Source organism: Cajanus cajan, chromosome 1 (assembly GCF_000230855.2).
Source record: "Cajanus cajan strain Asha chromosome 1, NIPB_CcT2T_4, whole genome shotgun sequence".
NCBI classification, from domain to species: domain Eukaryota; kingdom Viridiplantae; phylum Streptophyta; class Magnoliopsida; order Fabales; family Fabaceae; genus Cajanus; species Cajanus cajan.
In genome coordinates, this window is record NC_138517.1 from 75,724,708 (window position 1) to 75,778,550 (window position 53,843).

The following is a 53,843-nucleotide window of genomic DNA, read 5'->3' on the forward strand; positions in this document are numbered from 1 at the left end:
AAGAAAAAGATGAACGGCTAGGGTTCAAGAGATAGGATTGAAACTGTCTGTGATACCATGAAGGAAATTGATTCCGTGTGCATTGCATTACAAATCAGAGTAATATATACAAGATACAAGCGCCAAGATAGGCTATAAAATAGCTAACTAATGGCTGAAATTATGGTAACAAATATTGACTAGCTAAATAAAGATATATACAAGTAATAAGAGAATATATGCTAAATATATTCTAACAATTAAAAACACCAAACGACAATAAAATACAAAACAACCTGTGCTAGGCACAACATACCTTGGCCTGATGCCATTTAGGCAGGAAGCTTTACCTTGTCCATGCTCGACACCACTTAACCCGCACCTGGCTTGGTTGAGATAGGGAATCATTGGGACCTCACGCTTGGCGCGACAAATCCCACACCCAGTCTCGCACCAACTCGAGACGATTATCTCTTCTCCCAATCTTAGACCAACCTAAGACGATTCTCTCTCCTTATATTTGGTGTCACCGATCCTATGCTTAGCGTGAGTTAGACAAAGTGTCCATGATTGAACTTCGCTTGACATCACGAAGACGCACCCAACACGATGTGAGTTTTGCACTTGTATAGATCACAAATTTGCCCCAAAGTACCTAAAAAAATAGAGAATCCTAAGCATGCAATACTATAAACCACTTGTTAGAATATATGATAATATATTCTGATTTATTATAATATCTGTTAAGCGTATATTTAGTTCCTTATTTATAGTTAATTTGTTTCCTAATTCTAGTTGAATTATACTTTGTATAATGTGTATATAATTAGATGATTCTAATGGAATGGATCAAGGAATTATTCTCTTCCATGGTATCAGATTTCCTAGGGAAAGATCCTTCACCTTTTCTCTGACTTCCGCTCACAGCCCTAGCGTCGTTCCGCCCCTGCCTCTTTGTCTTCTTCATCATCCTATCAACCTCTATGTCTGACTCAAAATCTTCCTTTCACCCTGCTCTTGCTGTATCCAACATCAGGAACCACGTTCCCATCACTCTTGAGATGGAAAACATGCAATACACAACATGGGCGAAACTCTTCAAAATTCACGCACGATCCCATAAAGTAATTGATCATATTATTCCTCCAACGAAAGGCAAGGAGAAAATTCCTCAGATAGAGGAGGAGAAAGAACTATGGTCGACCCTTGAAGCTACTGTTCTTCAGTGGATTTACGCCACTATTTCTCATGATCTTTTACATACCATTCTTGAACCTGACACCACGGCAATGGAGGCTTGGAATAGATTGTGTGACATATTCCAAGATAACAAACACTCTCGTGCCGTCACCCTTGAGTATGACTTCACTCACACAGACATGATAGATTTTTCAAATGTCTTTGCATATTGTCAACATCTCAAATCTCTGTCGGATCAACTCAAGAATTTCGGCTTTCCCGTCGACAACAACAGACTTGTTCTTCAACTAGTCTCTGGTCTAACCGAGCCCTACAACGGTGTGGCCACCCTTATTCGCCAAAGTGACCCCTTGCCCCAATTTTATCAAGCCCGTTCGATGCTCACTCTTGAAGAGGCCGGCCTTGCCAAAAAGGCAGCACAGAACTCGTCATCCGCCATGATTGCTTGTGACTCGGATGACTCTCCTGATGTTTCTGATTATCCCTCTTCGAACTGCAATAATGGTGGGAAGAGGAGCCAAAATCGCAATAATAATGAGGGAAAAATCGTCGCAACAATGGTGGTCGTGGCGGCGGAAAGGGCAGCACTAGTCGTGGGGGTACGACTGGAGGCCACGATAGCCGCGGTGGTGGACAGTAGCAAGCCAATCAGCAAGCTCTAGCCAATGTCCCATGGCCTGGCAGAAAAATGTGGCCTTGGTAGTAGATGGCTTCGTGGGCTACACCTCCTTGTCCGTACCCTACTAATTCATGGGTCAGGCCCAAATTTGGACAGCAACAGCGTCAACAGCCTAGTGTACTTGGGCCTAGACCTCCGCAAGCCTACACCGCAGCACCAACTCCAACAGACATAGAGGTCGCAATGCATACTCTTGGCATCAGTCCTCCGGATGCAAATTGGTACATGGACACTGGTGCTACTTCTCACATGACATCCGCACAAGGTAACCTCACGTCTTATTTTAATATGAGCAACAAACATGGTATAATTGTTGGTAACGGTTATTCAATTCCAATTCATGGCTATGGTCACACCAAATTGTCTTCCCTGTGTCCTCCCTTAACATTAAACAATGTCCTTCATGCTCCTCAACTTGTTAAAAACTTGGTGTCAGTTAGAAAGTTTACAACTGATAACTTTGTTTCTGTTGAATTTGATCCCTTTGGATTTTCTGTAAAGGATTTTCAGACGGGGAGGCCGGTAATGAGGTGTGAGAGTCAAGGCGAGCTTTATCCCATCACCAAGCCTACAAATCCATATACATTTACTACCGTAGCACCTTCTCTTTGGCATGATCGTTTGGGTGACCCGGGAGTACCTGTTTTGAACTCCCTTAGGAAGAATAAATTGATTAAATGTAATCAAATTAAGGATTCTCTTATTTGCCATTCATGTCCTCTTGGAAAACATGTTAAGTTGTCATTTTATGCTTCAAATTCTTGCACTATTATGCCATTTGATATTATTCATAGTGATCTTTGGACGTCACCTATTTTGAGTTCATCGGGTCATAGATATTATGTCTTGTTTGTGGATGATTATTCTAAATTTTTGTGGACATTTTCTTTATCGCAAAAATCACAAACTTATTCCACATTTTTGAATTTCAAATACCTCATCCGAACTCAATTTGAACGAGACATATAAAAAATATACAGTGTGATAATGGCATAGAATTTGATAATGGCATAGAATTTGATAATGGGCCTTTTTGGGAATTTTGTAAAGCTAATGGTATTTCTTTTCGTTTTTCATGTCCTCATACATCCCCTCAAAATGGGAAAACTGAAAGATAAATTCATACAATCAACAAAATTGTTCGTATCTTATTGGCCCATGCTTCTCTTCCCCTTTCTTTTTGGCATCACGCTTTGCAAATGGCAACATACCTTCTCAATATTCTTCCTCACAAGTTATTAAACTATCAATCTCCTCTCCGAATCCTTTATCAAAAGGACCCATCTTATTCTCATCTTCGGGTGTTTGAGTGTTTATGTTATCCTCTCATTCCTTCTACAACCATAAACAAACTTCAACCTCGGTCTACTTCTTGTGTTTTTTTTTGGGTATCCTCTGAATCATTGTGGGTACAAATGCTTTGATTTATCATCTAAAAAAATCATCACTAGCCGTCACGTAATTTTTGATGAGACGCAATTTCCCTTTGCACAGTTACATACTCCTCAAAATCACACTTATGAATTTTTAGATGATGGACCATCTCCCTATATGGTCTATCATTTCTCTACTCAAACAAGACCACAAGCTACTCCCTTACCCAACTCGCTAGAGCCCATTTCACCGGATCTAGCAACTGACTTGCCCAACTAGTAACAAAGCCTTCCCATGCCGACTAGGCCAAGCCCCTCCACCCCACCTCCCCTCCTACCCATCTCTCTTCCTCGCCCAACTCCAAGCTCACATCTAAGCCCACCAAAAAGGCTTGTTACCAGAAGCCAACATGGGATTTATAAGCCTAAGAAGTCCTTCACTCTTCTTATTACCTCTGTGTCTAAGTCCTCACTACCTCGTAACCCTGTATCTGCTCTTCGTGACTTGAATTGAAAAAAGGCTATGGATGATGCATATGATGCTCTTATTAATAATAAGATGTGGGAGTTGGTGCCCCGTCCACCTAATGTTAATGTAATTCAGTCTATGTGGATTTTTTCTCATAAAGACAAATCTGATGGTTCTTTTGAGAGGCATAAAGCCCGTCTTGTAGGTGATGGTAAAATTCAACAGATTAGCGTGGATTGTGGTGAAACATTTAGTCTAGTGGTCAAACTAGCAACTATTCGCATAGTTCTCAGTTTGGCTCTTTCTAAAGCTTGGTCTATTCATCAACTTGACGTAAAAAAATGCATTCTTACATGGAGAACTCAAGGAAAATGTTTACATGCATCAACCCTTGGGGTTTCGGGATCCTGATCGACCTAATCATGTGTGTTAGCTAAAGAAATATCTTTATGGTCTTAAACAAGCCCCACGGCTTGATATAAGAGATTTGCTAACTATGTCCGTACTCTTGGGTTTTCTCACAATACTTTGGATCATTCTTTGTTCATTTATCGTCAAGGTAATTCTATGGCTCATTTATTGTTATATGTGGATGATATAATTTTGACTGCTTCTTTTGATGAGCTTCGTAAGTCTATCATATCCCTTCTTAGCTCGAAATTTGCTATGAAAGACTTGGGACATTTGAGCTATTTTCTAGGCATCAATGTCACTCGTCATGCAGGTGGTTTACTTTTATCTATAAAAAAATATGCTGTAGAGATCATTGACCGAGCTGGCATGTCATCGTGTAAGCCATCTCCTACTCCTGTTGATACCAAACCAAAGATCAGTGTTGCTACAAGCACACCTTTTGAGGATCCATCTCTTTATAGGAGTCTTGTAGGGGCTCTTCAGTACCTTACATTCACAAGACCCGACATTACTTATGTCGTGCAACAAGTATGCTTATTCATGCATGACCTAAGGGAGGCGCACATGTACGCTCTCAAACGCATTTTGCGTTACATTCAAGGTACTATGGATCTTGGTCTTCATCTATATCCATCTTCTACATCCACCCTTCTTTCTTATACTGATGTTGATTGGGGTGGGTGCCCAGATACAAGATGTTCTACGTCTGGTTATTGTGTTTTTCTAGGAGATAACTTAATCTCTTGGTCTGCCAAACGATAGCCTACCTTATCACGATCTAGTGCAGAGGCGAAATACTGAGGGGTTGCCAATGTGGTTTCTGAGTCATGTTGGTTAAGAAACTTACTTTTGGAGCTTCATTGTCCAATTCAAAAGGCTACATTGGTATATTGTGATAATGTTAGTGCCATATACCTTGTTGGAAATCCTGTTCAGCATCAACGCACTAAGCATATTGAAATGGATATACATTTTGTTCAAGAAAAGGTTGCTCGCGGCCAGGTTCGCGTGTTACATGTCCCCTCGCGTTATCAAATTGTAGATATTTTCACCAAGGGTTTTTCGCTGGTGTTATTTGAGGATTTTCGGGACAATCTTAGCATTCGGCGACCTCCCGCTTCGACTGCGGGGGTGTGTTAGAATATATGATAATATATTCTGATTTATTATAATATTTGTTAAGCGTACTGTGTATAATGTGTATATAAACAGATGATTCTAATGGAATGGATCAAGGAATTATTCTCTTTCACCACTCATATACATCATTTACAACCCATTTCACACTAAAATAGCCACATACAACCATAATTCAAGTAATTCACTAAAGTTCACATTCATGAACCCGACCACCTAAGTTCAACATTTTCATCAAATCATCCTAAAATCTATCAACATAAACACATTTTAATAGTAATCAGACAACATAAAAAACCAACAATAAACCATCCATAGCTTCTCTTACCTCCAAAACCACCTAGAGGAGAGAAGAGAAAAGAAGAATGGTGAAGAAATTCAAGCTCCCCCAAAGAACTTCGCATAAATCAATGACTTGATTCATGATTCACCGACCTAAATCAACAAAACACGATTAGATTAATGATTCTGGGAAAGGAATCATTCTTTCTAAAGAAGGTTTAGAAAAGAAGGAAACTCACAACTCATAAGGCTTCTCTTTAGTTTATCTCTCTAAGGCTTAATATGAACTTATGAAACTCAATTCTTAATTGAAACTTCATATGCTCTTTCCTTGCAAGGTCAACTAGATCTCTGGCTAAAGAACCTTCAAAAGTAATTACACTCTTGAGAATTCTTTAACTCTCATAATCATTCAACCACACCTTAAGACAACTAAACCCTCAATTATTGCTAAAAACACAATAATTAAAAAAATTTACCAGAATACTTCAAATGAGATATGAAAAATATTTAGAAAGATTTTTCTAATAAGATTATTTTCTTTCATTATAATCTATGAGATACATGAGTATGCATGAGCAGTGACGGATCCAAAAAATTTGTTAATTGGGGGCAATAAAATATTTTATGTCCTCTTTACTAAAAAAATTTAATATTTTTTTGAAAAATATATATGATAAAAATTTAAAATACCTTATTTTAATAAATTAAAATTATCTTATAAATAGAGTGATAATTTTTTCTTTTTCTCTTTATGTTTGATATTATATTTAAATGTCATTCTATAATATTTTGTGACTTATTTAATATTAGAGGAATAAAATGATAAAATTTAATAGGATAAAAATAATAAAATTATTAATTTGTTTTCTTTTAGTTTTATAAATTTCTACACTCATTTAAAACAAAAATATTTTATGAGTGCAATGTCTATTTTTTTTATAAGAATAAATGTCTTTATTTAAATATGTTTAAGTTAAAAAAAATTTGTGTGACAATTACTCTCATTCCTTTTAATGTGGATTGTCTCCTTCCAACATATAATATGCATATATATGATTAAATGGTTAAAAAATAAAATAAAATTGAAAAATAACATACATCAGTAAACTAAATTATGACACATTTAATGAGTAAAGAAGCAATAACACTTTTAGTCAAAAAAATATAGTATATTATAATAATAGTAATAAATAAAAAGGAATTTACTTATTTTAAAAGTAAATTTTGATAGACTTATTTCATTCAATAATTCATGTTTTACATTAAGTATTCAACCGTTCAATTAAAAGTCTTTAATGTATAGATCGAATTTATAAAATTTTAAAAAAATTAAAAATTATTTAATACCTTGTTTCATTAATTTAAATTGATGAATAATCATTAAAAAAAATATTTTATAAAACAATTAATATTAGATATAATAAGGTAATTAAAATATAATTAATAATATATATTTTATAAAATAATTAATATTTAATATAAAAAAGAAGATAAACAAAATTTTAGTGGGGGCAGTTGCCCCCACTACCGTATGCTTGCATCCATCATTGTGCATGAGTATGTTTTTAAAAATATGATTCTCTATTTAAAATTAAATTTATTGATTTATTTAACGTTGTTAATATAAAATAAGTTAACAAACTAGACTTTTAAAATGACAGACTAAACCTATAAAAAAAGTCTATAATATATATCAAATTTAAGTTTTAATTTCATTAAATAAATATAACCTATATATTTAAAGTCAAATCTTACCAATTCTCATCCTTATTTAAGATATAAGAGTAAACATAGAAAGAGTGAATAATACATAATCACAAATATAGAAAATATATTAATTTAGGATTTAAAAAAAAAATTATTATAAAAATGTCTCAAAGTATTCATTTTTTATTTTGAAAAGTCTCAAAATATTTTAACCTTTATATATAAGCTTTAACCCCAATTTGGTAGACGAGAATTAGGGGAAGGAACATAAAAAGCCATAGAATTGTGTAAAATTATACTGTACAATACTTTATTAGTAGAGATGATTTGATGGAATTTATGTAGAAATTTAGTGGACTCCTTGAAGAAAAAAAATCCTATCAAAGATGAGGGTGTTTTTGTGAATTTACTGTTTAAAACGTTATATTTATTCATCAATATATTATATATATTAGTCATATTCAATTATCTTCATGTATAATCCAATATAACTATATACATATAACACACTATATATATATATATATATATATATATATATATATTCATATTTTGATATATAATTTAAAACAAAATTAATTAATTTTAAATAATATAATTTAAAATTTAATAATAAATTACAAAATAAATACTTTACACATTTATTTAATACAAAATTGTTTAAATAAATTATTTTATAAAAATTAATTATATAAAATATAATTTTACAACTATAAATTCTACTTAATTCTTACTTATAAGGGTGTATTAGTTTAGGATTTCATAAGATTTTAAAAAAACTTTTTTTGATTAAAAAAGACCTTTGGTATTCAATCAGGATTTTATGTCACTTAAAAATAATTTAGTGGTAGTCAATCTGGATTTTCAAGATTTTTTTAAGAGTCTATTAAAATTCATTGGTATTCATTTGAGACTTTTTACAACTTAAAAACAATTCATTAGTATTAAAAAAATATAGGGATTTTAAAGGATTTTTGTATTAGAGAGATTTTGAAGGACTTTTTAGTGGTATCTATAAATATCAAATTTATAAAACAATCACATCCAAACCCATAAGATTTTGGAGGATTGTTTGAAGTGACTTTTCATCTCTCTTTTTTTCTATGTTCATGTCTTCTCCATTTTTTTTCTCTTGCTAATAACATTGCACTATTGCTCATATATAATAATGTACTACTGTTCCCATTCTATCTCTATTTTTTTTCTCTTGTTTTATTTTTTTCTCCGTTCTCTTTAATTGACTTGCTTTATTTAGTTGAGATTGTTCCTCATTTATATAACACAGAAAACACTTGAAATTTCAACTTTTAAGTAGTAAGTTTTTTTAACATGCGTCAAGAAAAAGGAAAGGTAAAAGTTAAAATTGATATCATGATCTTTATAATCAACTGTAGATCTTCAAGACCTTATAATCAATTTGGATTTATTATATATATATATATATATATATATATATATATATATATATATAAAAGATGAATTTGAGTTAGGGTTTTTGTGAGTAAAATGAGATAAGAATGAATATTACTTAGGGGAAGAACCATCTCAGCACAAAAACTGCGATTTCTCTTCCTCTCTTGAAATTGTTACTGCTATCATTTCTCTTTTATGACTCAATGATTATTTTATTCTTTGTTTTACTATGATTTTTTATTTATTTTTTATATTGTGAAATTAGGATTTTTAATATTTTAGAAAAGAAAATTAAAATAAGACATTGCTGTATCTTAGAATTCAATACTAAAAATATTTCTTCACGAGTGAATAATTGAAAGCTATTAAAAAATTAAAAAAAAATTATTTTGTACCTGTAACAAATTTCATATTTTTTTTCTTCCTAGTTGATGTTTGTAAATTTATAAGATATTTTAAATGAATAAAAGTGTATGAAAGACAAACTTTCATTCAAATACCAATATAAAATGAAGGGACATATTTAGTTATAGAGAGTAGGGTAACTGTCCTACTATTTTTTTAATCATTTATAAATTTATAAACAAAATATTTTAAATCATAAATTATAAAAAAATTGAAATGTTGTTTAGAATAATTTTTAGCATGTGCAACACTGCATAACTTTCTTCATAAAGAATGTCATTCCGATGAATTTTCAATTGGAGTGGTGAATGAACCTTCATCTTTAACATCATCGGTTAATGAAAATCATAACTTTAAACCTATTATTAAAACCTAGGAACAAGAACGAAAAGATGCTAATGCTTGGAAGACTAGTATAAATATGGATATGTGAGTGAATATTATTTAGAAAGACATAATATTACGAAGAATTATTATTATTATTATTTATCCAGATATTGTTATTTTTATTATTATTTTTATCTTTGACTCTTTTTAAATTTGAATGTATAAAGAAAAAAATCTTGAACTATTATCGTATGTCAAAAATCTATGAAATTTGCAAAGTTCACAAAGTTCCGTAGAATCCATTAAAATCCTAACTTAAAAGTCTCGTAAAATCCATTAAAATCCTGATTAAAAGTCTTGTAAAGTCCTACAAAATCATAAAAATCTTACAAAATTTTTTAAAATCCACAAGACTTTCTTTTAAAAAAAAGTCATTTAAAATCCTAATCCACTACGCCCTTCAATAAATTATAAATTCTATTTTATTCTATTATATTTGTTACCAACCTACTTTTTTATATAATCAATTCTCACGATTCTTTTTCTATTACATTCGTTGTTCTCTATCTGCCATAGGTTAATCGTGTATAGTTCTGGTGTAAAAGAAAAACACATACAGTTGTGAACCAAAACCAAAACCAAAAGGGTTCCAGAGAGTGGCGCCGGAAACTTATTTGGCCGCATAAAATCGTTGACTATTTCTCACTCACTCTCGTGTTTCGTTTTCTCCGATTCCGCAGCGACGCATAGATGCCAGAAGCACGAGGTGAATCAATTTCTTCCAATCTCATTTATCTTTATCCCAATGCATAATTAATAATCCATAGTAATGTACTAACGCTGTTTTTGCTTCAGAGCTTCCAGGGTTTTATTATGACCCTGAGAAGAACAGGTATTTCCCCATCAAAGGCCCTATTCCTGGTTCTTCTTCTAAGCCCAAGACACCCCAAGCCCCTTCCAAACAGGTATATATAAAGGGAGTATTTAATGTAGTGGCATGCTGAGGTTAAATGTAACGCAGGTTCTTGAAAATTGAACTTAAAAATTTGACTGATTTTAGGTGCAGGAAAGTGGTGGGAGTTGTTGTAGGAAGCTTAGAAACAGAACTTCTAAGCTGCTTCAGGCTAGGGAGTTGGATGGTCACCGTGTCATTGCCTCTCACAATTGCAAGCGTAATATTGCTGAGGAATTCCGGAAAATACACGCAGCTAAACCTGTTGTACGTGCTGCTTTTGTTTCTTTTGCTATGCTGTTTTGTGTGTTGAGTCTAATTTATGGTTGAATTTGCAGGTCTGGAAATTTCGGGGAGCTGATAAGATAGGTATCAGCGCTATGGAACACTTGCGTGTTGATGTGCAGACGCGGCATGGGCAATCTGAAACTGATGTTTTGTTGACGGGCAACATAAATGGATCACTGAGGTAACTTATTGTGTGCTTGCTTGTATTCTGTAATGTTGTCGAGAGCATTTGGGAGAATCTCTAACCTTTGTTATTGTGATTGAATTGTGTCTTGTGTGAATTGTGAAATGAATGTAAACATGTCTTATAAGTTGTTTCTAACTATTTATGTAAGTTAAATTAAGCGAGTTCAAATTTGCCTTAGTTTATGATGTTATCAGAATGTATAAAGTGAAATAATATTGTTTTGCTAACCATTGCCCTTATAACAAAGTGTAAAGTTTTCAATGTAAAGTATAGCCTTTTAATCTTACTCAGCACAATGCTAGCAACACATTTTCTAACATACTATTATTGGTTAAAATTTATTGCAAAGCATGATCTTTTGTGGATCCTACTTCTTTTATAATGAGTTTCACTCGTGATTTAGTAATTTTCAATAAAATTTACCTATAATAGAATGTGTTGCCAGCGTTGCTCAGTGATCCTGCAAACCGACTGAATTACACTGGTTGCACTTGAACCTAACAGATGTTGATCTTGGTTTTATGCTTGTTAACATTGATGTATAATGTTGATTACTATTTACTAGTTGCTGTTTGTGAAGTTTGGTATTTGCAGTTTTTCTGAAGTTGGAAAGGTTGGACAATATTTTGATGGTGGGGCACAATGGATGGCAGATTGTGTGAAGAATTATGATAAGGGGAAAACAGTCGAGCAGGATGAGTTGCTTGGGCCAGTTTTCAGACCTAATCGAGCTGCATTACTTATGCCCTCCAGGATATCTTGTATAAGATTGGGTCCGAATTGCTCTTCTCATGCTGTGAATGGCAGTCCTATTGTTGGACATGCATTGTATCCTTTTGAAATTTTTGGTTCTTTTTGTTATTTCTCTGTAAGCACTGTATGTATATATGTATATTGTCAAATTTATAACATTTAGTCATATCATGTAACTTTTAATCTTGATCTTCCACAGCTATATGTTAAATCCTCTCTATCATCCGTAATGGAACAATATATTCCATCTTTTTAGGATAAAATTGATCTTGAAGTGAAAGATCTTAACATGATAATAGATTTACTACTTTGGGATCAGAGACATCAGGTGGATCAGTTTATACAATTGGTTTTGTTGAACCATTAGACCTTGGAGCAGGTATACTGAACACATGGAGCAGACTAGAGGAAATTGCTTCTTTCAGGTGTACCCTTTGGACAGCAGAATACGATTATAATAGACATCAGGCTGTAATCGGCAAGTTACATATTGCTCTCCTCTGTCTCTCTGTCTCTCTCACACACATGTCAAGATGCATGTGCTTATGTCAAATAATGTCAAACTTAGATACAGCCACATGACATTTTGTGGGGAATTTGTACTTAACTGTTAGCATTGATTCATGGCCTCTCTGATTTGTTATGCTTCACATTCCCTCATTAGCACTTCCCTATATAGATTCCAACCAAGTTGGGTTTTGATTATTACCAATAGCTATAGGTTGCAAGGGATAAATAATTTTGGGCATAACATGCACCCAAACTTTTGTCAACAGTTCAATAAGAATTATGGATTGTTGAGATACTATGCTTGCTTCTGTTCACTGTGGATTTATTATATTTTGGTATTTTATCCCATTCTTGTAGAAAATACTATTCCTAATCCATTAAATCTCTTTACTGTTGGATTTTTAGCTTATAAAATTTAGTTTCATGGAATAATCTAGTGTAGCCTGTGCCTGTATCAGTATGACTGTGAATGATCTGTTTTGTTTTGCTTCTGTCTGGTGTGCATTTTGCTTCCATTTTTTTTTATTTGATTAAGATACTGAAACATGTGCCATGGTAAATGGTTTTTTAAGTCTTGGTAGTTCATGAGCATGACGGTTGTGATTTATTCCCTCTTAAATAAGAAATATCTGAACAAAGTTTTATACATTACAATTTCCCTCCTTGTAATTTCATATCTAATCTTTTGCATGATATTTATCTGTCTACTTTGATATTAGGTACAAATATGGGAGGTGCTTCAGTGAATCTGGAAACTGGGATTACATCATGGTTTTTACATTGTAAAAGTGATGTTTTTGCACAACAAATTGTTAATTCGGTAAGTTATCCCCTTTTATTTTAAAATATTGTAACTAATTCACAATTAAATACTGCCCTAGACATTTTCTTAAAATCAAATAAATCATTAAATTGCAAAAAAGTGAAGATCTAGTATTCAGCCTTGTATTCTTGTTTAGTTCTGACTATGTGAATCAGATTTGCACCATTATTTCTGCAAATAATATTCAATCTCCCTTTATCTTTGGTGCCAACATAACAACTAGTATCAAATGAAGGGGTTTACCATCCTTTGAGAATTCATGGGAGACCATAGAGTCCATCCAGAGATATTTTTTCTCTTTTCCCCTTGAGGATAAGGTGGCTTTGTTATTTATTTATTTTTTTTTTGTGGGAAGGGGGGGTAGGGAGGGAGGTGTATTGATAGTTTCCCATTAGTTAGAAGGGTATATATTAGCAAACTAGAAAGGAAAGCATTAGTCAAGAGAATCAGTTTGATTCTGTTGTGGGAATAATGATTGTAACATCTGTCAGTAATAGCACTGATGGGAGTTAGTTGGAACAATGTGAGTTGCTTGGAAACATGCCCGACACTGCGACATTTCAAACAACAGAAGTGTCTGTGCTTCACAGGTTGAGAGTTTTATGACACTGATGTTCTTGTTTATTTGTTTGTTTGCTTGTGTTCTTTTCTAATTTCTTTGTTCTGGAAAAAATCTTATCATCTGATTTAATCTCATTACTTCTTTCCTGTCTTCAATAAAGCTTCTTCTTTTATGTAAAATGAAGTGTGATATTTGTTGATTTCTGTCATTGTTTAGTTTTCATTTTTTTCCCTACAAAACCACCATGACATAATTGATATTGCAGGGAAATGTGATTTTATGTGGGCTCAGAAATGGGGCAATTGTCACTGTAGATTTTCGTGAGAAAAGAGAAAGGCTTTCTGGTAGACTTATTACCCATCGGATACCTTATACATCTTCAGATAAGAAAGTTGGAGGTTCTAATAAAGAATGGTTCAAGGTATTTTCCTCGTTTTGGAAATTAGAATTTAGGAGAGTTTAGAGAGAGAAGATTTCAACAAACAAGCAAAATATAGCATAATAAAATATTGTAGAGATTCAGAATATATACACCACTGTAAACCTTGATTTTAAAATGACAGGGAAAAACTGTAAGAAAATCTGTTCAAGCCCCTGTATAAATTTCTGATTTGATGAAACTCATTTTTTTCTTGTGCTATGGTCGCAGTCTGTTCTTCACTGGCTGATGATTCACTTTATGATTGTCATTACACTAGTAACTTTATCTATTGTTGACATGCATATGCTTCACCCTTATGCAGCTCAAAGGAGACATAAATCCTTCTCATACGATTAGGATGCCTTCATCAATATCCTCGTTAGTCATCCTTTTCCCTGCCAGTTGTCTACTTGACTTATCTTCATTTGAATATCATTGTTTTTGAGTTACTATTTTCTGTAATTTATTTTGTGGTTCCACTCTAGTTTGGTGTCACTTCAGGATGAGCAATACTTCTTGGCAAGCTCAATGGATGGATCGGTTAGTTTACTCTTCAGGAAAATTGTTACCTATAACCTACATCATTTATGCCTGCTCTTACATGGCATAGAATTCCGAAATTCGCAGCCGCATCTCATGATTAGGCTCTTGCATAAATTTATTCCTTATATTTTAATTGAAAAGAAATTAGTTGTATTTATGTACACATGCTAAATGTAGCTGATCCTGTTTAATTGAATTATTTTTTCATGGAAGATTATCTTTACTTTATCCTCTAGGCTTTGCATCACCTAGATAAATATAGTGATTGATATAATGATCAATGAAGGCATTATATGTTAGCAGAACTCACAAGATAATGAAGGAAACTATTACCTAAATTCTCTTGGTAACCACCGTTTCTTGCAAACTGCATATCACGAGAGAATTTACTTAATAATCTGTTCTTTTGGTTTTTAGATGAGGCTTTATGATCATCGTCTACTCCAGAGGGGTGCTGTTCAATATTACGAAGGGCATGTGAATTCTCATACTCGTATACAGATGGGTGTTGATCCAACTGAGAGATTTGTTATGTCAGGTGGGTGTTTTCAATGAAGTTATTTTATTCAGCATCTTATAGTCTGAAAATTGTCTTTGTCATCTCAGGTGGAGAGGATTGCAAACTACGGTTATGGAGTATCAAGTCTGGTGAACTTCTTTTTGAGGACAAGTTCTCTGATTCAGTTCTCTCCGCTGTGTGCTATAAAACATGTAGAAATAGTGAGCACGATATGCTTTCAGCTTTGCTGCTATCAATTTTATAAATTCTATATTTTGGTTGTCCCCTGGTTGCTAATTTTAAGTGTATTATTTGGCCGTATAGGTTTCATAGCAGAAGAGGAAACCCAATACAAGCATGACTCTTCTATCGGTGCTTGGCTTGGATCACACGAAGGACTGTTTTATATGAACTGGTTATGACTGTGAAGGATCCTGCTGTATCTATAGAACGTGAACCTGCTGCTGATCTATCTTATGCTCACGTGACCAAGTCTGAATATCCTCAAAAGCACGTTTCTGATGAAATAGATGGACACAATACCTGATATAAACTTTGTGGGGTTATTAGTTTCCTTTGCTAACGCCCTATGGAAATGGAAATGGTAAAAGGGTCTTTCTGGGCTATCAGGTAATAAGATAGCTTGTAGATACTAGATAGATGCTCACATAGTAAATTTCCGTGTTAAAGGCTTTTTTCATTACTTTGTAGAATTAGCGCTGTTTAGTGTTTACACACACAAGCAAAGGTAAGAGCAAACAAGAAAAAGAAAAGCATGGTTCTGACTATGGCTTTTTTGTTCCAAAGTTTTCTATGTTGACGTTGTGTCTCTGCTTTGAGGATCATCATATGCTGGTCAGCCATGGTTGTACTTTTGCAGGGGTTATTAAGAAAGAAGTTTTCAATTCTTTTTAAAACTTTAAATAAATGGGTTGCATAACAAAGTTAGATAATAATTTCTGCGAATTTTATTTAAATAAAATACTATATTGTATTTTCAGTCCTCTTATAATATTCTATCTTCAATTTGGTAAATAAGTAATATCTATCTATAGATAAACTATTTTATTCCATTTAGAAGGATATTATGAATATATTTCATAATTATCTACAACTATCTGTCTTTAGCATAACTTACCACTTGATTAAATGTGGAGGAAAGTAGAATAAGTGGCTAATAGCAATTCTACGGGAAGAATTCCTCTTTGAATAATGTGATGTAACTGATGCTTTGTGATCGGTTTAATTGATATTTTCTTTTATGGTTCATATTCTGAATTGAGCCTCATCCTTGTATTAATCGTATTTTCTTTTAGTGTAATATTTTAGATGAATTGTAGTTTTAATTTTTATTAAGAAAAGAATTGAAAATGTAATTTATTTTAAATATTATTAAATGTCAATCGTCACAATATTTATTTAATGTCATATCGTTTAATCTTGTAAATTTAACATTTAATGGTTGAACATTAGATTAAAATTGTAAATTTCACTATATTGAGGTGCTAAAATTATGAAATTAAGAATTGGAAAAAAAAATGTATTAAATTAGATATTATAAAAGTATAAATTTAGTTTAAATAAATTCTAGTAATAATATTATTTGTTATATATATATATATTAATAGGTTAAATTATATTTTTAGTTCTTTTATTTATTTTTAAGATTCATTTTAGTATTGTTAATGATATTTAATTTATGGAACATTCAATTTGGTTCCACTAATTTTTAAATGATATTTAATTTTATCTTTTTGTTTGATTTTATTAACTTGTCAATTTAAACGAAAGGATAACAATAAACATCCTTAACAAATTAGAAAACCAAATTAAACCATTTAAAGCCAGTGAGATGAAATTGAATCTTGAAAATAAAGAGATAAAAATATAATATAGCCTATATTAATATTAATAATGAGCTAGAATTAATTATTTTAAAAAATTTCCTAAAATTTGGCAACAGACCGTGTAGGAGGTATGTTGTTGTTGTGGCTACACCTATCATCCTTTTCAGGATTGAGATACGGATTTTATTTTACCTTAATTTTTAATTGGTAAATAGTTTACGATGGTATTTGTATAGTTATGTTAGGTTGCATTTATTTTTATTATTGTTCTTTGATGGTTTTTCTGAATCATCATCGCGAGATAAATTTCTATTTTAGAAAATAAAAGTTTTTCTTTTCTTCTTCTTTGCAATTACTTTTATATTTACATTTGTTGGTCTAAGTGATAAGAAAGTGTAGGGTCTGTTGGAAATGGTTTTGTATTTAATTTTTAAAACTTCTTTACAAATTTTTCTACTACCTGTTTTCAGATGAGATATTGAAAATCATAAAAAGAAAAACATGTTTGAAAAAAAAAACGAAAACAATATTTACAAAAAGAAAAATTTGCTGCCCCTCATTGCTAGGATGTCGCGACAGCCTTTGTCATGGCCATTGGTCGACCTTCCATATTAATATATATATATATATATATATATATATATATATATATATATATATATATATATATATATATTCAAATGATCGTTAAAAATGTCTAATGACACTTGTTTTTATCCGATGTCTAATGACACTCACAAAAGAAAATGATGCTAAACGAAAAGTATTACAACATAAACAACAATAAATTAGGTATCCACTCTCAAAACTAAATAGCTAAACATATTAAAGTTATGGTTTGTTCTACATTTTATTTTCTGTTTCTTTTGTTTTTCTTTTGGATCGATAATTGCCTAGTAGCAACATAAATCGAGATGACACAAAACAACTAAAATGAATCTAAGTAAAGCAATGTTAATACGAAATACATTTTGCTTGAGGGTAACAAGTCTCGGTAGAACTATAAATAAATATAAGATTAAATAAGTTTTTCATCTTATAACTATTTTAGATTTTAGGTTTTAGTCTCTAATATATATTTTTTCCATTTAGTCCCTCGTTTATTTAGCCAACAATTTTAGTCCCTATTATTAAATTAGAACACTTAAGAGCATCTCCAATAGGGGTTGCTTATAAGCAACTCCTTGTGCCACATCACTACCACACAGCTCTGGTCCACTTTGTGGGTTGCTTAAATTTTAGCACATCTCTGGCCCACTTTGTGAGTTGCTTAAATTTTAGCAGAGTTGCTTGTAGAAGCAACTCTGCTAAAATTTAAGCAACCCACAAAATGAGTCAGAATTGATATGGCAGTGATGTGGCATAAGGGTTGCTTATAAACAATCCTCATTGGAGATACTCTAAGTGTCAACATATTTAATGAAAAATATATATTAGTATAAGAGTTAATCACCTATACACTACTAGTGTAAAGTTTTTTTACACTAGCAACCAATCATATCTTTTAATAGTGTCATGTCAGTTGCTTATTTAATGAAAAAAATAAAATAAAATAATTTAAAAGATATGATTGGTTTCTAGTGTAAAAAACTTTACACTGCCAGTGTATGAATGATTAACTCTTAGTATAATACATATCAATTATTACTAATGAGATCAAGATATTTTATGTTAGTTATTTTAGAATTTTTTTACGTCAATTTAGAACGTGATATAGATCCCAACAATATAGAATGTTCGCACATTCTATGTGAGTCAACACATAACATAGAAAGTTTACTTTTTATGTTTAGTGATCAACACCCATCATAGTAAGGGTACGAAATATATGATGTTTTAATATATTGACACCCATATTTTATGATGGGTATGACTTTACACATTGTAGAATGTACATCTTCTATGACAGGTATGACATTACTATTATACAATGTGCACATTCTATGATGGATATGGTCACACCGACCATAGAAGCTGCACATTCAATGATGGATATGATCATACTCGTTATAAATTGTGCACTTTTTTTTAATATCTTATTCATTTTTTTGAATTTTTCGAAACTTGCACAACATAAATACATTCTAGGAAGTTTAAAACAACATATTGTTGTTCAGCTCAATACAAACTTATATAAAATACAATGTCTATAATTTAAATTGAAACAATATATGAATTAAACTACATAGAAAACTAAGAGAGTTAAAAATAAAACTATAGTTAACAATAATAATTGTCATTAATTAATAACAATGGACAATAATTATAACAATGTACCAATATTGTTATCAAATAACAAAGAATCTAAAGTAAACTAGCCAATGTACAAAAAGAAAACCAAAACAATGTACAAAAACATAAATCAACCCTTAAATTAATTTAAGAAAAGAAAATGCCCATCTTTTGTGGATATTTTTCATGTCTTCATGGGAAAATGGAGTTGTACGCATTTTTGAATACCTACAATTAATGAAAAATAAAAATTAGTTAGTCAATCATTAAACAGTTGCATAATCATTTAAAGTGATTAATTTGATTTAAAAATGTATTACCTCTCCCCTAACCCCGTTGTCGATAATGATGGTGAATATGTGTTTCATCACATAATAATCGCACTCATGATTACTAGATTGATGTGGACACTATAATTTAGTGAATATAAAAACATATAAAGTAATCATAGTTAGAATATATTTTAATTGAACTCTAACTACTATTTGGTTGAAAGTTGACTTACTTTAGGAGTAATATATTGAAGCTTCTTCCAAGCTACCGGAGGAAGCTCCTGCAAGATCAATCTTGGTTGCAAAGACCTACGAAAATAAATGAGAGTCTGAAAATAGTTAAAGAATAAAATTGTTATTTGTTTCATGAAATAATAAAAAACTAACAAAGATTATATTTACAAGTTAATGAGGTGTCTAACAGGCAACTCTATAGTTTTCTTGTGTAATGAACACAAAAGAACTACAAGAAACTATTTCAAAATTATAACAAGGAGCTTTCAATGTGCACTTATTTTTTTAATATTGTTAGAAATCATTAAGCTACTATAAACTTAAAATAAACAATACAAGTACTTATATATGCAAATAAGGTGCTAAGTACACCTCTTTTCCTCCTAGCCTGAACCGATCTATCAAATATTGCCTCACCTTAGTGTCTTTGTTCCTAACACATTAGATGGTAACTGAGTTGATGAAACCATAATAAAAAGCATTTTGCATATCCATAGAGACATGACAAACATTCCTATAATTGTGAAAACAAATATAATGTTAAGAATTAGTAATTGAATATATTAAAAAAAGAACCATTGCAAATAATACTTACATAATCCATAATTGTGTCACTGATATGGAAAGGAGGTCATCATCAAAAATAGTGTCCATGACATCACGTTGGCATATAAAGAAAGGGATAGCTATAGGCATGTCCTTGCCAACGACCTTAGGAGGCATGACTATCTTTACGTCATGCTTCTCAAGATCAATTGGCGCCAAAATTAATTGATGGATAGGAGAAAGCTTATAAGGTGTTGCACCTGTAACAACAACAACTTTCCTCTTTCCAAAAGTAACCTAAACATTATATAATACAAACAATTAAATTAGTAAAACACAATTAATTAATGTCATCATCATAATGTAGTAAATTGAAACATTGATTACCTTAGCCATATGGGCCTCAATTAATTAGCATGCTCAACCATAGAATAAAGGTATCCAAGGCTTTTCCCATTGTTTGAACCTCTACAGTGGGCTTAGGGACTCGAGTGTCATGCTCCCTAATGTCGACAACCTCCACTCGTACCATGTCATTTGTAATTTTTTGGTGGTGGATGGTTGACCCCAACATGTGCACCTTACCCATGCTAACCAACTACTCCAAGGTACCATCAATGTATAATTACACCTTCGATAATGTTGCATCAGTTGCATCCTCTTTCGATGCGTTAGTGGAAATATGACTCCTCTTCTTGTTGATAGGAGGAGGAGGAGGAGAAGGAGGAGAACAAGAAAGTTGTTGTGTCATGGGACCCATGGATGCAAGCTTTGTCTTGAGGTTCGCCAAAAGCTCCACCTTCATGGTTAGATACATGTCTTGTCAAACTTCAACTTTAAGGCATGCCCAATCATAATCACTAATTTGTGATCTACTGACATGCCTAGATGAAGGAGCTCCAAAGACATGGTGGATTAGAGGCGGAACTTTGAAGGGACAGGGGGGAGCCACGGCTCCCCCGAAACTTTTATATATTTATTTATTTTTATATATTCATATATATTTTAATATTATATTTATATATTATTATATTATTAATTATAATAAAAATAAAAAACATTCCAGCTTCTCAAATAAGCTTCACGTCGCGAATCAAATAGATTTCAGCGAATCAAAAAAAATAAGCTTCACGTCACCGACTCACCTGCACACTGCACCATTTCATTCGTCTTTCTCGAACAGAACCTGCTTCTGCTGGCTGCCTGACTGCTTCTCCTTCTCCGGTTCTAGTACCCAATCAACAAGACAAGCTCAACCAGTGAGCTAGGCGCAGCGCCAGCTTCCTCCATGCCAAATACAACTCAACCAGCTCAACCAGCTCCAGCTTCCTCCGTGTGGAGCTTCCCCTGATTCTCTCCTTTGCAGTTTTGGTAAATATGAATGATGAACAAATGCTTGATTCATAGTTTTAAAAGTTTCGCCTCTGGATGTGAATAAATTTATAAAGAAACAAACTATAAAATGTTTTTTTGGGCTTACATTTTATACAATTTGTTTTCATTTTTAATCAAATATTTTACACGTTTTTTTCCCTTTATTGATTATTACATTTCTATTAATTATTCAATTTGGTCTAATCTGAGAGATTTAATTTAAATAATTATAGAGTTATGAATATTAATTATGATTGATTAAAATTAAAGAAACTAAAATTGTGCTTAAGTAAAAGTATGAGAACCAAAAGTATAATTAATTTGTGTGTGAAATATTTTAAATAAAAAAAATGTGAGAGTAAAAAAGTATAATCATTAAAAAAGTTTTAGAATATTAATTTCATTCCTCTGTTAAGTAAACTAGTAATTTTGCCTACTTATATGAATAATGAATTACTTGTTGAAAATGTTGAAACCTTTGGTTGAAGTAAACTAGTAGTTTGTTCATGTGCTTATTAAGAATTTTAGAAAATTGAATTTGCTCAAAGTTTTGCATAGCTAGCTTGAGGAATATATAGTGTTGTATTTAATTATAGTAGTATATTGGTATGAGCTTTTGTATGTTTTGCATTGTGATAATTGTGAAGATAATTTTTTCCTTTTTTATATAGGTGAAAGGTGATAAATATATATTAGAAAAATTATGATAAAGAGTAAAAGAATTGATTCTTTTTTCAAGAGGAAGACTTGTGATAAAGATGAAAAAAAATGCAACTTCTACGTCAAGTGAACTTGAGAAGTTTCCCAAGAATCCAAGAATTGAAGAAAATGATAAACAACTCTCAAAGGTTCCTAGAGTGACATATAATGAATTTGAAAATTTTTTGGAACGTGATCCGGGGAAACGCCCTCAAATTTGGCAATACCCATCAAATCAAACGGATGAGGAACGAAGGGCTTATCTAAAATGGGGTCCATATCAAATGCATTTAGAAAATTATCCTTTGTCTGGTAAAGAAGATCATCCAAGGAGATTTCAATATACTTATTTTAGCATATTTCCTTCATGGTTAGAGTATTCGCCTTCAAAAGATGTTGCATATTGCTTGCCTTGCTATCTTTTTAGTAAACCAAGCGGACGCCTTGGTTCAGATGTTTTCATTGCTACAGGTGATTGAATTTGAATTCTAATTGGTAATGAGTTGATTATCATCAACAAGATTTAACTTTGTTGATTATTTTTTCTACAGGTTTTATAAGTTGGAGGAAAGTTAATAATGGAAAGAATTGTGCATTTCTTAAACACATTGGGAAGGATCCTTGCTCACCACACAATAATGCAGTGAGAGTTTGTCAAGACTTGTTGAATCAAAATTTTCATATTAGGAATGTTTTTCATGTGCAAAGCTTAGATCAGATTATGAAGAATCATTTGCGTCTCAAGACTTCAATTGATACGGTTCGTTATTTATCACTTCAAGCTTGTGCTTTTAGAGGTCATGATGAAACTAGTGAATCAAGGAACCAAGGTAATTTTCTTGAGATGATAAAACTAATTGCATCATACAATGATGAGGTTGCAAAAGTTGTGTTGGAAAATGCTCCATATAATTCCAAATATACTTCCCATAAAATTCAAAAAGAGATATTGAATATTCTTTCTAGTAAAGTGAAAAATCATATTCGTGAGGAAGTTGGAGATTCTGAGTTTTGTATAATTGTTGATGAAGCTCGCGATGAATCAAAAAAGGAACAAATGCCTCTTATTTTGAGATTTGTTGATAAAAATGGTTTTATACAAGAGCGGTTTTTTGATATTGTGCATGTTAAAGACACTACGTCATTAACTCTGAAGAATGAATTATGTGTTCTACTTTCTCGACATAATCTTAATGTTTCTAATATTCATGGTCAAGGGTATGATGGTGCTAGTAATATGAGAGGAGAATGGAATGAATTACAGGTATTATTCTTAAATGATTGTCCTTATGCATATTATGTTCATTGTTTTGCCTTGGTTGCTGCATCAAGAGAAGTTATTCCAATTCATCAATTCTTTTCAAAATTGTCTTTTATTGTGAATATTGTTTGCTCTTCTAGTAAGCGGCATGATGAGTTACAAGCTGCCAAGTTAGATGAAATTGCATATTTGTTAGAGATTGATGAGCTTGAAAATGGTAAAGGGGCAAATCAAATTTGTACTTTGAAACGAGCTGGGGATACTCGTTGGAGCTCCCATTTCTCTTCTATTTGTAGCTTGATAAATATGTATGATGCAACTTGTTCTGTTTTAGAAAAAATTATTGTTGATGGATCTACTTATTCTCAACGTGGGGATGCCGATAATGCTTACAAAAGTTTGACCTCATTTGAGTTTATATTGATCTTGCATTTGATGAGAGAAATTATGGGGATAACAGATGTTCTTTGTCAAGCTTTACAACAACAATCTCAGGATGTAGTTAATGCTATGCATTTAGTTCGTTCTACAAAAACACTTATCCAAAACTTGAGAGAAGAAGGTTGGGATAAGTTATTAAAAAATGTGACATCTTTTTGTGAAAAACATGATATTGAGGTTCCTCAATTTAGTGCTTCTTATGTAGCAAGGAAAAGGCGCTCTCGTCACCAAAAAGATCATATTACAGTGGAGCATTATTTGAGAGTTGAAATATTCTTTGTTACAATTGATAAGCAATTACAGGAGTTGAATTGTAGATTTAATGACCAGGCAATGGAGTTATTAACTCTAAGCATGACATTGGTTCCTAAGGATGCGTATAAAGCTTTCAATATTGAAGACATTTGCACTCTTGTAGACAAATATTATCCCATGGATTTCAATGAGCAGGAGAAAATTAATTTGCATTTTCAACTTCAACATTTCATTGTTGATGCTCGTCAAGATTCAAATTTGAAGAATTTATCAACAATGCAAGAGTTGTGTACATGTTTGGCAACAACAAAAAAGTCAGAAGTTTACTACTTGATTGATAGATTACTTCGTCTTATCATGACTCTTCCAGTTTCTACAGCTACAACTGAAAGATCTTTTTCTACAATGAAATTAATCAAGACTAGGTTGAGAAATAAGATGGAAGTTGACTTTTTAGCAGATAGTATGATCGTTTATATTGAAAGGGATATTGTAACAAGTTTTAGTTCTAACTCAATTATTGAACATTTTAAGTCATTGAAAGAGCGAAGAGCAGCACTTTAACTAAAGGTAACTTCTGCTTATGTTTATATTATTTTAAACTTTATGTTAGGCTTGCATTTAAAATTTTATATGTATATAATAATGTCAATATTTAATTTATGCAGCTGCTCTTGAATTTTGGCCCACCTTAAAGTAATTATTGGCTTTTGGATGATTCTTTTTGCTTGACTTGCATTGCACAATTTTGGGTATGCCGTGTGCAAGTGATACTATACAATACAAGTAGTTTGGGCTATGTTAAATATATTATTTTGGATCTCATAAGAGACAAGTGTACAACTTATCTTGGAATTTACTTCAACTACTTTGGTTTGCTTTATTCCAGGTAACCTTTGGCATTTAATGATAGTCTTTTATGATTTAGATTTCATTATTCTACATGTTTATTTTGAGTAAAAAAATGAGGAATTCTGTTATTTTTTTAATTAGTAAAAAATTTAATTTATACATAAAAAAATTAATTTGGCACCTCCAAATTTTTTATCCAAGTTCCGCCACTGTGGTGGATGCCTCTACCCCATCCAGTTGTATGCATATGACCTAGATGTTCTTGAGTGCCAAGTGTAAGTATCATCAATATGTCCTCACGCCCTTCCTCAACAAATGTCCCATGTGTGACTAACTCTTCTAACTTTCTCTATAACAAAATAGTTTAAATAAATTCTTTAGTAATTGATGATCACTAATCCATCCAATATATGAAAAAAAAAGATACTTACAATCTTCCCTACTACTTCTCGAGTGGCGTCATTTGTGTACTCCCTTGATTTCCTCTATCAAACTACTTTCCATTTGGCATGACGACTGGATCAGCTCTACTAGTTAACCCCTTATCCATGACCCAAAGAAGTAACAACATGCTTAATCATGTCATCTTCAAGCTTGTCATACCCTCCATGAGATAACAAGTGGATGTAGACATTAAGAGTCTGTAGTTATTATGCTTGCTTCGTTTTTTTCCTATTATATACATAATAGAAAAATAAAATTGATTAGTAATAACAAAATATATAAGTAAATAAATATTTAAATTGTTGAGTTGACTTAATTACCAAAAGATTTGGAAAGAGTCGATACTCGTGGAACCTGTTCCAAGTCTTCTGATCAAGAAATTGCTAATCATCATTAGGGTTTTTTTGTTATCTTTTTTGTTACAAAAAATGTTCTCATTGTTGAGTTGACTTTAAAAACCTCTCTAACAGTGCCCCACATAACTAATATATTCATTCATCAACCAGTCAACGTTGGGAATGTCATAAGTGAGTCACATATATAAAAAATTTGTTAGTAAATGTGCAATATATGATTAGCAAACATTTTATGTACAAAGTTAATGTTTCATACCATGATAGTCTGTCATATTTGGTTATTTACTCTCTTTGGTACATGGTCTCAACTCTCATAAGTAATCAAGCCTTGCTTCTCCTAGTCAAGGCTACAAAATTGTGAAATCGTGTTTATGCAACCTAAAAGCAAGCCCTATCTCCCATGTCAATGTCAACGTGTTTCAACTTGCCTTTGTTTTGGCTAACAAGCATCTCTTTCAATGTAGTAGGTTGCCTAACCTTCTTCTTGGTAGGCTGAATTTATTCTGTGTCTCCTGAATGAGATAAGGAAAAAGGAGAAGAAAGAGGAGTATCACGTATGCTACCCATAAGTCTGTAAAAAGAAAAATGAGTCATGTTAATAATTAAAATAACAACAAATATTATACACATAACAAGTAATAATATAATAAACATGAACATTATTTATTAAACACATTATTAGTTTTAAGTTTGAATATTCTCCCACAATCTTTCATTATGGTCATCACGTGTAGCATGTACATCATCACTATCATTGTCCACATTCAACCTATGCATACGTGTGGATAAGGAAAGAGTCTCACAAATGTCAAGTGTTGATTAATCTTCATGGTCATGAGTATCATGCATGCTTTTTTCCTAATAAAACAATTGACCAATTTTTGTTCGCAAGATTAATAATATAAAACACTTGTTTTGCTTGGTCTACCATGATAAATGACTCATCTTTAGAACCTACCTTCTCTAGGTTACCCTAGGTAAAACCAAGATCATCGACCTTAACTCCAATATTACTATCAACCCACTTAGACTTGAAAATCGACACTTTAAAACTTGTATAATCAACCAACCATATGTTTTCAATGACTCTATAGTAACATAAAGATGTTGTAACCGGGTTAGGGTCTTTAGAAGTTGAGAAATTATGTGATTCAACCACCATCATAACTCCATTATTTTGCATGGTACTTTTTTTGATCTTCCCTTTTGGTAAATTGACTAATATCACTAAACTAATATATTTTTAATTTAAATTCTTATTGCCTAACATTGTGTAATTAAAAATTTGTATTTGATTATACTAACATAAATTTACTAGTTATTATAAAGGTCTAGAATTATGGATATCTAAAAGATATTTAAGTTAATGTCCAATATTGTTTATATTGGTGCCTAACATGTTTTTTAATTTTTGTTTATATCTAAAATAATTTAAAAGTGTATTATATAAATTGTCTAATGTAGTACTTTCTAAATTTTTATGTTTCAACTAACTTAAGATTGTCTATAATTTTACCAACTACCTAAATTGACTAATAATGTTATCATCTATATCATTATGCATGCACCAAAGGAATCACACATACCATATATCTAACTAATGTTCAAATTAGTTCTCTATGTGCATATAAAATTCATACATAGATTTCATAAAAAATAAGTAATGAGCATATCCAAAATGAGCAAATTAACAGTTAATAAGCAAACCCACATTAATTTAGAATAATAAGCATATTATCTACCACAAACCCTAAAATCTATGAAAAAAGGAGAATAAAAGCTTTGAACTTGGGACCACGCATGAAGGAGAATTGAAGAAGAAGGTTGTCAGAATGAAGAGGAGTTGAAGGAAAAGTGGTCGTCGAAACGAGTTGGTCATGCATGAAGGAGTATCGCCTCCAGTTCGCATGTGGAGAAAAAGATGAAATAGTGGAGCACGAATTGGTACACACTCTCATTGTGAGTAATAACAAGACCTTCTGTGACAAGTTACTATTTATCATGTCATAAAATATTTTTTTTATAATGGGTAAGTTAACACCCATCATAAAATATTTTGACATATTTACAAGTATGTCACTACGCCACTTTAGGTCGTATGGATAACATATGACATAGAAAGTGCGTTAAGAAACCCTTTTTTTGGCATTAGTGTATGTGATATATATAAATACACATGACACATCTATATAAGAGTGACATGTGTGACCTTCATGTGATGCCTTCATATAGTGCCACTTGACACCTTCATATAGTACCATGCGATATTTATGTCATGTAATTACTATGTGGAAGACATGTGTCATTCTAACATGTAATTACACACACATATATTCACACACAAAAAAAAACTAAGTAGAAAATTATCATTTTACTCTTTTTTTTTTTAAATAATAATTTTTAAAAACTAAAAAAAAATTAAAAAATGATTTCATGCTTAACGAAAAAGCAAGGGCATGAAAATTTTCAATAAGGTGTTATTGGTTTCATGATCTAACTATTATATTTGTTGGTGTGCAAGTGTGAATGAAAGTTTCACATTAGATAAAGTTAGGTATGTTGAGTAACATGTAAGTAAAAAAGACCCATAAACCTAAATTGATGGAAACATAAACAAAGTCTCACATTGTAGAGCATGAGGAGGAATATGAACCATTTTGTATAATGAGCAAAAACAAATCCATAAAATTTTAAGTTCAAAGTAGATAATAATATCGTATTAACATGAAGACATGTGTGTGAAGTTCCACTCATAACAATCGGTACCAAAGTTGATGATTCAAGTCATTCAACCATGTGACCAACTTAAATGAATATTGACAATAAAATTGGCGATGGATCCATGTATGGTAATCCCTTGTCATGAGGATGAGTTTATATATGATATAGGTTAAGCATTGTGTTTCGTTGTTGTGAGGCCTTGAATATAATCAAAAGAAAATCTATGAGAGTTTAATCACAAAGAAGACAATATCATATAAATGTGAAAATATCAATGTGGAGAAGACATGTATGTGTACCTCATGTTCACAACAATATTCATAACTCAAAGTGGTATTTCATATATCATAAAAGTAATATTTTTCTTTGAATCTCAAATATTCTTTCAAAAATATAATACTTATTTTTTTTCTTCATTTGAATTGATAGTGAATTTTTTCAATTATTTTTATTTGATTTAGGTATTCTTTCTAAATTAAATCCATTTTATTTTCTGCCTCCATATTTTCATCTAAACAAACAAAGTTAAGTTATCATTAGTGATTCTTCATCTCAAGATATTCCGGAAAAAAAACCCCACTTTTATGATAATTTATGTATTTTGTTCTCCATATGTATGATAACAATAATCATATGAGTAGAAAAAAAAAATATTTTGCGGGGATGATAGAAAAATATTTAAAATATTTTAATATAAAAATTTATATATTATTTTTTCCTGAGACACGTGAAACGTGAGAATTGATCTTGAGGGTTCTCTTTCACTTATACGTAAAAGTCTTAAACTATCTAATAATCTCTTCTTATATTGAGAACTCAGTATATTGAACATGAAATTTGTATGATTAAATATGTATAAATAGTTTATTAATAACTTGATAATGAATAACTCAATGTATAGATTCAACAACTATTAAGATATATAAACTTTAATACAGTATTATCATATTAGAATTTAAGTTTGAGTCTAACTTAATTCTAAAATTAACTTATGAAGTAAAAATAACACTAATTATATACACTATTTCAATAAATATGAGATCTGTATACCATATATAGAGAAAAGGTTAAAGTTGTGTCGGGAACTATCATGAATAATTGTGTTTTAATTGGCTATTAGTTTGATAATTTGTTTTATAGACAAATGTTGGTAATTAGTATGTTATGTTAGTTGGAGAATTTAAATTCACCCCCTCCTTATTACTTCAGTCTTATATTTTTTCCTTTCAAACCACCATGCCACCTTATATAACTCCTATTACATGTTTGATCATTGAGTCTATGTTGGATTGCATTTCTCTATCTCAATTGAAATCAACTCAAGTGGGGGTTTGGTAATTTGGCACAGTATCCATGGTCAAAGCTTTCGATTCTGCCTGTGAGTGTTTTTCTGTTCAGAGTATCTCGCAGCCTTTACTCGTCCTCGATCAGCTTCGTTATGGGTCTGTGGAGTTTAGCAGTCTCTAAAGATGTCATGACAAATTAATTTCAACGATTGTGCTATGCATCTCTTCTTTTGTCCTGCTATGCTGTTGCTCAGTTTTGTTCCTTTTGGATTCGACAAATTCAATTAATTATCTGTGCAGGAGCGGGTATTAATTTGCTGCTGTCATGGATGCAGCTTTGCGTTTACCAAAACATTGTGTGGGGCTTGATTTAGGCCTATCTCTTGTAATTTAGATTATGCTTTACAAAACTAGATTTTGGTCTTAAATAGTTCAAGCAAAACTTAAGTTACAAACTTTTTTTTAATAGCCTATAGTCAACTTTTAAATTAGGATAAAATATATTATATAACTCTTAGTTAAGTGGATAAAATATATTATAAAATGCATATGTTATATACACTTGAATTTATATTTAACATGGAAAAAAAATCCTAACATTGGTAACTGATTTTATTAATATAAACAAGCCTCTTCATAGTTGTTACACTTATTCCTCTCCAAATTGTTTTTTTTCCTTCTATTTACTATAGCAACTTAACATAATAAAATGAAGATTTTAATCAAATTAAGTAATAATGTTTAAATTTTCAATTTTATTTATAAATATCTCAAAACTGACAACAAGACTAATAAATAATAGTAAGAAAATATAACAATAAATTTTGTAATTTAAACATTTCTTATAGAAAAGTTACCTTTTCTAATTAACCTAAAATTATAAGTTAATGACAATAAAAATGAAAATTCACTCCAAATCTCATGCTCATATCATCCTCACACCTTTCAATTTTTTTAATCTATTATTATTTTTAAAAAAATCAAAATTTACCCTTTTAAGAAATCAGAACCCAAAAGAAAAAAAAAAAAAAAAAAAGAAACTAATAAATCTTGAATGAAATGAAGATTTTTTATTTACTTTTTTTAGTTTTTAAGAGGCCTATCTTAGTGCGAAGTGCCAACATTGGGTGCAAAACCCTGAAACAGGCATTACATCATAAAATTGTATCAGATGATCACTTTCCTTAGTATAGCAAACAGAAACTTCCCATCCTTTAACCACACCGAACCTCTTCCCAATTTAAAGCACGTAAAAAGAATCCCCGATTAAAAACAGATCCACTCAGCCCCAAGATCCACATGTTGGATATCTTGTGAGCTAATGAAATGAGGAACAATTAAAAAGAAAATCTAAGTAACCAAATAAAGAAAACAGTAGTCACAAAAAGGGAAAGCTGTCAAGCCACTTTGATTGCTTTTGTCAAAGCAAGATAATAGTTCTTTTCATATCTTTTTGTTTGACAAACATTCTCAAGCCAAGTAGCCATTCTCTTATCACTAAGCTTTTGAGTTGAGTCATGGTAACAAATTAAAGTAAATTACTAAAGGGACAAGACCTCTTGAAATCAAAAGTGAAGGCAAAATAATCATGTCCCAGAGCCTACCCACCTCTCTTTTAGCTTGGTTTTCTAACACGAACCTACATGTTCATTACTTTAAGATAAAACAAAAGTTTAAATTGGATGGGACGGGATACGGTGAAAAATGTTGAATTTCCATCAGTTGACGTGTGTGACATCAATTAAGTTTAACAATGAATTTGGTAAGTACTACTGCACACAATGTTTGCAATGTGAATGTTTTTCATACCATAAAATGCCAAAAGATAACTTATGATGATTAACCCTAAGGAATCTTGGTAGCTATATCCAAAATTTGAAATCATGATCGAAGCGGCTACTACCAATAGAGCTTCCAAAATTTCAATAAACATATGAGAAAAGGACCCAATAATTAGGCCAAATCAGTTTTGCAGTTTCAAATGATAAACAAACATAAGGGTACTATCAAGAGGAAAGAGACACTGAATTTATATAAACATTTAAAATAGAGTCAGCCTGTAAATGTAATGGTTGTTTCAGTTTTAAAGGAAAGGGACAAAGGATACTATGGGAGTGTAGAGAAAATGATGAGGATATTTTAGGTAATTGAGGATGAAGGATATTGACCCTTCAAACACTGCTTTGCATGACAAATTCGTGTAACTTTTTCACGCAAAACTATGGTGAATGAGGGATGTTTTTGCATACTTTTTCTAACCCCAGTTCTCTTTTCATTATTGTGTATGTGTAAGTGCCATAAGCAACTCCTCGTCGTTAACAAAAGGCCACCTTCATTGCAACTTGAACCATTATGTCCGCTTTTATTCTTTGGATTATTAGTGACCAATAATTAATGAAAACCCTTTGCGATCAGCAGAGGATATTTGTTGAGTGATTCTTTAGAATTACAACATCAGAGTTCAAATTTATGACCCTGTAAATACTATTTTAATTTATTATTACACTTAATGGTTCGGTAAATGGTATCTTGATTAGTATATTTTTAATGATTTTTGTTAGGAATTTTAGCTACGTGTTGAGAATTCCATCTCCATGTCTCAAGTTTTTGTATCCGTCCAATAAAGATATCCTTAGAACTAAAATAGAAAAGGTTGATACCCTTTTTCAAATAAGATCAATATCATAAATAGCCTTCCTATTAAATAAATTTTTTCTAAAATAATACTGAATTTTATTCCTCCAATATTCCCGTTTCATTCACAAAAAAATTGCAATTTAATTTTTCATTGATCAAAAGTTTCTTCAACATTTTTGAGAAAGATGGAATGCTTACATGTCACCAACGGAAACTGTATACGCCGTCACATCATTTAGTTTGCATATTTCGTGCACTTAATTTGCTAATTAACTTTGCCTTATGAAGATCTATTGATCTGATGATCTAGTGAAGATAAATTTGGTCGTAAATTGATTAAAAACTGCTAAATAATTGAAAAAATGACAGTAAAGAAGATTTTTCTAATAGCAGTAAAGAGGAAAAATATGATGACCATCCGGAAAAGAAGCAACCGTATATATACATATATGAACAAAATGATGACTAGAAGTAGAATCTCATGTACACATATTCTCATGTTTAAATGATTGGTACGTGTGGTTCAGTTTCATGACAATAATATGAACAGAACTGCACTCATATATATCAAACTGCATGTTTTGAATCCCTAGCTAGCTAGCACTCCAAATCAATTATCCGAAAATGAACAAAAATAAACAACAAAATAATACTAATATTAATAATAATAATAGTAATATATAACAGGGAAGACAACATAAAGAACCTTAAAACCACGAACTTCTGGACTAATAATCTTAATTTTTTTATCTTGGGGTTGAAATCTTCAACCCTGATATTGAATATTTACCTGTTTGAAATGGGGTTTGGACCACTAGGGACTTCATGTGCACTAGCATTGAAGATCTTGTTTTTCCATTGCCTTGGAACTCTAGAGCTTCCTCCTTTAGGACCCTTCAAGAGATCAGAAACATGAGTATCATTGGCGGTTTGTTTTGGTGTGATTTCTGTCTTGAGATTCTGCAGTGTGCTTCCTTCTCTAGCTGAAGCAGCTGCCATGGTGTTCCTCTTCTTTGCCCCATCTTCTGTAGAAGCTAAAGTGGATAAGCTGCGTTCTGGAACAGCCATAGCGAAGTGAAAGACCAAGAGCAAAGAGAAGATCAAGAGGGTCATTGTAACAAGTCCCACATCGGGAAGGTCTCCTTACCAGGGAGGCCTTATAAGGCGGGAGGTTCTCCAACCTCTTGGGCCGGCTTTTGAGGGATGGTTCCCCTCCTTAGCCTTATGCTCGTTACAATGGTGCTTTCATTGAGAGCCAGCCAAATCGAGAAGGGCTACCCACGGAGGGTTCTGACCACCGGAGGGTTCTGACCGGCAAGGGCCGAGTGAAGTACCGGTGAGTAAAGTACCGTGGAGTGCAGCCATCGAGGACGCTGGCTTTCGAAGGGGGTGGTAATGTAACAAGTCCCACATCGGGAAGGTCTCCTTACCAGGGAGGCCTTATAAGGCGGGAGGTTCTCCAACCTCTTGGGCCGGCTTTTGAGGGATGGTTCCCCTCCTTAGCCTTATGCTCGTTACAGTCATGCAAGTGGTAGAGGGAAATGCTGCATCACCAGCCATGCAAAACGAAGTGCCTTCTAAAAATCATCCAAGAAGCGCAAGAAGCTTATTTGGTTGGCAATAATCAACAAATTAAAAGGGACAAGGGTTGAGAGTATGCATGTTTGTAAAAAATTATAAAAGCTTTGTTTTCTGAAGATATCTAGGCTGTAGGGTTTTCTGTTTTATAATGATAAAGAAATTCAACTCAGAGAGAGAGAGAGAGTACTGAAATATGAAAAGAGGAAAGCAAAGATATTGGTGAACCTCTCCTTTGACGGTGTGTTAATTGATTGTTAGGTACATAACTTTATCAATATGTTGTCGTATTGACCATGCCTATGTGAAAATAGAACGAGGAGTTACTAGCAAATAAATGGATACTAACAATCAATAAGTCTTGTAGTCGTAGTTGATAAATAACTGTATATTTTTGAACATGGTTTGATTGACTTTATTAATTAAAATAGGTAAAATCTATTTTGGTGATTTTTATGTCTTGAAAGAGACCAATCATCAATCTCTAGTTGTTTATATATGTCTTGAAAAAAAAAGATAAATCTCTAGTTGTCCGCTATCTTGATTCACACACACACATACAAAATTATGGTTATATAATTAGCTGGGTTAAGTGAATTAATTGAGAGGAGTAGGAATGTTAAAAATAGAAATGTAGGTTGAGCTAAAAGTGGGATCCATACAGTATAACCTTTTTCCCTTAACAAAAAAGTGTGTGAAACACGAGACTCTAAAGAGAGAAAACTTGGTCAGGTTGGTCACGAATCATGATCTATAAGACAGGGAGCGCGCGGACAGAAGCAACCTATAGCTACTTTGAAGAGGACCAAAGGGAGCCCCCCACACGGGTTCACACACTTAAATTAAAGAAACGTTTTGAATTATGGGGAAAACGTAGAAATACCTCACAGTAAAACAAAGGAACAGAGATAAGAGTAATTTCAATCAAGAATAAGTTGTTGGTTCGAGTAATACTAAATTAATTTGATTCTCGTAAGATTTTAAGTTCGAATCTCATAAATGAAAGACAAATGTGATTAAGAGAAAAAATTTCATTAAAAAATGAACAATCAAATTCTTAAACCAAAATTAACCATCAATAAAACTGAAAAATTCTATAAAAATAACATAGTTATGGTAAAAAATAAAAATAAAAATAAAATAAAAAAATCTCTATCGCCATGGTGACTAAGGGAGAAAATTTAATTGTTACCCGCACATTAAGCTTGATCTCATAATCCATTTCTCCTAACATGATTTTGGTGGAATATTTAATGGCGTTTTAGTGTATAGAGAGACCGATTATTCTTGAAATAAATGCACCATCATTAAGGCGTATTTGCAAAAAAAAATGTCTGCTTTAGGAGATATACTATTGCATTGAACCTTTTTTTTGGTCCTAGCACATAGAACTGTTATAACAAGCCAACTTTAGAGACCTGTGGCGGTTCCTTCAATTGAGAGTTATACATTGTCAGCTTGGACGGGTTGGAAAAAGAAAAACATCTCATTTCAACCTTCTGTTGTTTCGCATTTGGCTAATAAACTTGGAAAGGATAGTAAAAGGGGTGGGAAAGTAATACGTGCATAAAAAAAAACGCCAAAAGTGAAGCTCATTTAGAAAAGTAAAATGTATGCTTTTGAGAGGTATTCCTTTGTTATAATTTGCAAAACATTCTGATTAAGGAAATCAGCATGATACAAACGAGCACGGAAATAATATTTTTGAGAATGCTGATGAGCAAAAAACATACGAAGGAAAATACTTTATCAAAGTAATTAATAACAAAGGATGAGAGTTCAAATATCGAACCAAAACATTGAAGGAGATTAGTAGTCTCAAGAAACTCGTATGCTGTCAAGGAAATTTATATTGTTTGAGGTTGAATTAATGCAAACTAATAAGCAATTGCAAAGCCTAAACTCTAATAAATGAAATAGTGCACTGATGGGAAAAAAAACTTCCTTTATGCATAAAGATGAAAAAACACAAATAAGTCAATGCCATATAAAAATAGAAAAATATTACACAAAATTTATTTAACGTGATTCATTCTCACATGTTTATGTTTATAAGGATATTCATTATTTAAAAATGTGTTAAATTTATGTTTGAAAATTCTCTCTTCAAATTTTGTGGACAAAATTTGAAAATTCTTTCCTCACAAATTTTATGGGTGAAACTTGAAAACCCCTCCCTCAAAGGTTTTATGGATGAAACTTAGAAACCCTTCCCTCACAAGTTTTATATGAGTGAAATTTGGAAACCCATCCCTCATAGGTTTTATGGATGAAACTTAGAAACCCTTCCTTTACAAGTTTTATGTAGGTGAAATTTGGAAACCCCTCCTTCATAAGTTTTATGGGTGAAATTTGAAAACTCTTTCTCATAATTAAGTTTTCTAGACGTGACTTGGAAGCTCTCAACACAATTTTATAATGAAACTTGGTAAACCCTCCTCCATATGATTCTCTCTCTCATTTAATGTGTGATCCTCTCTATAAGTTGAGGTGATTCTTCTCATCTCAAGACTCTTTATTTATTAAGCTAACAACCTAATTTTAAAAGAGGAAACAAATCTCTAAAATAAATACAATATTTTTAATTCTAAATAATATGCTAAAAACCAATAATATATTTTAAAATTTGAACAATATCTTAGAAATTTGAAATTGAAAATTTGCACTGCTTTTGAAGTGAATGTTAGAATATAAGGAAGGAGGTTTACTTGTTTCCTTTTTAAAATTTTGCTTCTTCTGAATAATTTCTTAGAAATTAAGCTAGTTGTCTGAGTTAAAATAATTTTGATACAAAATGTATTTTTCTAAAATAATTTTGAGTTAAATTGTTTGTGATTTAGAATATGCACTAATATAACAATTAAGGCGCAATAAACTAGTTAAGCAAGTACAAAGATAGAGAAAGAGGGAATAGGTACAAATATTTATCCTACTTTACCCTAACTAAGCTACATCCCATTCCTATATAACCTTGTGGGATTTTTACTAAAAATACAACCAACTACTACAACATTTTCAACTAACTATTGATACAAACCACAGCCTCATAGCCACTTGCTATTAGTAGTAGCACTCAACCACTTACTGAGAAATTTCACACAACCTCTTGTTGAGAAAAACAATTACACGGTCACTTGCTATGAGACTAGCCATATATAACACTTGTTGTGATATTTTTTTTCTTTCCTACACCATTGCACTCTTAGTATTGGCTAGGAAAATGTTTATAAGAAAATGATTCTTGTGTTCTTGTAGAAAGAAAATCAAAAGTTAATCTCCTAAAAGGGAGGTTCCACTCAAAAAGATATCTCACTCCTTTTCTTATAACAAAATTGTATTACAAGTATGGAGTGGATTTCTCTAGGAAAAAAAATCATAGGAAGAAGCAACAAAGAGTATAGCTTGTTGAACTTGAGTGATTTTTCTTTTTTTTTTGTTCTTGCTTACTTGTGATTAGAACCAATATTTTTCCTTCATAGGCACTTATCAAATAGATTCATTGGAGTTTAATTTGTTCTTCATGTTTGATGCTGACATCACTGTCTATTTCTTATATTAGTTAGTTTTTACAAATGAAGTTTCTTCTAAGCAAGTCTTTAGATCAAGTCTTTTGAACAGGTCTTTAGATCAAATCTTCTAGGAAGGATTATTCTAGTTGAAGTCTTATATTCAGTAACTTGGGATAGACATTGTCACTAGAGTTTTTTTTATCATTCCTTGACATATATCTTAATTTCCTCTTTGGATGTCATAAGGATGATCTTGTTAATCTTTCCTTTTGTTCATGAATAGTCTCGCTGCATATAGCAAGCCTCATTTTCTACTGCATCGTGGCTTGGTTAGAAGAAGAACACTCAAGAAGATATTTGGATGCTTTTGTGCTTCATAGTTGTTTGGTCACTATGAAATCTTTCGTCATAAATTTAATTTTAACTATTTTGATTTCTGCCAGATCGTAATTTAACTGAAATTATATTGGTCTTTGTTTCAGCTAGATTTGATGGGATTATAGATATATTTATTCTTTACAATTACATTGTTCAGTACCATCCCACGAGAGGAAATCTTCAGTACGATCCTCCCATGGTCCTAAGTCAAAGGAAAATTAATTTCAGTACAGGGTACTTATAAGGGCTCTAAGAATTAGGTTAGTGTAAGTAAAAGTTTATACGTTCTTTGTTTCGGCTACCTTTATTTTTGCTTTCTAAATATCTCTTCTACGTCAGTTGTTTTGAATCTTTTGCATTAGTTATTGAGTCAGACATAAAAAATATATATATATATATAAAAAAAAACCATTCATTTCGGTTAAATTATCATCAAGATCTGTCAGCTGTCTGAGCTACTCTTCATAGATCTGAACAAACAAAAACCAACAACAGAAGCCGATTTAGAAAACGTGGTGGAACAAGTGGCGGAGCAAGTGTGGACAACGATGGCATTACAATGTCAAAAGCATTCACGAAGAGGATGTGGAGCGTCACAACAGGTGGCTAAGAGGTAACAGTTTAAAGGGAAGAGACGGGGAAAGTGTTGAAAAGTCCAAATTGGCAGCTGAAAGCAGAAATCAATTTTGGCAGAAATCAAACTTTGAAAAGTCAAAATTGGAGGCTTGGCAGAATGCAAAATCAAATTTGGCAGGCAGACCACCGAATTCCAAATTGGAGGCACCGAATTTGGAGCGTTCACACTGCAATCGTTCCTTATAAATAGCAAGCCCCTCCATTCATTTTTTGAATCCAACGAAAGCAAATACTTAGCAAAGCGTTTGTATAGAAAAATTGAGAGAGAAGTTCTTAATTTTTCTGGGTATAGTTGGGTCATGGCTTGTGAGTGGTTGTGAGTATTTTGAGAGATTGTGAGTGTTTTGTAAACACTGTTTATATTTCCCTTTTCAGTAAAATATCTGCAGCAGCCCGGAGACGTAGGCAGAGTTGGCCGAACTCCGTTATCAATTTTGTGTGTGCTATTAGTCCACAATTATTTTTGCTCCATTCTCAAATCTGAAGTTACGGGAAAGATCAGCGTAATTTTTCCTAACAACTGGTATCAGAGCTGGTTGTTTCTGTTAAACTTTGGCAAGAGTACTATTCATGTGAATAGTATTTTTCGTGAATAGTACTATTCACGTGAATAGTGAATAGCTCATCGAAATTGCTGGAGAGAATACTGTTCATGTGAATAGTATTTTGTGGATAGTACTATTCACGTTAATAGTGAATAGTGTAAATTGGTCAGCGTTACCAATTTGTCGGCAGAAGCGATCCGAGAAGTCAGATTTGAGTGGGAGCAATGGCGGTAGATGAAGGAAAGGTGAAAATTGAAAAGTTCGATGGTTCGGACTTTAGCTTTTGGAAGATGCAGATCGAAGATTATCTGTACCAGAAAAAGCTACATCAACCTCTCGAAGGAAAGAAACCAGAGGGCATGAAGGATGATGAATGGTTCCTTCTTGATAGACAAGCCCTTGGAGTTATCCGCTTGACATTATCTCGTAATGTTGCTTTCAACATTGCAAAGGAAAAGACCACAGTGGGTCTTATGACGGCTCTTTCCAGTATGTATGAAAAGCCGTCAGCCTCAAACAAAGTTCACTTGATGAGGCGGTTGTTTAACTTGCGGATGGCGGAAGGCGCATCAGTAGCGCAACACTTAAATGAACTCAGTACAGTCACAACCCAGTTGAGTTCAGTTGGAATTGAATTTGACGATGAAGTACGAGCATTGATACTTTTGTCTTCTCTACCAGAAAGTTGGAATGCTACTGTCACAGCTGTGAGTAGCTCATCGGGAAGCAATAAGTTGAAATCAGATGATGTTCGTGATCTGGTTCTCAGTGAAGAGATCCGACGGAGAGAGTCGGGTGAATCCTCAACCTCTTCAGTATTACATACAGAGTCAAGAGGGAGGGCTCCAACCAGAGGAAATGGACGTGGAAAATCAAGGGATAACAGGTCCAAATCCAGAAATCATCGTAGTTCTAACAACTCAAAAACTATCAAGTGTTGGAACTGTGGGCAGACCGGGCACTACAAAAATCAGTGCAAAAATGCACCGAAGAATCAGGAGGCGAAAGCAGAGGCAAATATTGCTTCTACCTCAGGAAGAGATGATGCATTAATATGCTCTTTGGAGAGCAAGGAAGAGTCTTGGGTGTTAGACTCTGGAGCATCTTTCCACGCTACTTCGCAGAGAGAATTCTTCGAGAATTATGTTCCCGGAAACCTTGGTAAAGTCTACCTTGGTAATGAACAATCTTGTGAGATTGTTGGTAAAGGTGTAGTGAAGATTAAGCTAAAAGGGTCTGTATGGGAATTGAAGAATGTCAGACATATTCCCGACCTGACGAAGAACTTAATCTCAGTAGGCCAGTTGGCCAGTGAAGGCTACACAACGACCTTCCATGGTGATGATTGGAAGATTTCCAAGGGTGCAATGACGATTGCTCGTGGTAAAAAGAGTGGTACTCTTTACAAAACAGTAGGAGCGTGTCATTTAATTGCAGTTGCAGCAAATGACAATCCCAATTTATGGCACCAAAGACTTGGCCATATGAGTGAGAAAGGGATGAAGATCATGCACTCTAAAGGAAAATTATCAGGTCTTCAGTCAGTGGAAATTGACATGTGTGAAGACTGTATACTTGGAAAGCAGAAAAGAGTCAGCTTTCAGACAAGTGGAAGAACCCCAAAGAAGGAGAAACTCGAGCTTGTTCACTCCGATGTGTGGGGTCCAACGACTGTCTCATCTATTAGTGGGAAGCAATACTTCGTGACTTTTATTGATGATCACTCTCGGAAAGTATGGGTATACTTTCTAAAACATAAGTCAGATGTATTTGAGGCTTTCAAGATATGGAAAGCCATGGTTGAAAATGAGACAGGATTGAAGATTAAAAAGCTCAGAACCGACAATGGTGGTGAATATGAAGACACCAGATTCAAGAAGTTCTGCTATGAGCACGGAATCAGAATGGAAAGAACCGTGCCTGGTACACCGCAACACAATGGTGTAGCTGAGCGGATGAACCGAACGTTGACTGAGAGAGCCAGAAGCTTGCGTATGCAGTCAGGCTTACCAAAACAGTTTTGGGCAGAAGCAGTCAACACAGCAGCATACTTGATCAACCGAGGTCCATCGGTACCATTGGAGTATAGAATACCAGAAGAGGTATGGAGCGGAAAGGAGGTAAAACTCACACATCTTAGAGTTTTCGGTTGCGTAGCATATGTGCATATCAGTGATCAAGGCAGAAATAAGCTTGATCCAAAATCGAAGAAGTGCACTCTCATCGGTTATGGTGAAGATGAGTTTGGCTATCGCCTATGGGATGATGAAAACAAAAAGATGATCCGCAGCAGAGATGTAATCTTCAATGAGAGAGTGATGTACAAGGACAGACATAGTACTGATGCCAGTAACTCAGAAAAGAGTAGGCCAGTGTATGCAGAGGTGGATGATGTCCCAGAAAGTCCTATAGTTGAAACTCCTCAGCCAGAGGAATCAACAGAGCAAAGTTGTGAACAACAGTCAGACACACCAGAGCCTTCAACTTCAGCTCCTGTGAGGAGATCATCCCGGCCTCATGTACCTAACAGGAGATACATGAACTATATGTTGCTGACTGATGGAGGTGAGCCTGAAGATTATGATGAAGCATGTCAGGCCACAGATGCCAGCAAGTGGGAGCATGCCATGAAGGACGAAATGAAGTCTTTGATCTCAAATCAGACGTGGGAACTAGTTGAGTTACCCAGAGATAAGAAAGCACTTCACAACAAATGGGTGTATCGAGTAAAAGAGGAGCATGATGGCTCCAAAAGATACAAAGCTCGATTAGTAGTCAAAGGATTCCAGCAAAAGGAAGGAGTTGACTATACAGAGATTTATTCTCCAGTTGTGAAGCTCAATACAATCAGAACAGTGTTGAGCATTGTTGCTAGTGAAGAGCTCTACCTAGAGCAGTTAGATGTGAAGACTGCATTTCTTCATGGAGATCTAGATGAGGAGATATACATGCACCAACCAGAAGGCTTCTCAGAGAAAGGAAAAGAGAATATGGTGTGCAGGTTGAAGAAGAGCTTGTATGGTCTGAAACAAGCTCCAAGACAGTGGTACAAGAAGTTTGATGGCTTCATGCACAAAGAAGGCTTCCATAAGTGCAATGCTGACCACTGTTGCTACTTCAAGAGATATAAGTCCAGTTATATCATTCTGCTACTTTATGTTGATGATATGTTAGTAGCTGGTTTAGATATGGATGAGATAAGAAGCTTGAAGCAGCGATTGTCAAGAGAATTTGACATGAAGGACTTAGGTCCTGCAAAGAAGATTCTTGGAATGCAAATCACGAGAGATAAGCAAAGAGGGATTTTGCAGTTATCTCAAACAGAGTACATCAACCGTGTTTTGCAAAGATTTAACATGGGCGACGCCAAGCCAGTTAGTACACCTTTGGCTAGTCATTTTCGCCTATCCAAGGATCAGTCTCCTCAGACGGAGGAAGAAAGATATTTTATGGCTAAAGTTCCATATGCTTCAGCCATTGGAAGTTTGATGTACGCAATGGTCTGTACAAGGCCAGATATTGGCCATGCAGTGGGAGTTGTTAGCAGGTTTATGTCGAATCCAGGAAGAGCTCATTGGGAAGCAGTTAAATGGATTTTGAGGTATCTACGAGGCACCACAGAAAGGTGTTTGCACTTTGGTAAAGGTAAAATAAAGGTGCAAGGATATGTAGATGCAGACTATGGAGGTGAAGTCGATCACCGAAGAAGTACCACCGGTTACATTTTTACTGTTGGTACTACAGCTGTCAGTTGGATGTCGCAGGTACAGAAAATTGTCGCTTTATCCACTACAGAAGCTGAGTACGTAGCAGTGACAGAAGCCAGTAAAGAATTGATATGGCTTCAGGGTTTGTTAACAGAGCTGGGATTCATCCAAGAGAAGAGTGTTTTGCATAGTGATAGTCAGAGTGCAATACATCTGGCAAAGAATTCAGCATTTCATTCTAGGACAAAACACATCGATATCCGTTGTCACTTTATCAGATCTCTGCTAGAGGATGAGGTGTTAACATTGAAGAAGATCTTAGGAAGCAGGAACCCAGCAGACATGTTGACAAAGGTGGTGACCATTGACAAACTGAAGTTGTGCTCAACTTCAGTTGGCCTGCTAGAGTAACAGACCAAGGAAGGCTGCTGCATTGATTAAAGTGTGAAGACAGATTGAAATCAGTCTTCAAGTGGGAGATTGTTGAAAAGTCCAAATTGGCAGCTGAAAGCAGAAATCAATTTTGGCAGAAATCAAACTTTGAAAAGTCAAAATTGGAGGCTTGGCAGAATGCAAAATCAAATTTGGCAGGCAGACCACCGAATTCCAAATTGGAGGCACCGAATTTGGAGCGTTCACACTGCAATCGTTCCTTATAAATAGCAAGCCCCTCCATTCATTTTTTGAATCCAACGAAAGCAAATACTTAGCAAAGCGTTTGTATAGAAAAATTGAGAGAGAAGTTCTTAATTTTTCTGGGTATAGTTGGGTCATGGCTTGTGAGTGGTTGTGAGTATTTTGAGAGATTGTGAGTGTTTTGTAAACACTGTTTATATTTCCCTTTTCAGTAAAATATCTGCAGCAGCCCGGAGACGTAGGCAGAGTTGGCCGAACTCCGTTATCAATTTTGTGTGTGCTATTAGTCCACAATTATTTTTGCTCCATTCTCAAATCTGAAGTTACGGGAAAGATCAGCGTAATTTTTCCTAACAGAAAGAGGTTGTGAATGAAAGTGAAAAAGAATATGACACTGGATATGATAAAAAGAGCTTATACGTCGGTTAATTGTATAAATAACCAACGTTGAAAAACATTTCTACGTTGCTTGTCTCCTCACCCAACGTAAAATTAAAGCCTAAAACTATGTCGGTTAACAACCCATGTAGTGATTTTTGAGATATTACTACGTTGTAAATTAAATTGTTTTAATTCTCTTTATAAAAAATGAAGATAATTAAACACAACAGTCCTTTTTTTTTTGTTTTGCTAATAATAATAATAATATGGAATCGAAATTACAGAAAAAAGCAAAGTGGGTAGAAGGAAAGCTGTGAATTTGAAAGCAATTTGATTCCTTTTGTGAAAGCAGGGAAGCAGTGTTCTTTTGTTATCTTTTTGGATTGAGAAACATTCTCTAGCGATACTTACAAAGCATTTGGCTTGAGTCTGGGCAACAAATTAAAGGGCAATTAATAAAGTGATGAAGAGACCCTTTAAAACCAAAAGTGAAGGCAAAATCATGTCTCCGCACCTTGCCGCCCTCTCTTTTATCTCTCTTTTATAGCTCTTTTGTCTAATTCGAAGATATATGCTCAAAGATATATATATATATATATATATATATATATATATATATATATATATATATATATGTTCCTTTTTAATTATGAGTTTTTCATTAGAGATTCTTTTATTTATAAATCATTTTTAAGATTTAAGATAACATTATTTTTTGTTTGTTGATTTTATTCTTATTCATTTACTTAATTTTTAATTAGTTTACACATTTATAACTGATGTATATTTCTTATATGAAGTAAAATAAAAAAGAAATAATAAGAAATTTTAACAAAGTATTTTTCAGGATTGTTGTTAACATCATATACCTTTCAATCTATTTTATTATTTTTTTTCTAAATTAAATTTTAATATATTATAAAATAAATGATGAATAAGAAAAATAATTATATATCATACATTAAAATATAATTTATATTTGAAATTTATTTATTATAAATTCATTATAATATGTTCTCGTAGGGAATAATAACTTAATAATGCCCAAGCGATTGAGGTGATAATAGTTAAAATCACTTGCAAATACTCGAACGTTCAAATCAACAAGAAAATAAATAGAGAAACAATGTGAGCATTGAGAAGACATGATAACCTATGGCATGAGTCCATATTTATATGACCAGAATAAGAGGTAAGAGAGAGAAAATTGTTACTAAGCATTGATAGTTTATTACGAAGTGTATTGTGTGAGACTTTCGCTTCTTAGTCCCAACATGATTAGGTTAACCTAATTGTGGCCAAGTCAAGTTAGGTGTGACTTGATCAACCTTGACAAGATGACCAAGTTGGCCTATATATGACTATGGGTACTGTGTTTCAAAAATTGTGAAAATTAACTTATTTCAATAATTGATTATATGAATAATTAATTATTCTATAATCGATTAAATTAAAATGAAATCTTGTTTGAATAAGTTTGCTGAAAATTAATCTAAAGATGTTTAATTTTTGTTTAGATACAACAAGACAATTGGTTTTCATATAGTAAATTAGTTTAAGAGAAAAAAAAGTTGTTTAGAAATATCATAAGTTTTAAATTTTCAACTTCTTAAAAACAATTGATCTCTCAAGAAAAAAAAAATTGTTTCAAATTTAATTTGTTAGCATCATATGCCTTTCAATCTTTTATTATTATTTTTTCTAAATTAAATTTTAATATTTATAAAATAAATGATGAATAAGAAAAATAATTATATATGTATATACATTAAAATATATTTTTATATTTAAAACTTATCTATTATAAATTCATTATAATATATTTTGATAGGGAATACAAAAGTTACTTCATGTATCGACTATGTACAACTTAATAATGTCCAAGCCATTGAGGTGATAACAGTGAAAATTACTTGCATATACTTGAATGTTCAAATCAACAAGAAAATAAATAGAGAAACAATGTGAACATTGAGAAGGCATGATAACCTATGTCACAAGTCCATATTTATATGATCGGAATAAGAGGTAAGTGAGAGAAAATTGTTATCAATATTACGGAGTGTGTTGTGTGATGCTTTCACTCTTCCACTCTTCCTAACCCCAACATGACTAGATTAACCTAATTGTAGCAAGTTAAGTTAGGTATGGCTTGATCAACCATGACAAGATGACCAAGTTGGCCTGACTATGGGTGTTTCAAAAAATTGTGAAAATTAACTTATTTAAATAATTGATTGTGTGAATAATTAATTATTCTATAATCGATTATAATTAGAATGAAATCTTGTTTAGATAAATTTGCTGAAAAATAATATTAAAGATGTTTAATTTTGGTTTAGAATAAGACAATTGTTTTTCATATAGTAAATTAGTTCAAAAGAAGAAAGAAAAAAAAGGTTATTTAGAAATTATCATTTGTTTTAAATTTTCAACTTCTTAAAAGGTTGTTTAGAAAAAAAATTGTTTCAAATTTAAGTTGTTACCTTAAACATATAATTTATGTTGTCAACAACTTTCTTTTGTGAAAAAACAATTGAAAGTGAGAAAATTAACGTTTTTCCAAACATGCACTAGGTTAATTTTGAGTAATTATGTTATGTGGGAGTAAAATAGATGAAATTGATTATTGAGAATTTCTTCAAAATAGTAGCTTCAAGTCATATAAAACTATATTTTTATGTCGATTAATTTGAAATTGTTCTTGGAATATTTATCAGATATATAATATAATTTATATATTTAAAAATAATTTGTTTATTATATTTTTTTTTGCATAAAATAAACATTTGCCCGAACACTGTGCAAGTCAAAATACAAGTTATAAAATAGTGAAATAATAGAAAATAGAAGAAAGGAAATACAATTAATTAGTTGTTATTATTGAGAGAAGATAATTAATAAACTAATTAATTTAATTAGTGTAATAATAAAACTTAACATTTGTGGGATTGCACGTGATGGAAAACTCTATTTTGCCTATACATTATTTTAAAATTCAAAAGAAACTAATTTTATTTTAAAATTCAAAAGAAACTAATTCGAGCAGGTGCATTAGGTAAATAAAATGTATCAAATTGATAATAATAATTATTTAAATTTAATGTAAAACATGAATTATTAAGTAGAATAAGTCTACCTACTCTTGAAATGAGTGAATCTTTCCTTTATATATATTTATATGAGTAGAGTTGTCAAAGTAGACTATGACCGGTAAGTCAATCTGGCCCACCATGGGTTCAAGTCGGGTTGGGTTGAAAAATATTGAATATTTCAGTATGAGCCAATTTTGAACACGACTCACTAACAACCCGGCTCACCTGGGTTGAACCTGTGATGAGTCGAGTTGGTGCCCAGCTCACCAACCTGTGATTAAAAAAATGCAACAATTATTGGGCCACAGTGCAACCCAACATGAGATAGGATCTGTTTTTCATCCTTTGCAATTTGCAATTTTCACTTTCAGGTTTCAGCCCAATGTTTAGATAGGTTACGATAGGGTTTCAACTTTCAACATTTGAATTTCATAGTCCCTCACGCCTCACCGCAACGTAGTCAACCCCTCACCCACCTCAACACAACGAGCCCCTCACCAACCAGCCAGGTTCAATTTTTTTGAGCTCACTAATAAATGAGCCGGGTTGGGTTGACCCACCAAATGATGGTTAACCCGTGGTGGGTCGGGTGGCTGGTTTTGACAATTCTATATATATAGTGATTCATTTACTTAAAAAATAAGTTTACTTAAACTTACTTTATTTAATAATTCATATTCTACATTTAATTTTAACGATTCAATCATTGAATTAAAATTATTCAATATATAGATCAAGTTTGCAATTTTTTGAACAATTTAAAAATTATTTGATATTCTATTTTATTAATAAAAATCAATATATATAATATTTTTATGATTATCCATCAATTTAAATTCATGAAATAGACTATCAAATAGTTTTCAAAAATTTTTAAAATTTGCAAACTTATTTTATACATTATGAACTTTTAATTTAATAGTGTTGAAATGTTAAAATTTGATACTTAATCTTGGAAAACTAGATCCCTCCTTTTATTTATATATACCAATTTCAATCAAACAAAATTTAAAGACAAAATTAATTTTACTCAACAATGATAAAACATTTATATCTTCATTAAGATAATAAGAAGTAAACCCAACTATAATACTTACCACAATTTGGAGTTCTATATAAATTACTTAATTAATTAAAGAGGTTATTACATGTATTTTTTATTTGTTAAAATTGTGACTGGTTTATATGACATCTAGCAGTAACTTCACTCATTTATAATTAACCAATCAGTCTAATCTTTATCCAATATTCCTAACCAACTAACCTCGTCAAATCTCAATTCAAAATTAGAACAATAGCATATACTTACAACAATTTTTTTTTCAATATGTTTTTATATGAAAAAGATCCACTTATTTTATGAGTAAATCTATTTAAATTTATTTTATTCAATAATTCATGTTCTACATTAAATTGTTAAAAGTTTTAAATACATGGATCAAGTTTACAAATTTTAAAAAAAGAATTGATGAAAACTATTTAATATTTTGTTTCATTAATTCAAATCAATGTATAAAATATTTTTATGATTATCTATTAATTTGAATTAATAAAACAAAGTATCAAATAATTTTTAAATTTTTAAAAATTGATAGATTTAATTCATGCATTAAGAATTTTTAATTTAATAGTTGAATCATTAAAATTTGATGTAAAACATGAATTATTAAACAAAATAAATTTAAGTAAACTTACTCTTAGAGTAAGTAAACCCTCCTCTTTTTATATATTATAAACCATTTTTTACATTTCTATCACATTATCTATTTTATTCAAACATTTCCTCTTTTCTCTTTCTTAATTAAATTAAAAAAAAATATCTAAAAAATAATGTATGAGCAACATCATTTATTTAAAAACATGCTAGGATTAAAGAAGAAGAAAAAGTCAATGAGAAGAAAAAGAAAAGATAACATAAGCAAAAGTGCAGATTAATTGATGCAACAATTGCAAAGCATTAGCATCAAGAAGAAAGTGGGGAGTAACAAATGCAATTGTGCAAAGTACAGATTAAAAATCATTGGATGAAGCAAACATAGAGTTTAATCAATAAGCATTGACAAAATTGCAGTTGGTCCTGATTTCTCCTTCATCTTGGTCCGTGAGAACATCAACAATGCCAAGCTTTCCCATCGCCACCGCAAATTGGTGCTCAAAGATAGTGCGCGACGAGGCCAATGCAGAAACAAGAGGAGAAGTTCTTTGATCAGAATATAACAATTGATCAGTTGATAACAACCCCATTTTCTTCTTTAGATTAATATAGTACACATTGTCAAAGGTCTTTGGTGTTGTAGCATCAAGATCCACATACTCTGAGGCCCATCTGCACTTTCTTTGCAAAAAGTTAACATATTTGGGATCTAGGGTTGGGTCTGGTTTTCCAGTTCCTTGGTAGTTGTATAGCCTATATTGAATGGAGCCACATGAAGTCCTTCCAATTGTATGAGCCCCTGAACATAATCATCACACAGATATAAAGAAAAGCATTAGAGGAACATTTTGGAGCAAGTTGAGTAATATTGCATCCAATCTTAAATTCATTGGAATGACTCTAGTGGTGAAATGTTTAGGTAGTTTATAAGAGATTATAAGTTCAAATTTCATTGTACATAAAAACAAACTATACCAATTTAACTTATAAAAAATAATGTTAATCTAAAGATTTTTTATCAAGAATTATTGGTACAAATATTTAAATATTTCTACTACTTAATCAATGATCAGAATTTAATTTCTGCCTTGAACATGTGATTGTAATTAAAAATATTATTTTACTCAGTCGACCAATGAGAAGAAGTTATATCTTTTAATTATAAAAAATAAAAATAAAAATTTGTCCCATGAAACAAATAGAAATTCTTTTAGATATGAATTTAAAAATAATTACTAGAAAAATTAAGAATCTATAATTCATAAGAGAATACAATGTTAGTACATTCTAATTAAATTCAACTTAGAAATGCTTGATTTAATTTATTTACCTGAGAGAACAACCAAGTCAAGCACAGTCAAACCCCTGGATTGGTAAAACTCAATCAAGGAAGTGATGTTCTCATGGCCCATAGGCACCATTTCAGCTTCCTTAGCAATTGAAAGCTTCCCATCTTTCCTACCATAAGGAACGGCCCAATAAGGCCCACCTAACTGAACCGTGGCATCCCTTGCAGCAGCCGTGAGAATGTCAGCACAAGACACCGTCTTGGGGCATTCTTTCTCTAACTCTGCCTTGATATCATCCACCACTTCAAACCCTCTTAGTGTCTTGCTAGCTTGTGCTGTCCTCTCACTTCCATCATGCTTCAACAGAATGGACCCATCACATCCCTACATGAAGAGATCACACCCCAAATTAATATAGTGCAAAATTATAACCCACATTTGGATAGCCAAGATATAGATTTTGTTTCACAACTTTTTTTCTTTCGAAATTAAGTGAAAAATTTTGGTGTCTTTATGTAAGAAGAATAGGTTCTTCTATAATAAATCCAAAAATATGTTTATATTTATTCTTCAAAAGTAATAAAATTAAAGTTCAATTACACTTTTTTTTTTTGTTAATATTAATTGTTTCACAATTTTGCAAATTTTAACATTAAACTTTTGAGATTGTACATTTTGTTATTTTATTTTATTTTTTTTGATAAAGATAGAAAAGATTACAAAGATGATCGCAATGAAGATTGAACCTAGGTCCTCATACTTCTAACTAATCCAAGCTCTCCCCACCCAACCACTAGTATATTTTGTTACCTTCGTATATTTTATCACTTCATTAATTAATTAATTATTTTTATTAATTAATTATTGACATAATATATTGATTGTTGATGTGACATATCAACAATCTATGTTAATAATCAATACATTACATCAACGATCAACATATTATGTTAGTAATCATCAATCAAATCAACATACAAAATGAGAAAATATGTATAAAAAAATTTAAATTAAAAAATTAAGTGATAAAATGCGAGATTTAAAAAATTTGGTGACAAAATTCTTTAAATCATACAACATGATAGCAAATAGTGAAATTATGCCTAAATTAAATTTGCAATTAAAAATTAATTCTACAAAAATAAGAAACCAATGGACACATATAGTCTCATAGTGAGCAATACTTGATACGTACCCTGACAGAGCAATCATGGAAGTGGAGTCTCAAGAGACTAGCTGCTAATGTGTAGTCCTTTTGAATCCATTGTTTCACTTTGTTGTGTAGAATGGATTCAAATTTGGGACAGCTTTTACGGTAGTAACCAAAGGATAGGAGATTATCGAAGGTGGTTTCATCCAATGTTGGGACTTTGAGAGAGTAGACAGACTCACTTCTAGAGGAAAGGGTTGGCTTATCATCATAGTTTTCATAAGGTTGGGCTGAGGTTGAAATGATGAAAAGAACCAAAAGAAGAAGAGATGGGAGGGAAGAGTTGGACATATTCTCTCTTTTTGTGTTAATTAATGACACCCAAATTGGTGAGGTTTCCAACCAATAAATGAGGAAGGACTTTGTTCTGTGTGACATTGTGAGTAGTGTATATATATAGAGAGAGGAAGACTTTGATATTTTGATTATGTTATTAGGTTGGGACAAACGTGGGAAGCACAAAATAGAGCACACATGACATGCTAGCATGTTGTCTTGTTTTATCTTGTTTTGTTTGCTGCAAAATCTAGCATGACTCTTCTTTCATTTATGTATCCCATTATTTGACATGGACTAGGGAATGAGTCGAATGACCGAATAATTTATTAAGAGAAATTGTAGTAATGTTTTTAATACAAATTTCGAAACACTTTTGTTACTTTATTAAAACTTTTTCAGAATTATTATGAAATTATGTGAATATATTATATATATCATTTTCTATTTCATGAGTGTTAATTATGACTTTTTAAATTTTTTTAAAATAATTAACTATAGGGAGTTCGTTAAAAATATTAAAATACTATTATAATGCAAGCATTTTTGAATGATTAATGATCATTCTTATGATCGTATTCTCCTTTAAACACATTAAATTGATTGTGCATGTGTTTCTGTAATGGTTGACGTTGACCAAGCATTTTCTATTTCTTCTTATATTTTTCCTCAATTTCTGATTTCCAGTGTATGTTTCTTAAAGTTGTCATTAAATATTAAATGTAAGAATGTAGAAACAGGAAAGAAAAGGGCCAACTGAATTATTTACTATTTTTTTTTTCCAAAAGTGGTCGCTATTTTGTAGGCAAAGCCTTGGATCCATAATAACTTAAGTCTTCTAGCAACTCCTGAGAAGAAAGGGAACTGTTAATTTGCAACCCTTGTTTTTTTTTTTTTTTTTTTACTATTTAAACCCCAAAGCAAAGAAGTACCAATTCTGTGTAGTAGTCATGCAATACCTCCCCTCCCATAGCATCGATGAGGCTAACAATATACTGTCTAATATATTTATTTTTATTTGATAAAATTTATTAAAATTATAAATTAGGAAAGAGACATTCATTAAATAAACTGTAAAATCCATTGAATTATATATTTTTAATAAATTTCAACCAATTAAAAAAATCATTTAAAACAATTATGTTAAAGGGTACATGGCTAATATTTCTCGACCACCAATTGATCACATTGCCACTTAAAGTAATTCAATGTTAATATATTAGAAATTGAAATTTTAATCGTTTATTGAATGACAAGTTTTAAATTTATTGTGAAATGAATATTAATTTCAGGCTTTTGTTGTCTGGAATTTTGTTTATTTTTTAGTAGTTTGTTACAGGTCAACCTTGCTAATAAAGAAGTGTGTTCTACAATCAAATAACAACATTGGAATTTTATAGGCAAATATATTCTTTTAACGTGGAATATATACTAGTAATATATTTTATAATGTTTTTAATTTTAAATATAAAAAATAAGTTAATTAAAATAGTTAGATATATTTGAAATAGCTTTGAGTTTTAAGTTTTAATTTTTTTTAAAAAATTACTATCTATTTTTAGTTTTAGTTTTTTTTTCCAATTTTAGTTTTTTTTTAATATATCATTTTAAAATTAATTTAAGGATGTGTATGTTTGTGTAGTGATGGCAGTGCTAGCGATGATGGTAATAATGTTAACACTAGTGATAATGTATTGGTAATAATGATAATATTATCGATAATGATGATAGTAGTATTAATTTTGATAGGGTATTTGTAGTAGTTATGATGAAAGTGATGATAAAGATGATAATAATAGTGATGATAGTGATAATGTTAATATTGATGGTGATGATATTGTTGGTGTTAGTGATGACAATAATAATGATAATGTTGGTGGTGACAATAATAATGACACCAGTGACATTATCAATGATAATGGTATGAATGATGTCAGTAGTAGTGGCAATAACAATGATGATGATGATGTCAATGATAATTACGACAGAAACCATTACAATGATAATTATTGGTGATTGTAGTTGAAAGTGTCATTGTTATACGTAGTGGTATTATGCTTTTTTAAAATTAAAAACTAACCGACTAAAATATGTTTTAATCCATTTAAAATGAGCGATTTTGAATTTGGTTCTTATAATATTTTTTTCATTTTTCTAAAATTTATAACTATACATTATTTTTGAGTTTTTGTAAAATATTTTTCTTTAATTTGCATAACTCTAAAATTTAAAAATCATCATTATTTTTTGCTCTACAATTATTTTAGGTAGATAAACAACATTTATTTTAAGAATTTGTAAATAACTTTAGAGGTATCACGCTATCATGATCTCACTAATGGTCCTAAATAACATTTAGGATTACTTAACATTCTAATAATAAAAACTAAATAATTAAAAATGATCTCATAATAGTAGAAATTAAAAATGGTAGTTTCAAATTTTATAGAGATAAAAAATAAATAAATAAAATATTATAATACCAAATCAAAAAAATTTTAATTTTGTAAAAAATTAAAACATATTTAACCCAAACTAATTTCACAAATCTATTTATCTTGATTTC

At 31.9% G+C, this 53,843-nt stretch overlaps 4 protein-coding genes across 5 annotated transcripts; 3 read left to right on the forward strand and 1 right to left on the reverse strand.

Annotated features, from left to right (window-relative positions):
- The first annotated feature begins 915 nt into the window (after window positions 1-915).
- On the forward strand, window positions 916-1,870 carry LOC109812890 (uncharacterized). Its single transcript, XM_020376953.2, has one exon. The coding sequence runs from the start codon at window positions 963-965 to the stop codon at window positions 1,839-1,841; it is 879 nt and encodes a 292-aa protein (XP_020232542.2). The 5' UTR covers window positions 916-962; the 3' UTR covers window positions 1,842-1,870.
- Window positions 1,871-9,934: 8,064 nt separating this feature from the next.
- Window positions 9,935-15,854, forward strand: LOC109812905 (Transducin/WD40 repeat-like superfamily protein). Of its 2 annotated transcripts, none has more exons than XM_020376968.3 (13): window positions 9,935-10,154; window positions 10,244-10,353; window positions 10,449-10,607; window positions 10,679-10,809; window positions 11,410-11,643; window positions 11,868-12,046; window positions 12,798-12,898; window positions 13,729-13,884; window positions 14,207-14,262; window positions 14,370-14,424; window positions 14,845-14,965; window positions 15,034-15,147; window positions 15,251-15,854. In XM_020376968.3, exons 1-13 carry the CDS (start codon window positions 10,139-10,141, stop codon window positions 15,346-15,348), a joined length of 1,530 nt encoding a protein of 509 aa, XP_020232557.1. In that variant the 5' UTR covers window positions 9,935-10,138; the 3' UTR covers window positions 15,349-15,854. The 2 variants fall into 2 exon arrangements, with proteins under 2 accessions (XP_020232557.1, XP_029130126.1); XM_029274293.2 differs by having other exon boundaries at window positions 10,455-10,607.
- A 6,335-nt stretch (window positions 15,855-22,189) lies between these two features.
- On the forward strand, window positions 22,190-24,651 carry LOC145955683 (uncharacterized). Its single transcript, XM_083070692.1, has 2 exons — window positions 22,190-22,601; window positions 22,682-24,651. Exons 1-2 carry the CDS (start codon window positions 22,190-22,192, stop codon window positions 24,649-24,651), a joined length of 2,382 nt encoding a protein of 793 aa, XP_082926818.1.
- A 23,487-nt stretch (window positions 24,652-48,138) lies between these two features.
- LOC109812894 (peroxidase 7) lies at window positions 48,139-51,350 on the reverse strand. Its single transcript, XM_020376955.3, has 3 exons — window positions 50,987-51,350; window positions 49,833-50,175; window positions 48,139-49,301 (listed from the first exon to the last, which is right to left on the reverse strand). The coding sequence occupies exons 1-3, from the start codon at window positions 51,290-51,292 to the stop codon at window positions 48,895-48,897; spliced, it is 1,056 nt and encodes a 351-aa protein (XP_020232544.1). The 5' UTR covers window positions 51,293-51,350; the 3' UTR covers window positions 48,139-48,894.
- Between the last annotated feature and the right edge of the window lie 2,493 nt (window positions 51,351-53,843).

Coding starts and splice junctions, on each gene's coding strand:
- LOC109812890 (XM_020376953.2), top strand. CDS start 963: ATGTCTGACTCAAAATCTTCCTTTCACCCTGCTCTTGCTGTATCCAAC.
- LOC109812905 (XM_020376968.3), top strand. Junction 10,354..10,448: donor CCCAAGCCCCTTCCAAACAG/GTATATATAAAG, acceptor GACTGATTTTAG/GTGCAGGAAAGTGGTGGGAG. Junction 12,899..13,728: donor CACAACAAATTGTTAATTCG/GTAAGTTATCCC, acceptor TTGATATTGCAG/GGAAATGTGATTTTATGTGG.
- LOC145955683 (XM_083070692.1), top strand. CDS start 22,190: ATGAAAAAAAATGCAACTTCTACGTCAAGTGAACTTGAGAAGTTTCCC. Junction 22,602..22,681: donor AGATGTTTTCATTGCTACAG/GTGATTGAATTT, acceptor TTTTTTCTACAG/GTTTTATAAGTTGGAGGAAA.
- LOC109812894 (XM_020376955.3), bottom strand. CDS start 51,292: ATGTCCAACTCTTCCCTCCCATCTCTTCTTCTTTTGGTTCTTTTCATC. Junction 50,176..50,986: donor TCCATGATTGCTCTGTCAGG/GTACGTATCAAG, acceptor CTCTTCATGTAG/GGATGTGATGGGTCCATTCT. Junction 49,302..49,832: donor TGACTTGGTTGTTCTCTCAG/GTAAATAAATTA, acceptor GATTATGTTCAG/GGGCTCATACAATTGGAAGG.